Here is a 72089-nt window from a genome sequence, read left to right as displayed (position 1 = left end):
TCAAGATAGTCTTGTTGCCCTTTGGACAGTAGACCATCTTGTTTGTCGGTATGTATCTCCACCGTCATTGCCTTTGCTGCCATTCTCGCGAATGATTCGCCAGACGTTGACGGAAGAGTGTCATTCGACATTTGAGGTCCCTTAGCCTCTGCCTTGTCAGGCAAAGGTTTGTCTGCCTTGGATTGGGTCGAGGATGCAGGCATTTCCGAATTCCGTCTCTCGACTTTCCTCTTCTTTGCCTTTCTCCTCTTCCCGGTCGTTGGCACAGACCCCGTTTCGTTTCCGGAAGAGCGCAGCGCTACAGAGGAATCCTCTGTTCTGCCACGCTTTCCCGTTTCCGTTACAGGTGTCGAAGTTGACGGAGCTTGAGTCCTTGCCTTAGCTAGTGCTTCGGCTTGCCTCGCCTTCTGTCTCCTTCGTTTGATCTGCCTTGCGGTTAGACCAACACCTGCGTTCGAATCTCCAATAACTTCGGTCTTTTTACCGGTACTTACCTGATTCGCACCAGGTTTAACCGTTGTCAAAGACTTACTCGGTACCAGAGATCCGTCTGAGTCTACTGAGAGATTGTCCGCCATCTCCACATCCTCCACAACTTGTTCAGTTGCTTCAGATCGTTTCGACGGCGGTGTATCACTCACACTCACTCGGCTCTCCATTGGCATAGCCAATGTGCCATGTTTCACCACTAGTAGTTCGCTTCCTCCGGAACCCTGGGTGTCAGTTCCGGTCATAGGGGAGTGTGGGGTTCGGGCCTGCACATCCGATGCCCGAGCCGTCGATTGCTCGACGGGAGGATTTCCCAGAAGTGGGTTACCTCGTGCAGAAAGATCCTTGTTAAGCCTCCACATTGTAAGAAAATGCATTTTATACCTCCTGCCAGGTTGTCGGTACGGTACTCTCCACATAGTACTTGGGTGGCCACCAATTCCGCCGTTCCGCGGTTGAGTGGATACCCAATTCCTATATGGAGCTGCCCTCTTAGTTCGTGGTAAGTTAATCTCCATAGAATGGGGTTAACTCGCCACTTAAGCCTCATCCCCGCGGCAAGGAGACCGACATGACAAGACGACTGACTTTCTTTTAATTTTTTCGTTGAGCTCGAGAAGCTCAAATATAGGTGATTGAGAATCGTTTTATGATCGCTGGTAATTTTTTTCCGCCAGTTCACGATTGGTTTGGCGACCGTTATCCTTTCAAAGTGATTTGAGATGTTTTTCATTGAATTCACAAGGCCCTGGGTATTCCATTTCCAAGCCTCAAAAGTAATAAAAAATTAAATAACTCAAAAATACAATTATGAGAAGCAAAAATACATTGAAAAACATACTGGTTATAAAATTTTATAGTCTATTTAATTTCAGTCCCTGACTTTTAGTTTTTTAATTTTAGTAAAGTGCAAGTAGCGAGCGGCGCAAAATTCTCGTTGATTTTTGATAATTTTTTTCGCTGAGGTGTTGAGCATTTTATCCCATATAAGTCTATGATTTCCGAGAGTGTGCTTTATATGAAGTAAAATTCTCAGCATCGTATGCACAAAAAAAAACTGTGAAAAATCAATGCAATTTTAGAGCGACTTCAAACTTACTAAAATTGAATAAAGTTTTATAAAGACTCTGATTAAAAACTGGAAAATTTTGACGAAACTTATTTTCAAATTTGTTTAATTTTTTGTTGCTTTGAATTATATGGTTTTGTTGTAGAACCAACTATTATTTTATTATGTCACAAAAAAAAAATAATTCCTTTAAATCTCCCCATTCCGCATAAGCAATGCCTGACGCTCTAGCCCAATGTTAGAATAGAATAAAATGGTGATTTGCATTTCGTGCTTTAGGATCTTTTGCGTCCTAACTCAATTTTACAGTAATGTCACACCCCCTAAAATACGTATTAGTTATATTACAAAATAATTTGTTACTTTAATTTTCGAAAGTGTGTGTATTTTCTATCTGCCTAAATTAATCATTTTTCATAGTAATCTTACATTTAGTCTACCAAAGGTTACAGAAACAAAAACGAAAACGCATTTTACTATACATGAAACACATAAACCGTTAACACAAACAGTGAAATAATCAGTAAATTTCATTTGCATATCAAAAGTGCGAACAATAGCCCCTTTGTGCCCTTTCCTTCTCCACGACAGTTACATACATATGTACATATTCGTTTGCACTGCCGCTCATAAATTTCTTGCGCGTCAAAGCAAAACTGCAGCCAACTAAGTACGTCTGTCACACAACTGAGCCGCGTCCACTTTAACCCATAATTACCTGCCTACCTGGTCGGTTAAGTGAATTTTTCAGTGCACCCATTCTAGCCCAACTACACCCAGCCATCAGCCTAAGGGCATACTTAGTGCGCTCCCCTTTCCCCTGCACTCCGCATTTCATGCACATCGATGCCAACCAAGCCACTACCTTCGCTCATTCACCCATTTCACTGCACTTCACTTCTTTACGCGGCGCGTTGGGAAATTTTAAATTAATATTTACTTTATTTCTTTTTATGCTCGTTTTATTCTGCGCTGCACTTTTTGTTTTGTGGCGAAAACCTATAATCAAATACGATGGCGATGACAACATAAGAGCCTCTAATTACACCCTGTTACCACCACCGGGCGCATAGGCAGAGCGGGCGCGCACGAGGGCCACACAAGTTGTTGCTATGCTGATGGATGGCTGGATGACTGGTGATTGGCTGGCTGGTTGTTGTTGCAACTGCTGTTGCTGCACATTCTTTGGCTTGTGGAAATCGCTGGTGCTTTGGTGCTTTGAAGCGAAGGCATTTGAGTTGGTTAGTGCGCATTATGCCAGCAGCAAGCGCCACTTTGGCAGCGCACCTGAATGGAGGAGCGGCTTTGTAATTTTAACATTTATTGCACACTTTGGCCAGACGATTTGCCATTTAAGCATTTAATTGCAGTGGCCAGCGGTTGTTTTTATTGTTGACATAGCATTTTTCTTTCTCGCTTACATGAATTTACACTATGCAATTTGATTTGAGGCAGTGGAGAAGTAACGTCAATCACGACGGGGATTGAGAGGCGTAATTATTTGGATGATCTGATTTCGCAAGTTATTTAATTTGGTGTAAATAGGAATGGGGATTAGATGGAAGTGGATTAGAGGAAAGATTACATAGATTCAATTATTTCATATATTCGGGTACCTTTAAAAACTAAAAGCCGAAGAAGCTTTGGTGCTATAGGAAACTAATAAACTCTTACAGACTCTTCAAGAGTATAGACCTTCTACCCCCGGCCCATGCCATTACAATTTATGGGTCAATCTTATGACTCACTTGGCACCAAATCCAACTAAGTCCACGCCGTACTCTTTGAACTGTTTTACCAGATTCAGGCTGTTTTACACCTCAAGTCTGACTTTATGAAAAAATAAAAGAACTCCTTATTAGTCAGTTATATTTCTCAAGTTTCCTCGATATTAAATACCACTGGAAGACAACACCGCCGTGCGTAGCTACCGTACAGAACTTCCTTTGAGTGGATTAGCTAAGTATAATCCGACCGCCCCGAACAAGTTCTTTTGGTGTACGATTAGTGGCTATTAAAGAAGGCGGCTGATGCTGTAAAGCTTTTTATTTTGATTTCGTACGCTAAAATCACCTTCAACGAACTAAAGGGTGGTTAAGTTTCAAGAGCCGGTGTTGATTTTGAATAAAATACAATTTTTTTAGGAAATTATTGTCATTTCTCTTTATTACGATAATATTGGTATGGCTCAATTGCTTATGGAACAAAATATCGGTCTCGGCGGCACACCTCCATCCGATGGTCCAAATTTTCGATGACGCTGAGGTATAGTTGAGGTTCTATGCCGTTAATGTGCCGAATTATCTCACCTTTAGCTCTTGAATTGTTGCAGGCTTATCGACGTACACCTTTTCTTTCCAATAACCTCAAAGAAAGAAGTCCAACGGTGTTAAGTCACAAGAGAAAGAGACCCGTATTCAGGAGATGCAGACAGAATAATGGGCTCAGCACTGTTTCAAACAATAACTAAACTATTCACTTGAATCGTTGTACGGATATAGGATAGAAGTTAGGTTGGATAAGTCAGGTTGCTTGTCTAAGGATAGTAAAGCGTGGTTAAATTTTAAGGGCCGATGTTGAATGTAAACCACAACTAAACGTCAAGCTCTCTCTGCATCTCAACTGACATTTTTCAATTGCAGACTAACTCAATTTGAACCATGGAAAGATACACAATCTAGCAACGCGTTAAAGTTATTCAGGCTTATTATGAAAACGGACGTTCAAATCAAAATGCATATCGCACACTTCGAACAAAATCATCTTCCGTGATTAGGCACATTCTCACCTCAGTGGATTCGTCAATAAGCAGAATTGCCGCATTTGGGCGAATGATAATCCAAGAGTGATTGCCGAAAAACCAATGCACCCACAAATAGTGACTGTTTGGTGCGGTTTATGAGCCGGCGGCATCATTGGGCCGTATTTTTTCCAAAATGAGGCCGGTCAGGCAGTTACTGTGAATAGTGAATAGAGTGGACGGAGGGCTACACTTGGGGGCAGGGCCTAGTGAACTTTTTCACGGATGGATCGAAGTTGGAAGGAAAGGTTGGCGGAGGAGTCTTTTGCGAGGAGCTCCCCATCAGACTCAAATTCAAGCTACCGGACCACTGCAGAGTGTTCCAGGCAGAGGTAGCCGCAGTCAAGGAGTCAACCGATTGGCTGCTCAAATGCGTATTAACGGTCAAGAAAGTAAATATCTACTCCGACAGCCAAGCGGCAATAAGGGCCCTCGGGTCTATGACGGTGGATTCGGAATTGGTCAAGGAATGCTTGACCTCGCTTTCGACTGCGTCCGAATTCTTTAACATCAGCCTCATCTGGGTTCCTGGTCACAGCGACATTGCTGGAAACTGTGAGGCAGATGAGTTGGCCAGACAAGGGACATGAGAGGTGATTTCCCCGCGAAGGGAGAGAATCGGGATCCCCCTGACTACCTGCGGTCCGCTTCTGGAAAGATGGGCATCGCACCAACTCAGCGAGCGCTGGGCAAGTACACAAAAGTGTAAGGTCGCGAAATCCTTCTGGCCACGTGTGGACCGGAGGACTCGGGCGAGCTTCTGAGGCTGACAAAATATCAGCTCTCTAATCTCGTGGGCTCTCTCACAGGACACAATGCGCGAGGAATGCATGCTGTGAGACTTGGAATCGCCTCGAGTCCTTTCTGCGCTGGATGTATGGAGGATGAGGTGGAATCGTCTCAGCACCTTCTCCTTAGCTGCCCTGCTCTGGCGGGGCTAAGATCCAGGCATCTTGGCTCTTACTTCTTTGCTACGCCTGCTGATATAGCGGGCGTTGACATTAGAAATCTGATGAATTCCATCAGTAGCACAAAGCGGTCGACGCAAGCATAGTCATCGTTCGTAATCCGCACGCTCCTAACCATCCCAGCACTATCTCTCCCCGCCCTCTCCCTGTATCCCATCGGTCTTTCTCTCCCACCTCACCCCTCGATAATAGCATCACAAAGGACGAATCCTTATTCGTCCAAGTGTGCCCATTCCCTGGGATATGTGGTTTCAACAGGACTGTGCCACTTGTCACACAGCTAACGAAACAATAGCTCTTTTGCGCGAAACATTTGATGGCCGAATAATCTCACGTCGCGGCGATGTCAATTGGCCGCCAAGATCGTGTGATTTGACATCGTTGGACTTCATTCTTTGGGGCTATTTAAAAGAAAAGGTGTACGTCGATAAGCCAACAACAATTCAAGAGCTAAAGGATGAGATAATTTGGCACATTAACGGCACATAGAACCTCAATTATGCCTCATCGTCATCGAAAATTTGGACCATCGGATGGAGGTGTGCCGCCGAGGCCACGGCGACTATTTGGCCGATACTTTGTTCCATATGTAATTGAGCCATACCAGTATTATCATAATAAAGAGAAATGAAAATAATTTCTTAAAAAATTGTATTTTATTCAAAATCAACACCGGCCCTTGAAACTTAACCACCCTTTATGTAAAAAACACTGAACAAAACTTTCGTCGACCATCTTAACCTTCTAATTCCTCAATAGATGGGCCTTTTTTGCTTGTTTTGTGGAGGCGGGAAAAAATAATCAAGACAGAGGAATTTCATGGGCTTTAATATCTATACTATAAAGGGGAATGTCTGTACGTTGTCCGCGCATCACCACGAAACGACAACACCAAATGACGTATAAATTTGTATACATTCATATTTTCACCCAATGAAGGCTATAGGCATGTTTTTATGATGGAACTCCCTTCCCACAGCCCCCAGACCGCCCCACCACTCTCATTCGTCACTAATAATCGAATATTTGCTTAAATTTAATCTAAAAAGTCTTAGTTTATCCTATTTCCCACTATTTATAGCACACTCTAGACTTCATAATCCGCATAAGCTGTTCAACTATGACCCAAAGTTCAAAAACGGTTTGAGATAAAAATTAATAAAAATAATTTTGTTTGAAATTTTTCTGATTGGTTGTTTTGATTTTATTCAACGAGGCATAGCAACGGATGCCGGGTATTGTAATATTATGGTTATTAATAAAAAAATATTTTCTATGAAATTATTGTTTGTAATTCTCTTATATACATATCCTAAATCCCTCAAAACTGCTCCTACGCGAGCGGGGCCGCGGGTTAAAGCTAGTATGATATAAATATTTCCCCTAATCCTATTATTATTTTTCTATTGATAACTAAATAAAATGTGCCACAAAAATATTTGCCATAAAATTCTATTTACTATAAGTCACTTAATACACCAAAGCCCAGAATTATACTTAAATGCCAGTAATGTATGGAATGCATTGAAAGCATTGTTTTGGGAAAATTTCACATAAATTCCCATACAAAGAAAGCTTTATATTGTTAATAGACATTTCGCCATTTATTTTATTTATATTTATTAAAAACAAAAGCAAAACCAACGCTAGTATCGGGTCTCTAATTTGCGCGTGCTCGTAAGAGCTCATTTTTTTGTTGAGATATTCAATATAAACGCCATTGCGTATAACAACGAAAATCAGGTTAAATGGCATCACTGAAAAATTCGCATATTTATTTTCAATATGAAATATTTTCTTTTTAATTTGCGGTTCTTTGTGTTGTGGTTAGCGCCGCAGGTGGTGAAAACAAGCCATCAAATTAACGCTGCTGCCAATGCAAACAGGTGAATGAACACAGAGCGAAAGCCGAACAGCATTTAGAATATGAATCTTTTTATGATGCAAAGTAGATTTGAGCGTTCCAGGCTGTAGTTATAAATACTCGTGAAATGATTTCCTATACACAAATTATTTAGTGTTTCAATTTGCATTTAATCTGAGGCTATAACAAATTGGCGATTTTATGGATCATCTGGTTTTTATGACTTTTTTTGTGATTGACATATATACAGATATACAACATACATGTGTATGTGTTTATACATATGTACATATGTATGTAGATAGCAGCTCGGCTACGGGAACATTAACTTAAATGAAACTACATTAAACTACTAAGCATAAACATAACCACTTCCGATTATATGAACAGACGGAGTCTCGATAAATTTTCATGAGTCCGATTTAGATTTTATTAGATTAACTTTGGATGTAAAAAAAATTGCTGCATTTGGGCGTTGGAAAATTCGCTGCACTATGATGAGAATCCTTCAGATTCCTCTGGTGTTACTGTGTGACGCTCATTGCGGTCTAGCAGTTATGTTAGGTTAAATGGCTGTCCTAGCTCAGGGCACACTTGGACAAATATTGAAAATTCGTCCCTTGTGATGCCATACAGGAGAGAGGAGAAGGGAAGGAAGAAGAAGCCTTGGGTTTAGAGACGATGATGATCATGAATTTTACGACGACGCCGACGGTGGCTGATTTGCGTTCGTAATTAGCCGCAACAAGCTACTGATGAACTTCACCTAATTTATGATATTTAGTCCCACTATATCCGCAGGCGTAGCGAAGAAATGAGAGCCCAGATGTCTAAGTATTTGCCAGACGAGAGCAGGGCAGCTGAGAAGAAGGTGTTGAGATGATTCTACGGCGTCCTCAAGACAGCTTCTGCAGAACGGACTTGAGGCAATCCCAAGTCTCACGGCATGAACACCTAACGGACAGTGTCCGGTAAAGAAATCCACCAAATTCGAGAGCTGGGGCTTTGTTAACCTCAGGAGATCCCTCGAGTGTCCCCGATCTACCCGCGGCCAGAAGGATCTCGCGACACATTTACGCACTAGCCCAGCGCTCGCTGAGTTGACTCGAGGCCCATCTTTCCAGGAGCAGACCACTGGTTCTTAGGGGAACCCCGATTCTCTCATTTCGCGACGAAACCGTCTCCAAAGTTCCCTGTCTAGCCAGCTCATCAGTCCAGCAGTTTTCCTCTATGCCGCTGTGACCGGGAACCCAAATGAGCTTGATAAAGAAGTATTCGGATGCAATCGAGAGAGAAGCCAGACATTCCCCGACCAATCTCGAATGCACAAACAACGAGCCTAAGGCCCTAATTGCCGCTTGGCTATCGGAGTAAATATTTACTTCCTTAACGGTAATTACCCAGGTAAGCAACCAATCCACTGCTTCCTTAATTGCGTATACTTCCGCTTGGAAAACACTACAGTGGTCCGGAAGCCTACATTTAAGTCTGATGGGAGGCTCCTTACAGAATACTCCCCTACCAACCCTTCCGTCCAACTTCGAGCCATCCGTGAATATGTTTGTCATGCCTTGCCGCCAAATTTTGCACCCCGTCCACTCATCCCTTGAGGGAATATGAGTAGAAAACGATCCGCTCGGACCTAGCGTGGGTGTACAGTGACCCATGAACTCAGAATTTTTAAGAATGCTAGAGTGTCCGTAGCTTAAGTCTAGCCAATGGCCCGAACACCTTAGTCTGATTGCAACGCGTGCAGCGGTAGTTTTTCCTACAATGTCCACGGGTGCCATATTCAGCAGAGCACCCCACTGATTCCAATGAGGGCAGACCTTTGTACCCTCTCCAGCTTCGTAACTGATACCATCCTTTCTAGCGAGTTCCACTAGACAAGGACTCCGTATAGCAAGATTGGTTTTATAACCGTGCTATAAAGCCAAAAAGTGACTCTAGGCGGAGGCCTTATCTTTTGCCGATAGCGCCCCTGCAACCATACAAGGCGACTGTTGCCTTCCTAATGCTCTCCTCAATGTTTGGCTTCCACGTAAGACCTCTGTCAAGGATAAGTCGTAGGTGCTTCACCTTGTCAGAAAGCACCAATGGAGCGCCCACTATTGAGGGGAGAAACACTCTAGGTATTTTGTATTTGCTCGTAAATGAGACGAGCTCCAGAGGATTTATCGAAAGGCCGCAATTTGCGGTCTAGTTCATAGCTAGATTCAGATAACCCTACATCGGTTCCATCAGAGTATCTAGAATCACCTTGCAGGCAATCACCTTGCAGCGCCTCTCCAGCTCCTCCAGCAGACCGTGAAGTACGCCAATCCAGAGTAGTGGCGAGAGAAAAGCACCTTGCGGAGTGCCTCTGTTCACTTGCCGGCGGAGAGAGGTGTCGCCCCATTCTGCCACGACCGTTCTATCGCTAAGCATCATGTGGATAAGCCTTATAAGTTCGGTTCCTACTCCTAGTTTACCCAGAGAGCTGGTGATTACCTCCGGGGGAACTTATAAAACCCCCTCAATGTCGAGGAAGGCGCCTACAGTGAACTTCTTCTGATGGAGGGACACCTCCATGTCCTTAACAATTGTATGCAAATCAGACTCTACCGATCTGCCTTTACAGTAAGCATGTTGAGGGTACGATAAACGACCCCGAGGAATTTCACTCCTTGTCATAAACAGCGCTTTTTGTACCAAATCGTCACGGAATAAGAGAAATGGTACTTATACATCAATATGAAGCAAAGAAAGGAGTGGGTGACTCAGGAATATACTCCAAAGCCGAGAGACAATCCGGACCTTCATCCAAAGAAAATCATGATATGTGTTTGGTGAGACTGTGAGGGCTTGGTGCACTGGGAAATGCTCGAAAAGAATGCCACGGTCAACACCGAGCTCTACATTGCCCAGTTAAACCACGTGAATGAGGATATTCGATTGAAAACACCTGATCGACATAGTCAAACAATACTCCTTCACGACAATGCCAGTGTCCCATGTTGCACAAGACGTCAAAGCCGCTCTTCAAGAGCTCGAATGAAAGGTTCTTCAGCATCCGTCGTATTTTCCGGACCTTGCACCGACCGATTACCATCTTTTCCAAGGGCGTTTCCTTCCATAACAAAGAGCTCCTTAAAAACTGGTTCAACAACTTCTTTGACCCCAAACCAGGCGATTTTTGGCGGAACGGCATTAACAAATTGATCGAGAGGTGAGAAGAGGTTGTAAATAGCAACGGCGAATATAAAGGGTTTTCCAATAACATGTGCTATTTTGAATAGTATTGCGCTATCGAGAGATGATTAACGATTTTTTATGGCCGAAATTGGATGGTATTTATCTGGACAACGTTTATTTTGAACAAGACGGCGCTACGTGCCACACAAGCAAGGAAGCCATTGATCTTTTACGGGAAAAGTGGACCGGACCGTGTTATCTCTCGAAGAGACCGGACCGAGATCTTGTGATTTAACACTTTGTAACTTTTTTCTTTGGGGCCACGTGAAAGAGAAGGTCTACGCTAACAGCCCAGGGTCAATTCAAGACCTCAGAGACGGAATTCGTGAGGCTAACGAGGACATCGGCCAGCCACTTTGCAATTCGGTTATGGAAAATTTCATGAAAAGGATATTGTCCTGTAAGCGTGGTCGTGGTGGTCATTTCCTGGATTTTATTTTCCACTATTAACGGCATACCTTCATCTTTATAATGAAATAAACATCCCATCATTTATATTAAAAATTAGCATTTTTTTTGAATATCAAAATAACACCTCTTATTTGAAAACCCTTTATAATTGATAAACTTTTTTATATAATTATTTTTTTTTTTTCAAATAAAAGTCTTCGGAAAGTTTAGTCGAGCCTTTACATCGGAAAAAGTCTCCTTTAAATCCAGAGGAAATGGGACGCCCAATAATTCGCTTCTAGTGAAACCAATACCAGCTAATAGAAAAACTGATACCACCTTCTACATACTGGGGTATGGTCTGGGTATAAATACTAAGCCCATTTACGATACCTTGAGAAAGAAGTCAAGATAACTTCTAAATTATACACAAATCAAATTGTAACCTGAAAAATTGTAACCCCAAAAAGTCAGAAATAAATAACCAAAACCGAAAACCATATTTTAAATGCCATAGAAATCCAGTTTCTTTCACATAAATTTATTGGGCTCACTTCGGTTGCGGCTCAGTACACGTCGCACTATTTGTCACTGTCGGCGGAGTTCTCTTTTAACTTTTGATAAATTCGCAAATAAATCGCAATTAACATATTAAAGTAAATGTCGCGCTCGATTATTAACCGTTTGAATGAGGTGGAATATCGTGTTTTTTTTCTTGTACTTTCTCGACTTACCAAACGTGAGTGTATTTGTTAATAGGTCCGTTTTTTGGTGATGTGCCCAATTTATCACACAAATGCAAAATCTCAACACTTCACTTGCACGCACACAAATAATATACATATACACAAAATATGATACATACATATACATATATATCTAGCTGTGTATGTATGTAGCTATTTTTATATGCGATTTGTTGTGGGGAGGATCGCACCCGCTGCGGCTCTGCGCTTGTAGCGGCGTATCAACTTTATAATCAATTTTTAACTTTATTGTCATTGTTAAGTGTCGTCGAAATTACTTGTTGCTTGTAATTTATATGCCAAACATGTCATGCGGCAGTCAGTTGGTCGCGTTGGACATGTCAGAGCTGTCATTTCAGGGAACATAAATTCGATTGCATGACTACGAAGCGCATACGCACGCATACACATACACACGAAACAGTGGTGGAACGGTGAGGGAGTGACGTTTTCAGGTGCGATACCCATTTTCAGTGCTCTGGCATAGTCAAATTTGGATTTGTATTTCAGTTGAATATTTGATTTGTTTAGATCTCTGAGGTTTGGCGTGTGAAATTTCTGTTTTGAAGAAGATTGAAAGGCTTTGAGCTGAATATTGGACCATTTTTTGTATCGCTTAGCGCAAAAAAATTGACTTTCTTTAACCCTTAATCCCTTAGGTACGCATTTGATTTGAGAAACTATTTTTCGGTTGCTTGGAGTTGTGTGCAAAAGCAGTATGAATTCAATTAATGTAGAATTAATTTATTTCTAAAATATTACTGGCATTTGTTTGCAGTATTAAGACGACTTCGGGTAATTAGAACTGCAAAACAAAATAATTTAATAAAAACAAAACACTGCATCCACTCCTAGGGCAAACAAGTGCATGACGGCTTAGACGTCAAATATATCTAGGGAGGTCAGCGTTGTTTGTGTCAAATGAAACAATTTTCAAAAACTATGGTGGTGACTGTTACTAAAGGTGACAGTCGCGGCTGCAACAATTATCGCAGAATTTCGTTATTAAGTACGGCGTATACATTTTTCACGAACGTTCTACACCAGAGATCGAATGGGCACGCTGAACAAATATTAGGCGAGTGCCAATGTGGTTTTAGGAGTGGAATGTCGCCGACCGACCAAAGCTTTGTAGTTTGCCAAATGAGTGTTAGAAAAGTTTCATAAGTATATAAGCAGTGTTACCTATGCAAGGAGTACCAAAAAAATTACATTTTCTTGTAAGTTTAACCCTCGATGAGGGCTACTCCAAAGTGCTTATACAAGGGAAAGCAAGAGTAGGGAATTGTCTACGCTTGTGCTCAATCTGTTCCTAGACTATGTAAAATGTTGATTCACCAGAGACTAAAGAAGTATTCCACGCACCCCAAAAACAAACAAAACAAAATTCTTTGGGTTAAAGATAAGTTAAAGAAAAACGAAAGTTTACACGACAGTCGCTCCTACGTAATCGGAATGACCGGATTCATATCCCGACAAGGACTGTCACTTCAGCAGCATTTCCCGTATGTATGGGGAATGTTTATGATGCTACAACAACAACAACAACAACAACAACCTCACAAGACTTAACACGTTAAGAAAAACGTCAGACCTTACAATTGATGATAACAAATATGAAAGTGTGGATCAAATTGAATACCTACATCTTCTACTTCTCAGTAGAACAGATGATGCAACGATTGCTTTGCAAAAACTGTGCACAGGCTGCAATCAGAACATTTTTTGTCCACCTCAAACTGTTAAAAAGCAAAGTTCTTGAGTAGGGAAACAAAAACAAAAATGTATAAAATACTCAGCCCTATCATAGAAACCGTCGTAGAAGATCTTCGAATACGAATGTCTAGTAGGAATACGAAAAAATTGTAATCGTGGGTTCCATGTGAACACGAAAAAAGTGCTGCCAAACTCAAATGTCAAATTTTGATATTTCGACAACAGCTCACTTCAATGTAAACAATACAATTTAGCAAATAATCTTTAATTTTTTTGTCTCGATATGGACGAATTAATGTAAGGGCTTGCCTTTTTGTTAAAAAGAAAGTTTACTTAAATACGGTTTAAAGCAGGTTTATCAAATATTACCGGGTGAATATAGCTGTATTTACATACGTTTTGAGTTTTATTGAAGACAGCGCTTTTATTGCGGAGAGATGTCATCAGCACGGAGTTCGCAAAGATTTCGATGTTCCAATGGGGCAGTCGACATTTAGCTATGTGCTAAAAGGCGTATTGGAGTCACAACAAACACGATTGTGTCCTCAGTGAGTAAATCTCGATATGAGTACCAATGAAAAACGTCAAAGCAAGATGGAATTCTATCGAAAATATAGATTTTCCGGCATCATTTTGTGCGCGGATGGAACGCCCATAAAAAATAATTTCCCCACTAAAGAAAAATTCCTCTACTACAACTGATTGATTTATCCTTTATTAGCTCTAACAAAGTGGCAAACTGCTGCCGTGTTGTTGCAACTTTACACCTCACTTTACACAGTCACATAAAAGTACAAACACCTAAAAAATTCCTTTTTATTTATAGTTTAGTTAATGTAGTACTTACATTTTACCGATTTTTCAGTTGTTTCCTTTTAAACCCTCTTTTTATTACGAAGATTTGACGTTACGAGTGTATTCGGCGAATGCTATTCTACGAATTTCGAATGAACGTTCGGAGCTATTCGAAGTGTATGATTTCAATTTCTTAATTTCTACGAAAAACAGTCTACGATGAATTGCATGATAGGGCTGACTTATTCGACCAATGACAATATATGGATGTGTAACTTGGATATAGAAAGCAGATACAATTACACAATTAAGCATATTAAGCATTTACGGCCTTGTGACCAAAGCTAAGCAGAAATTGTCTACTTGGAAAGGTCGTCCACACGTTTAATATCTTAAATAAAGAGATATATCTTAACACCTCGAACAATCATACACATTCTTGTCTATTTATTAGTAAACTGATGTCAAAAGCAAAAAAAAAGCGAGGATTTTTTTGATTCTGAAACCAAAAATGAATTAGATGTCTAGCAATGAAAAAATCTCCACCGAGAGCTGCTGATGAGATTTTATGGAAAGCATCGGATGAAGGTAGAGATGTAAGAATAATACCAGTTTAGTCTATATTCAAACAGATTTCGGGTCCAACTGTCCATGCTAACACATAGGTTGCGAAGTTCCGACCCTATCACAAAGATATCACGAGTTTTATAGCATTCACCCCTTTTTCAATTAATGCTAACCTTAAAAAGACTGCTGTTCACATTTCACGATATTCAATTCATTAGTTCGTGGGTTTGTGAGTGCTAAGAGTGACGCTCTTTTGTTATTTTCAAAACAATGAATCAGAAAGAATTTGGTGTTTTAATTTTACACTGCTTCGTATCACAAAGGGCGAACCCGTTTATCTTAGTCCAAGTGTGATCATTCCTTGGGCAACCATTCCAACCTAACACAGCTTCTTGAGAGGGAAAAATGCCGTTCAACCGACGCAATGGCTTGAAAAGTGTTATGGGGACTCCGATCCATCAGAAACAACAAGAAAACGATGGTTTGTTGACTTCAAACGTGGCCGCAGGGACACCGATGATGCACCAGGCAGAGGACGCCCAAATGAGGCAATGAGGCGGTAACACCAGAAAACATCAAAAAATTTCACAAAATCATTTTGATTCATCGAAAAGTAAGGTTGCGTGAGTCAGCTGGCATCGTAAAGGTATCACAAGAATGAGTTAGCTTTATATTGTTCGAGCATTTGACTATGAGGAAACTCTGTTCCAAGTGGGTGCCGCGTTTGCTCACTGTTGACCAAAAACAAAGAACGTGTTGATGATTTTGAGCAGTGTTTGCCCATGTTTAAACGTAATAAATTGGAATTTTTGCGTCGATATGTGACAAAGGATGAAGCATGGATCCATCTCTTCACTCCGGAATCAAAACGATCGCTAACTGAGTGGAGCGCATCTGGGGAACCTCATCTAAAGCGTCCGAAAGTACAACAATCGACTGGAAAGCTTATGACCTCGGTATTTTGGGATGTGCGGGGTGTAATATTCATCGACTATCTTGAGAAGGGAAATACCATCAACAGCGAAAATTACATGACGTGTTTGAAAGTCGAAGCTGCAAAGAAATGTCCGCAAAGACAAACATTTTGTTTCATCAAAACAACGCACCGTGACACAAGTCAACCAAAGCAATGGCAAAACTACATGAATTGAACTTCGAATTGCTCCCACATCCAACGCATCGCCAGATTTGGCTCCCAGCGACTACTGGTTGTTCGCAGAACTGAAAAAAAAAATACTGGCCGGTACGAAATTTCGTTCGAATGAAGAGTTTATCGCTGAAACTGAGGCCTATTTTGAGGTTGTGAAATATTAGAGCTAATTTTGATCAAAACCAAAATATGTTTTCTTTTCAGTTGTATAATTCAAATTAATTACTCAGAGTAATTTATTACTAGGAAAACCTAACTTTAAGTTTCTCCAATAAACTTGAAACTTTTTTCTATTTACCTCATAAATTTCATTCTTTTTGACGTAACTAAAAAAATGTATTTTTTTTTTAATTTTTTATGCAATATAAATCGAGAATTTTGACATTTTTGCAAAAGAAAGCAGTTTTAATGAAGAATAAAAAATGTACGAAATATAGCAAATATTTCCAAACCTTTAATTAAATATTAGGTGCGCAACTAAGTTCTTGCTGTTTTTTTGATGAAAATACAACTTTATTCTGAAAATATGGTTACAAGTGAATCATTGAAAGTATTGCTCGTCGCTGGCTACTACTTTTTCCCATATTTCTGATCGATCTCGTATACCGTCGTGGCAAAAATCTTCATCTTCCACGGATCAAGCCATTTTTTGATGTCTTCATATAAATGGAACTGCTGGTCAGCTAGGCCATGTGCCATCGTTCGGAACAGGTGATAATCGGACGGCGCAATATCTGGAGAATATGGCGGGTGGGGTAGGATTTCTCATTTCAGTGTTTCCAGCTAGGTTTTAACGGGTTTGGCAACGTGAGGCCGTGACGTGCCCCCGCAGCATCTCCATAAACTTTTTGTAGCTCTCGATGCGCTTCAACCGCCGTGGCTTTTGAAAAAAAAAACGTTTCCCGTTCGAAGTTCGTGGGGCAAATACTGTAGATAAGAGTTCTTTAGTCTATTCTGTCTTAAAACTTGAATTTTTCTGATACGTGGATTATATTTTACTTAAAGGGTTGTCGGGCCGCAAACAGAAATTGGTGAAAAAATTCGAGCTGTTGGGACCAGTTAGTGATGCGAAGAATAAAACTCGTGCACGTCCCTCAAGAACAGCCGAAAATCGAAAATATTGCTGTTGTAGCCGAGGGTTAAAGAAAACCCAGGTTTGTCCATTCCTCATGGTTCTTTGGAACGTATTTTGCATAAAGATTACGGTCTTAAGGCTTATAAAGTCCAGTTCACAAGAACTCAAGCCGACCGATCATCAACAACGTCGTGCCTTTGCTGATTGGGTCGTTGAAATGCATGAAAATGATCCGGAATTCTATCGAAAAATCATCTTTAGTGATGAGGCCCATTTCTACCTCCGTGGCTTCGTCAATAAGAAAAATTGTCGGGTCTGGGGCTGAGAAAATCTAAGAGTTATTATTGAAAAGCCTCTCTATCCTCAACGTGGAGTGACTGTTTGGTGCGGTTTATGGTCCGGAGGAGTCATTGGACCTTACTTTTTCGAAAATAAAGCTCGAGCAACAGTAACGGTGAATGGATTGCGCTATCGAGAGATGATTAACGATTTTCTGTGGCCGGAATTGGATGGTATTGATCTGGACAACATTTATTTTCAACAAGAACAAGCAACGAAACCAGTGATCTTTTATCAAAATAACACCTCTTATTGGAAAACCCTTTATTTGGTAATAAATTGAAATTTTCAATAAAATACAAAATTCAATAAAATTCAATAAAAAACAATCTAAAGACACTTTTTACTAATATTTCTTTAAATTTTAATAAATCAGCTAAAAAAAGCGGTCATCTTCTTCAACTACACTTCGACCCCTCCTTCCAAAATTTTTTGACTCGCCACTGGGCAGTAATAAATAAGCAGCTGGCTAAGGAGAAATGTTTTTTTTTTTTTGTTTTTCTTCAAAATAATATCTGTTTTGTTTTTGTGTTGTAATTTTTAATAAGTATTTTACATACTAAGATGTAATAATAATTTTATTTTCTTTTGATTTGTAATTTCATAGGCTTACATACAAATAATTGAATTAACGCTACAGAAATACAATAAATAAACAAACGAACTATAAATATAATAGGTCATAAAAATGCAGCGATAAATTCAAAGAAATAGTTTGTTAACAATGCAAAGTTAGAGAGAAAAGCAGCTTAGGTTTAAATAAAATCAATAAATAGAAAAAAAACAAGTTTCGAAAACGGCTACTCAACTAACTAACTAAGGGCGTTGTCCGTTAGAGACGCTAGAATTGCGCTCACAGAAACTTTTGTGGCCGTAAACACTTGGTGAGCACCTCTTCAAAAGGTGCACTAATTTTTTATTTTGATTTTCACATAGACATATACATACAACGACTTTTTTTTTTTAAGCGCTAAATGCTTCATCAGTTGTTGTTGTTTTACATTCGTCGCTCACTTAAATCACTACTTACACTTTTCTTCATTGTACTTAAAAAACATTGAAATACTACGAAATACTTAAAAACAAGGCGCACAAAACTTAAGTAACTACGCACTGATCCCTTAGCAACGCACATACACAAACACACAAGAAGTAAACATAATTTCTAAATTCATTGGCCAGAATATATTAATTAAATAACAACTTAAAGTATTCTTGTTTTGTTTTTGTTTTTCTTCGTTGTTATGCACTTTAATCAGCAACTTCAAAAATTGTTGAAAAACGCCCTAAATTAAAAAGTCTCTATTTAAACATAAATTACTTGATTTGCTTACTTACATATACATACATACATACATATGTGTTTATATTATTATTAAAAATAAAGTCATAACAATCTTATAATTCCTCCAAACAGCGCGCATTGGTGAGCATAATTCGCGTTAGGCGCCACACCTGCTTCGCCGCATTTTCCAGCGCTCCCGGCGATTTGCCCTTGAAGAGGTCCATGTTCGGCAGAAAGTAGTGGGGACACCGACGGCACTGCAAGCAAGAAATCAGTTGTAGAAATATGCCGTTAATGCGATCGGCAATGCAGTTCTCCTCCCATTCCATTTCGCGCGGATGCTTCTCACACTCATACAACAACAAGGTCTTCAGGTGATACGAAGTTACTGGATTGCCCGGCAAATCCAAATGGCGATCACGAAGCGTCTTCAAAATACTCAAACAACGTCGTCGGCTGGCACCTAAAATGAGAAGGAACAGTTATACCATCAATAAAATTTGAATGCATGATTTGCATTTACTTTATAATCTATTTATATATATAAAAATTAAGCCGAAAAAAAGTGGGCAGTTGTCCGGGGTAATCTCAGCAACGCGTGTAAGGAAAACAATGAAAGTTTCACACATTGTTGGTGCTGCTTTGGCAAAGGTTTCTGTGAAGTTTGGTTGAAATCCGATGACGCGTGTGTGTGCGGTGCGTCGGTTAAGTGAGTGTGTTTTTGCTATTTGCCGCACGTATTTTTGCACCGCACATAGCATTCATTAGAATTGAATACATTTTGGTCGTGTGTGTCTGGGCCGATTATTATGAAATTTGGTATGTATGTATATATATTTTTCCACGGTGAATATATTTTTCCACCAAGTGGCGCTGCCGAAGGCCAAAACGAGGACCCGGGTAACCCTAGGATGTGTTTTTACATTATGGGTATCAAATCAAAGATACTGATGAGTGCTTTAATACAGGATATTTTTTAGATCTCTGAGTGACCAGAGTCTCGAGATATAGCCGAAAAGGTGGACCAAGGTACCCTTGGATGTGTTTGTACAATATGGGTATCAGATGGAAGCTGTTGATGAAAGCTTTTAAGTGAAGTAATAAAGGGGATAAAGAAGAAGATGGATCTGGAGATGGAAGAGGAAAAGGAATAGCTGCAGGAAGAGGAAGAGGAAGAAGATGAGGAAGAGGAAGACCACTTATTATTAAAAATTAAAAAAAAAATTCTAAAAAAAATTTAAAATGTTACATATACGCTTATTATATAAACATTAATCTGAAGTCAGTTATAGTGAAAAATTCATTTTATCATTGCCGGCGTGATTGGTGATCGTTTCCTTAACTTTTTGCAGAAAGGTTGTGCTAATATGAGATATTACCTATATCATTCATACATTTACGTATTAGAGTAACTGCGGGTATTGTGGTATAGGCGGGTAATGTGGTATACTAGCTTTATTCGAAAACTAAAGACGTGGAAATAACAGGACCAAGTTAGATATTTCGGCATTTTCATAATCTTAAGAAAGCGTGATTTGATTTGTGTTTTGCAAGGCATACAGTGAGTCAGTTGTAAAAAAATCGCGTGGTCGTTTTTTGTGCTCAGTGGAAAATTTCTGGCAAATTAAAATCCTGTGCTTTAAACTGCATTTATTCATCGGGAAGTAATAAATGAGTTTAATACTAGTGAAGCATATAAGCAATATTTTTGTATAGTTGGTCGATATTTAATTATTCAAAATTAATTTGTTCAAAATCTAATGCGGCTATTGTGGTATAGGTAAAGGCGGCTAAAGTGGTATAGTGTACCATATTACCCTTTCGGAGAAAGGTGAAATTCGAAAATGGAAAGCAGAGGATATGGAAAAACCTATCCAAGCGGTTAGAAAAGGTGAAATGGGTATTCTCTTGGCTTCCAAGACATTTAGTGTCCCCCATACCACTCTGCAGCGCATGTCAAGAAGCGAGAAATCCATCGAGGAGCTGGTGACAGATAAACTTGGCCGGGCTCCGATTTTAACAGCGGAAATTGAAAATGATTTAGTTAAATATTTACTAGAAATGGAGTCAAGGTACTGGGGACTAACACGTGCGGTCATTGTGTTAACAAATTGCCACAAGAAACAACATTCCCAATAAGTTCTCCGTTATTAAAGAGTGCGCTGGCAAGGATTGGCTAAAAGGCTTCTGTAACCGACACCGAAATGTTCTGAGTTTTCGAAAGCCAACTGGAACAAGCGTCGACCGTGCACGTGGTTGATATATTTCTCAAATTGCTGGAAGAAAAAAACGCATTTTCCGCTTACTCGTATCTGGAACGTTGACGAAGCCGGAATATCAGTAGTTCCTTCGCAGCAGGCACAAATAGTCGCTCGGAAAGGAAAAAAACAGATTGGAACAATGACTTCAGCTGAGCGAGGATCGCTTGTTACAGTCATCACTTGCATGAGCGCAGGAGGTGGTTTCGTACCACTATTTTTCATCTTTCCACGAAAACACCATAACCCTCTTCTAATGAAAGACGCTCCCCCTGGCTCAAACTCGGCGTGCCATTTGTCTGGATGGGTTCAGATTCTCATCTTCACGAAATGGTTCAGGCATTTTTTAAGCGTAACGAAACCATCTGCGTCTGAACCTCTGTTTCTAATATTAGATGGGCATTATAGCCACACACGCAATATAGAAGTTATTGATCTAGCTCGCGAACACGATGTGACTATACTTTCTTTGCCACCCCATTCAACACACAAACTTCAACCGTTGGATAAGGCTTTTATGGGACCTTTTAAGAAGTACTATAATGACGAAATAAGACGATTTATGCGTGAACAGGGCAGAAAAGTTACACATTTTGATATCGCAGGACTATTTACTAAGGCTTATTTGAGGGTTCAAACTGGACAAATTGCAATAAATGGTTTTAAAGCCACGGGGATTTATCCGTTTGACAAACATATTTTCACAGATGCAGATTTTATAGCTGGGAACTCATCATCATCAGGTAGAATTCAGTTTTAAATATAAAAAATCTTGCTAGATATATTGTCTCCTCAGAGGATCCAGTTGAAACTATAAATTCAACGACAGAAGAAACCCCAGGCGCATCAACCATGGAAATTGAGCCTGAAATTCGTAAGTTTCGCAATAAAATCTATGGAAATTTTAGGAACGCTATTTAATTTGTTTATAGAAGCAAGCACAAGCCGAGGACTCGTTACTCTCTGGGAAATATCTCCACCACCAAAGCTACGAGATCCTCCACCTAATCAGAAAGGCCGGAAAACAAATGCAACTGTTTTAACAACTTCGCCTTATAAGTGTAATTTGTTACAGAGCATTGAAAGCATTAACAGAAAACGCAATGCTCCGGTTAATCCATCCCCAAAACCCTCTAATAAAAAAATATTTCTACCAAATCGTTTGTTGACTCGCATTCAAGTGACAGTGAAGAGGAGTTTCCAGATGTTCCAACAACAAAAGAATCCTCTTGCAACTACTGTGGCAAAATTTATGGGGAGGATATAATAATGAAGCCTTGGACCTCTTGTCGACAATTCGAACAAATTTGGGTCCACGAAAAGTGTATTCCCAATCGAAGTGCTATTTTTCTTTGCGATTCTTGTAAGTAATACTCTTACAAGTGTTATGAATTTTATTGTTGCGTTTTTTGTCAATTGAAGTTTAAAATATTTTTGTTCAATATGTTTTAATTCAGTTCATAATCCTGTTTTTAAATGGTTCGCAACAAAATTTTAGTTATCAATCAAAAGTAACTGGCTTATTATTAAAGGCATCATATGCGGTATACTATACCACATTACCAGACTAAAGTATACCACATTACCCGCCAATTTCTTCAAGGGCTTGTTTCCGTCTTTTATAATACTTTCTTAAATATTTCTGAAACTCGCGGCTCTAATGCTTTTGAAGCTAGGTTTATTTGAATTTAATAACGGTAGCATATTATTGACAAATTTTCATTCAAATCAAATAAAATTTAACGACTTTATAGACGAAAACAAAATGGGTATACCACAATACCCGCAGTTACTCTACCTGTGTACTCACAAATATACGGTTGAAGCAAATATATGTCAGTTTTTTTATTTCGCCTGGAAAAGTTTATATAAATTTAAGAAGAGTAAATAGAACTTATTTTATATCAGACTTCACGCAAAAAAGTCATTTGCACCTGAACACATAGCTGGGTTAAAGCGGAGGGGAATAGAACAGTTCTCTTCTTCTTCTCTGCTTTTTCGTACACGACGAAGTGTATGTATCATACGATTGATGTTGTTGTTTATGTGTAAAGGGGAGCGCATCTATGCACATGCTAAACTTGAAAATAGGAGCACCGATTATTATGTTGAGAAACATAAATAAACCACGACTATGTAATGGCACTCGATTAACAGTTCAGAGATTGATGAATAACGTCATTGAAGCAACAATTTTGAATGGAAAATACTCGGGTGAAGACGTTTTAATACCGCGAATACCAATTATACCATCGGATATGCCGTTTGAATTCAAACGTCTTCAATTTCCTGTTCGCCTTGCATTCGCGATTACTAAATATTAATAAGTCACAAGGCCAAATTTTATCAATTTGTGGTATTGATTTAGAATACCCATGTTTTTCTCATGGCCAACTTTATGTTTCATGCTCAAGAGTTGGTAAGCCATCGGTATTGTTCATTTATTCAACAACGCATGGAAAAACGAAGAATATTGAATACCAAAGAGCATTACAATAAAAAAAGTAATAAAGTAAATCACATCAAATGTTTTTTAATTGCTACTACTATTCAAAACTTCTTTCATTACTATTCATGCGCGAGAATTTTTATAAAAAACACACAGTATTTTTCGGCTTAATTTAATTAATTAATCTAGATTTTTTTTTAATACGACCAGCGGAACGGGCGGGTTTTCACTAGTATGCATATGTAAATATATTCGTATATACATTTTCTTAGGCAATAGTAGTCGTATCATCGCTCATGAGCTAAATAAACAGTTTTAAAACCTTTGTGCAACAATTTTAGTTAAAAATAATAGATTTCTTTTTCCCCAAAATTAGTATGATTGACATACGACGCCATTTGCAAAAATTATAAATCTTCCCATTTCCTACTAAACTCAACACCTATAGTTGGAAGTCGAAGTATCTGTTATCTAGGATGCATTATTTCGACCTCTGGTGGCTGTGTCGAAGACATCTATGTTATAATAAATAAGCCGCAGCAATCATTCGGACAATGGTAAAACATCTGGAACTCCTCATTCCTGTCGCGTGGCACTAAATTAAGAATATTGATTAGATATAGCCTTTATGGATCCTCTTAAGACCTACTACATAGAAGATATGAGGCGGTTAATGCGATAACAAGACTGAAAAGTGACACAATTTGACGTCATAAAACTTTTTGCTAAAGCTTACCTAAACGTTCAAACGGATCAGATTGCAATAAATGAGTTCAAATGCACTGGTATCTATCCATTTGGTAAGAACGTTTTCCAAAGTGATTTTATATCCCAAAATCACGAAAGTCTGTTGCTTTGGAAAAAAGTTTACTTCTATCCAGTTCAGGTGAAGAACTTTAGGCAGAAAGTCCACCGAGTTATGGTGAAATGTGCGACAAATCCGTCGAGGCAGTTAAGGAAAACAAGTCGTGGACACCTGCAATACTTCTTTGCGCACCTTGTAAATCTGTATGAAATATGTAAAGGGTGGTTAAATTTCAAGACTAATGGATGAGGTAATTCGGCACATTAACGGCATAGAAACTCAATTATTCCTCAGCGTCATCGAAAATTTGGACCATCGGATGGAGGTGTGCCGCCGAGCCCCCATTTGGTCGACAATTTGTTCCATACGTAATTGAGCCACACCAATAATTAACATAATATAGAGAAATGACAATAATTTCCTAAAAAAATGTATTTTGTTCAAAATCAACACCGGCCCTTGAAACTTAACCACCCTTTACAACCCATATAATAGGACTATGAATAAGTTCGTGCGGTTTTACAACAGATGGCGTAACTTGATTATTATTCCATCGATCCACATTTCCAAACATTCATTGGAGAGCTACTGTCGTAAGGCACAAACGTCAATATAAGTTTTTTATTTGAAGCGTAAACAACAATATTTTTACCACACTTGAAAATGTCGAATTTCGTGCCAAATAATGTGTTTTTGCGGGGAATTCTTCTTCATTATTTTAATATGAAGAAAAAAGCAGCCGAAAGTCATCGTATCTTGGTGGAAGTTTATGGTGAGCATGCTCTATCTGAGCGAACGTGCCAGAAGTGGTTTGCACGCTTTAAAAGTGGTGATTTTGGCTTGGAAGACGAAGAACGCGAGGGTGCGCCGCCAAAGTTCATGGATACCGAATTGGAGGAATTGCTCGAACAAGATCCGGCTCAAACGCAAGAAGAGGTTGCAAAAACTTTGGGAGTTGATCAATCAACCATTTCCAAACGTTTAAAAGCCATGGGGATGATCCGAAAGGTAGGCCATTGGGTGCCGTATGAATTGAAGCCAAGAGACGTTGAACGCCGTTTTATGGCATGCGAACAACTGCTTCAACGGCACAAAAGAAAGGGTTTTTTGCATCGAATTGTGACTGGCGATGAAAAGTGGGTCCATTACGACAATCCAAAACGTCGGGCAACGTATGGATACCCTGGCCATGCTTCAACATCGACGTCGGCGCAGAATATTCATGGCCTGAAGGTTATGCTGTGTATCTGGTGGGACCAGCTGGGTGTTGTGTATTATGAGCTACTGAAACCGAATGAAACGATTACGGGGGATGTCTACCGACGACAATTGATGCGTTTGAGCCGAGCACTGCGAGAAAAACGGCCGCAATACGCCGATAGACACGACAAAGTTATTTTGCAACATGACAATGCTCGGCCACATGTTGCACAAGTGGTCAAAACATACTTAGAAACGCTCAAATGGGATGTCCTACCCCACCCGCCGTATAGTCCAGACCTTGCGCCATCCGATTACTATCTCTTCCGATCGATGCAACATGGCCTGGCTGACCAGCACTTCCGTAATTACGATGAAGTCAAAAAATGGATCGATTCGTGGATTGCGGCAAAACCGACCGAATTTTTCACAAAGGGAATCCGTGAATTGCCAGAAAGATGGGAAAAAGTAGTAGTAAGCGATGGACAATATTTTGAATATTAAATTTGTAACCATTTTACGTCAAAAGTTTTACGTCAAATTTATTGAATTTTCATATTCTTGCTTACATACATTCTGTAAAACAAATATCGGGCGTTACACATACAATAATGTCTAAATTTTTCTTGCTGGTATCTTTGTACGACTGTCCTCTATAGTGTCGCAGAGTTTGAGCGATCAGTCAATTAGCTTGTTTTTGGCATTTAATTTTATCAGCCAACCGCAGGTGTGTGCTGCGATTTTCACTATGGATAAAAATATCGAACAAAGACTTTGTCTTAAATTTTGTGTTTTGAACGGGATTTCGTGTGCCGAATTGTTGAAAATGTTGCAGAAAGCCTATGGCGGGTGTGCTTTATCAAAAACACGAGTCTACGAGTGGTATAAGGTTTTGGTAGAGGGCCGGGAAGTCGTGGAAGATTTGCCCCGATCTGGTCGCCCATCAACGTCTTCAACGGATGAAAATAAATTCCTCGACAAAGTCAAGGAAATGGTGCTAGAAACCCATCATTTAAGTTTGAGAGGTAGCTCGTGACCTTAGCGTGTCTCAAAAAACAATTCTTAATATTTTACACCATCAATTGGGCATGAGACGCCAAACGCGTGGCTCGTTTTTCTTTCAAAAACGAATTTCTTTCAAAAACGAAAACGGAAGAAGGTGGCTGAAGACGTGCTTGAGCAAGTAAATTCGGACCCAACGTTTATCCAGCGTATCATAACAGGGATGAGACGTGGGTACATGAGTTTGAAATGCAAACTAGGCGGCTGAATGGCGCTATCCACATGGGCCGAAACCCAAAAAACCACGTCAAAGTCGGTCTAAAGTAAAAGTCATTCTACTCGTTTTCTTTGATTATCTTGGTATTGTGCACTCGGAATTCCTTACAACTGATTCTACGGTAAATAAAGAATATTATTTGGAAGTAATGCGACGTTTAAGAGAGAATGTGCGTAGGAAACGGCCCAATTGGTGGAAAGAAAACTCATGGATCTTGCACCATGATAACGCACCCCGTCTCACAAGGCTCATATTGAGAACACTTTTTTGCCAAAAAATTCGACAAATATCACTTAACAACCACCGTATTCACCGGATTTAGACGCCTGTGACGTTTTCCTTTTCCCAAAACGTAAATTGGCACTCCGCGGACGCCTCTTTGAGTCGATAGAGGCCACTAAGGAGAGTTCGCTGAAGGAGTTGAAGAAGATCTCTTCAAACGCGTTTAAAAGGTGCTTTGATGACTGGACTAATCGTTGGCATTCGTGTATTGCTTCGAATGGGGCCTATTTTGAAGGCGACAAAATAAATTTTGATGATTAAACATTTATTTTGCGTTTTATTGAACAATTCCCGGTACTTTCCTGACAGAATGTAATGTGATATAGGCAATATGATACCCCTCAATTTTGACAAAATATTTTTGGCTTTAATCGAATATCTTCGGAATTGTCTATTGTGAAGGAGTTTTATTTTGGAATATGCTGCATAATGCCTGAACTAAGTTGGTAAAAAAATGTCAAAAAACTGGTTCTGTTCAGAATTTTGCTGCACAAAGGTTTGCTGAATACCTTCAACATCGATAACTCGACGCTCTCACCAATTAGGCATCCACTACTCGACAGTTAGGCGGATTTATCTGTATATCTGGTGCTCATTGTGGACATTTGAATTTAATGTAATTTTTCACACATAATTGTTAAGAGCCGTATTTTAAATGAAAATAGCGAGGCCTGAATGAATCTGAATTTTTGTATATTTTACTTTAAAACAACAGCGCCTTTGAAAGACCCTTTATAATTATAAAAAAATCTTAAATTATTCTTGAATTTTTAAAAAACTACAATAAATAAAAAAACTTTCGCAGACGCACATACGAACCTCCATATGAACTCATACGTAAGGCCGAGTGAAAACCCAAACAAATTATGGCATGATTTGTTCGAAGCTCAAGATAAATGATTATCTGATATTTAGCGATATGGATCATAAAAGTGTTCACTGCTCCACAAACAACTTTCGATTTTCATTTAACACAACACTCACTTCGCTTAGTTCACTGCCGACGGTAAAACGTCGGCTAAACAGCCGCGCATTGAATGGCGCTACGAGGCGCAGGCAGTGAGGCTTCCTTGTTGGCGCTTATCACCTTCCAACGAGTATTAATTTGTTGCGCCGCCTGACAGTTTTATGGGCGCATTTTTGTGTGGCGCGTTGTGGGTTATATGGCCTGCCAGCCAACAGCAGAAGAAAAAACTATGAAATTTCTTGTGTTAGATTCAAATACATAAATACATAAATACAGACGTGCATACATACATACACACATACGCACATACTGACTCTGCTTGTTTTCTAGTCACTTTGTTTTGCTTTAGAAGCGATAAGTTTATGTTAAGCTTTAAGTAAAGAAAGCAAAGATTTTATTGCATATAATAAATTAGTCATTCGTTAATGATTGCTGACATACGTCATAGTGCTCGTACATGCACGACTACAAGCCTCGCTGGCTTAAAAGCTTTGACTCTGTTGGCGCTTACTTAAATAATTACTTTTCATTGGAACTGGATAAGTCAGATAGTTTTAATTGATACAAACAAATGGGTAATCAATTGCTGACGATAAATTTTTTATATTATATTTAAAAGTATTACCATTTTGTGATAATTATTGCAGTTGAGTATTGATAAAAATTGTCTATCTCCTAACAAATGCGATTTTTAGTTTATGAAACAATTTCGAATAGAAGATTTAGAATTTGCATGATAAAATGGCGATGAAATGAGAATTTTTAAGCATTTGATTAGCCCTGCGTTAGGCACCTTTTTTAACACCTTCGGCTGGGCACCCGATTCTGGTCGGTTTTCTTCCTTCCGAAGATCCGTTTTAAAAGTTGTTATCCCTAAATTGATAGAAAATTAAATTTTACGAAGCTATCTAGAAGCTTGTTAGCTATAACAGAAAAATGATCTGAAATTCAAAGTCGAAAAAGTCTAGCTAGAAAAATCTGGCCACAACCGGGTACCCAACGAGCGGTTAGAAGCTAGAGCTCCATACCAACCATTCCAGGCGTTAATGGGTTTATTCAGCTGACAAATTTTACAGCGCCTTAAGAGTGATCTAGCGAACGCCACGGTTGTTGTTTTACTGCTGTAACACCATAAAGTTCCCATTCCCATAATTTTTGAGGCATGCCGCTTTTTCCACATACTTGTAAAAGTCTCCCGTATATGCGCTTTATACGGAACGGCCGCTGTAGCCGAATTAGTTGGTGCGTGATTACCATTAAGAAGTTCGCAGGTTCGAATAGATAAAAAAAGTTGTTTTTCTTATAGTGGACGCCCCTCCACTGGCAATGGCAAACTCCGAGTGTATTTCTCTCCAGCTCCATTTGCCATATGGAGTTGACTTAAAATGTGGGTACCTCCATTTGTGGAACAACATCAAGACTCACCCACAATAAGATTAAGTAGTTTGGCCAAATGTGTGGCTATTATTATTTTTTTTTTGAGGATCGAATTTCTCAACATTGAATGTAAAACAAAAATTGTTAAAAATTAACACGATTTTTGAGCGACTTCAAACTGCAACTTTATAATATTTTATTGTAAAATTGAATGAGCCAGAAAAAAATATACGAGGTGTGTTCAAAAAGTATCACGAATTTTGTCTTTTTTTAAATTATTTTTTATTCATTAATATCTATTTAGCCTTCTTCAAAGTAATCCCCCCTTCAAAGTAATCCCCACTTCAAAACATCATTTTTCTTATTCTGTTCAGCTCTTCCTTCTATGCCGTCTTTATCTCGTCAATCGTAGCGTAGCGTCGTCCTTTCATGGGTCTCTTCAGTTTCGGGAACAAGAAAAAGTCAGGGGAACAGGGGGCCAGATCTGGGGAATACGAGTACGGTGGCTGTGGCATCATTAGAGTGTTGTCTTTGGCCAAAAAGTCGCGCACGAAGAACGATGTGTGAGCAGGGCCGTTATCGTGATGCAAGAGCCAATTTTTGTTCTTCCACAAATCCGGGCGTTTCTGGTGGATTTCTTCGCGCAAATTGCGCATAACTTGCAGGTAATATTCCTTATTGAGCGTTTTACCCTGTGGCAAGAACTCATGACGCACAACGCCCCTGCAATCGAAGAAAACGGTAAGCAAAACTTTTACTTTTTTACTTTTACATTACTTGACGCGCTTTTTTAGGTCTTGGTTCGTGCGGCAGCATCCATTGAGATGATTGAGCTTTGGTTTCCACGTCTTAACCATAAACCCACGATTCGACACCAATTATGACCCTCTGGAGCAAATTTGGGTCGTCGCGGACAGAGTCCAACATCTCATTAGCAATGTTCATGCGATGCTCCTTTTGGTCGAAATTGAGCAGTTTTGGTACGAATTTTGCGGCGACCCGTCTCGTGCACAAATCATTGAAAAAAATCGAATGGGTCGAGCGAATCGATATGTCAGGCCCTCAGCAACTTCTCTAACGGTGATTCAACTATTGGCCACTTTCAACCTTTTTCTTCACTTTATCAATTTTTTCGTCTGTTATTTAAGTGCTCGGGCGTCCGGCACGCCGGCATGCTTTTCGTCGTTCACATCTTCTCGGCCTTCTGAGAACATTTTGTACCGATTGTACCGATAAACGTCGCTTTGGTCCAAAGTAGCTTCTCCCTATGACACAGTCAATATTCGGACTGCATCCGCGCACTTAATTTCGTTTTTCACACAAAATTTGATAGAGGCTCTTTGATCCATCTTTTTGAATAGGAAAAAATCGAAGGCGAGCCGAAACACGTGCAAGCAAAGCAGCTGTCAACAATTAACAGAACATTCCAAATGGCCGAACTCGTCGGCATGAGTGAGAGACATGAGTACGAACATATCGCCACAAAAAAATCGAGATTCGAATATACATACGTAACCTGCGATAATACAAAATTCACGATTTGAACACACCTCGTATATGTACTTGAACATTTCTAAAGATTCTAATGAAAAGTTGAAATTGCTTGAAACATTGATTTTTGTGTTTTGTGAATTATCAAACTTTGCTCAAAAATTTGCAACAGAAAATACAATGTTTTTATGAAAATTACTACGCTCCTCCGGGTTGTGGCGATAGATATACATTTGCCAGAAAAAGTATCCGTGCACATGAAAACAGAGATTCCTCGCAGTATGCAGAGGCATATTCATACCCAATACCAATTTCATTTTAGTTTGTATTTGATTTTGCTGTGGCTTCATCACTTTGGAGTTATTTTAAGGCTTTTGTGTACAATAAATAGCGATGATCGTCAAAACTAAGGAAATTAGTGTTGATGAGAAAAAATTTTCCTGAAACTTAGAAATGAAGGCAAACCATTCCGCGAAATTGGGCAAATCATAGGAAGAAGTCACTCTTCTGTGCCGAAAAAAAATAAAATACAATACAACTGGTTTGATTATGTTAAAGCCACGTTCTGGTCGACCTAGAAAGCTGACTGCACGTTAAAAACAAACCATATTGCAACCAGTGAAAACCAATCCTAGAATTACGGCCTCTCAAGTATGTAAAAATATTACTAATTCCTTTGCCGAGCATCCGCCCGACGATACTGTACGTAAAATACTTAAAAAAGATGGGTAACGCGGGCGTGCAGCACATAGAAAACCGTACATATACGAAATCAACAGAAATAAACGCATGGATTTTGCAACGAATATGTTAACAAGCCTCCAGAAGGAAGGGAACCTGTTCTATTTTCGGATGAAAGCAAATATTGGATACATACTATATATGGCATTAACACTAACCGTGCCGCGCCCGGTCAAATGACCTGTTACAAAATTGAATTTAAAAATATAAACTGACTATTTGTTCCTTGGTTAATTTAACTTTATATAAATTCATGTATTATCAAATTTAGCAATTTGCCTTTTTTTTGTGTTTGATTTTTTTTCTTTTTCACTGATAAACGTTCATCTCTTGACTTGTTTACCACACCCGGTCATTTGACCGGCGAATAAATGAACAGCAACAGAGAGTTCTCGAAAATAAGCAATTGAGAGTCTGACTTACTAACGGTAATTCTCTTTGCAAGTATGTACTTCATGCTGTTGGTAAAAATCTAAAAGGTGCAGTATAAGTTTTAGTGCGTACAGGGAAAATGCCGATTCTGAAAATGTACAAATTGAAGGTGTTTACTTCTCTGATATCAGCGTTGAAGAAGAAAACATTTTGAATGTTTGCAGAGGTCAAAAGCGTCGAAGGATTTTATCAGATTCTGAAAGTGAGAGTTACTACTCTGCCCAAATTACTGAAATAGCTCTGGATGGAACTGTTTGGCAACAAATAAAAGCAAGCCCTATAATCGGAAGGCCTCCATATAAATTCAAAGAAATATCAGGTGCAACTAGCAAAGCTAAAAGAAATATTATGTTCGGTAAAGTTAAGACGGCATTTTTTCTTGATTATTGATAAGTGGATTCTTGAGCACATAAAAACATGTACAGAAGCTGAAGCGTTGCAAGAACTAGGAGCTACTTGGCATTTACCCATACCAAAATTATATGCTTTCATTGCAATTTTATACGCACGTTGCGCTTAACAAGCCAGAAATTTACCTTTATCATATCAAGGGAATTCAAAATGGGGACCTCTTTTTTTTCTCTAAAACTATGAACAGAAGCACATTCTCCGATTTCATAATAAGATACAGAGAAGCCAACGACTAGAAACCGACAAATTTGTGCTAATTTCGGACGTGTGGAACAAGTTTATTGAGAATAGTAAGAATAACTAAAAACTCGATATGAATTTGACTATTGACGAGCCAAATTTTACCAACCAAAGTCAAGTGTAAATTCACTCAGTATATGCCAAATAAACCTGATAAATTTGGCATTAAGCTTTGGTTGGCAACAGATGTCAATAGTAAATATATTATAAACGGTTTTCCATATCTTGGGAAAGAAAAAACTAGAAGGCCGTCAATGTCACTCGGTGAATTTGTTGCCCTCCAACTAGTCGAAGCATTCACCCCATTTGGAGATGTCACTTCGGTAGATGTTACTTTTGAAGCTGTCACATCGTAAAACTCGAACATTTTTGGGTCTTCGTAAAGCACCTTGTCGGACCGCAATACAGAAATTGGTGAACAAATACGAGCTGTTGGGACAAGTTAGTGATGTGAAAAATAAAACCAAAACCCGCGCACATCGCTCAAGAGCAGCCGAAAATATTGCTGTTGTAGCCGAAAGTGCTGAAGAAAACCCAGGTTTGTCCATTCCTCGTCGTTCTTTGGCGTTAGGCATTCCACAAGCGTCATTACACCGTATTTTGCATAAAGATTTGGGTCTTAAGGCTTATAAAGTCCAGTTAACACAAGAACTCAAGCCGGTCGATCATCAACAACGTCGAGTCTTTGCTGATTTGGTCGTTGAAATGCATGAAAATGATCCAGAATTCCATCGAAAATTCATTTTGTGAGTGATGAGGCCCATTTCCACCTCGGTGGCTTCGTCAACAAGCAAAATTGTCGGATTTGGGGCTCAGAAAATCCAAGAGTTATTCGTGAAAAGCCTCTCTATCCTCAACGTGTGAGTGCTGGGTGCGGTTTATGGTCCGGCGGAGTCATTGGACTTTACTTTTCCGAAAATGAAGCTGGAGCAATAGTTACGGTAAATGGATTGCGCTATCGAGAGATGATTAACGATTTTTATGGCCGGAATTGGATGGTATTGATCTGGACAACGTTTATTTTCAACAAGACGGCGCTACGTGCCACACAAGCAACGAAACCATTGATCTTTTATGGCAATAACACCTCTTACTGGAAAACCCTTAATCTTCAAATTTTTCAAAAATTAAATTTTTTCGAATTCACGTTCGTTCCAAAATTATTTATAATGCATTCAAAAAGGTTTTGCATATTAGTTTTAAATTTTTCAATTTTGGTTCAAGTTTTTTTTCATAACCTGACCACTTCTTTGGCATGGAATATGCACAAATATGTGTGTATTTATGTATGCGCGGATATATATTAAACAGACTCATATTTATGAATTTTGCGACTACGTCAATTACGATTTTATTTACTTATTAAAAATCTAAGTCGTCAGTCTTCCGACGCTGATTTACTTTTATATGCGCCAATATATCTTTTCTTCCCCCGCTAGAAATTCTCCATTTCTCCACGCATTTTACTCGCTCGCTCGCCTAATTACACGCAAGTATCTCTCTTATGCGTGTCAGACTACCCAAACCAACCCAAGCGGTTCGCCGTTGTTCGCCTCGTGTGCACGCTCTTCTCTCGATTAAAGCGCGAACGTCAGACCGTTAAATTAAAACAAAACAAATCATCAATACCCCTCATCATCACCGCAAACTCGTTAAGTAGCCACAAAAAGCGTCAAACCACTCGCTTAGTCTCCTCTCGTTTATTTACTAGTGACTTTATCTAATCGTTAGAATTTAAAATATTTTATTAAATTGGACATTTGCCTAAAGCGTTTGGTAATGAATGTGTGGATGAGTATTTGGGCATCAACACAGTGAGGGGGCGCTGCAATGCTTAAACAAGTTTGCTGTGGCCGCTAGCGTGAGACGACGCTCCCGCCGCGGTCGGACAAAGCGACAATTTTACAGATTTATTAGCGAGCAAGCGAAGAAGTCCCACAGCTGCTGGCGAAATGGCGATTGCGTTTATGGTTGCATTTTGTTGGCGCGCTTATCTGTCACTTGGAATCTTAAAAATGTTTCACAAGAATTTATAAAAATGAAATGCTAATAAAAACATACTCGTACATACATACATACATATGTACATGGGCATGAAGTATATGCACACTGACATCTTGACATTTTTTGCTTTTTGCACGCGCTAATTAATTGCCAGTAATCTCACACAGAGAAGAAATTTACACAAATGTGCACAATGACAAACGTTTGATTAGGTAATGAATTTATCAATGCAAAGTAATTGAATTGAATTTACAATTAATCGTCGAGTTGTTTTTATCCGAGCTGTTACATTGAAAAATGTAAAAATGATTTGTGCAGTGAGCGCAAATACCCAGCAGGACTTTTGGAAATTGTGCTCACCATAAGCTTAATCTAACAGGAAGTGTCTCAGTCAGCACTTGGAGAAATACACTGATTCCTTGGCTGTTGCCGCAATGAGCTGAGAGCAGGGATTGATCTCGCTTTGCTACTGCTCTGTACTTGAACAGTTGAGTAGTGGAGCAGGTGGCGCAAAACGCGAGATCTACTGTTTTACTTCGCTCCAAGGTACGTTTCGTTATTGCTTACTAAGTAATATTAAAAACAAAAAAAAAAAAAGAAGTTCAGTGCCTGTCTGTAGTTGTAGTTGGGATACTAGCAAAAAACTTAGAATTAGCTGGTGAGCTACTTTCGGAATTTTTTATGAGTACTCCAACTACCGCTACTACTCTCACTTCTGTTGCGGTACTACTACTCTCATAGCTGCTCTTTCAGCACTGTTCGTTTTTATTTTGTTAGATGCATTTTTTATGCGTTTTTGCGGTGCTACACTGAAAATATAATTTACAAATTATTTATGTATTTTTATTTTTTGTTAGGTTTAAAGAAAGTGCATCATGACCGTCAAAATTCTGATGCCTTTGACTGTCTAGTCCAGGGCAAAATACTAGATACTGGCTGGAGCACTACAAAATAGACACAGTCTTGGTTGCCTTCCTTGTAGTAGATATGCAGTTGTTTTTTTTTTTTGTCGAGACAGACTAACAAGTACAGTACTCAGACACAATTAAGTCTATTGTGCTGCACTCGAATTCCCTTTTACTTTTCTTTAAATCTACTCGACCTCTGAGTAGATTGTGGTGCCAAGAGGCCAAGGTGGTGGTCGCTTCTTAACACACCAGTGCCAAAGACCTCCAGCCGGTCTCGAGCGAAGGCGGAGCAGAAAGCTGTCAGTGCTTCGGATGTCTTTGTGCCAACGTGAGAAGCTTACTATCGAGGATTACTCCAATATATTTATTTCCTTGGATAGCTGAATTGTGACTCCTTTTAGCTTGTGCAGAACGAGTTCATCAAGCTTCCTCCTTATGGTGAAGAGGACAATGCCTGTCTTCGTGGGATTTGACGATAGCCCATTCGCACAGCACCAAGTGTGAGAGATGATAGATAACCTGGTCTGGCACGATTAGGATTAATCTTGGAATAGTGATGGCTATAGTGAACCAGTCAGCTACTAGTTTGATATGTCTCTGCTGCTCTATGAGCCAATAAACATCATTTTTAAATATAAGATTTGATGTGAAAGTAGGAGTAATGCGCGTATCCTTGGCAGTAGTATCAGCAAAGGGAGTGTAATTCGCTTTGGAACCATCAGAAAATATTAGCTGAAAAACTAGAGCTTCAAAGCGAGATGAAATTTCTAAGAAACGTGCGCAATACTTTGCCGATGTCGCTTTCGAGTTTTTCACGTAACTTAAGTCGTTTATAAAAGATGATTTTTTCAGTACCCATGGCAGGAGATGGCCCTGTCTCGTCGATAGTAATCTTAAGGGCAGTCCATTGTCTTTTGCAAAAGAGGAGCATTTGTAAATTGAAGAAGCACTCTTAGGAGTCCGTGTGCGCCCAGCTATCGAATGAAAGAATTTTTGTAGAAAAGCATTAGAAGTGAGAGCAGGCTTAGGATAAAGTTTCCTTACATTGTCCTCAATGTTGTCGATTAGTGATTTTCAAATTATGTAGCGTAGGATGAAGGTATTATGCCATCTTGAATGTGGCGTAATAGCAGTATTGGAATTTGTAGTCGGTCAAGCTGCACTGAAAGCCCTTGCTAACCCACGCTGCTCTTCGAAGTTAATCGGTGAATCCAGAGCATTTTCTCTGTAGCTGTCCGGCGTTTTCCAGAATCAGACTTAGGATATTGGGTTGCGATGTGCTGAGTATGAATAATGAACTTTATTCACTCACATACTGTTCCTCTCTCTTAAGGTTCATCAATGAATCCAAGAGCTTTGTAGAAAAGTGACCTCAAACTAATTTTTCCGTCTTACCACCCACTTTTTGTCTTTCCTATCCCTATTCTTTCTACTAAAATCTATCCGGGTGTAGTACAATGGTCTCCTAACTGAGTGCTTGGACTTGTCCAACCCCCCACAAGTCCAGCTTAACCTAATCTAGCCTGAAGGTATGGCTAAATATTAATTAAAATTATATTTTTTATAGTTCCGGAGCGCTCTATTTTTTTATATTTCACAAGTGCCTCTAGGGTATCCAGCTTCAGTCCATGACCTTGAGAAGTATGTATGTGGTTTTAAAGACCGAGTATTTATTTTCTTTTACTCCCATAACCAAGTGGCTTTGGACATGTCTACCATTCAGTTGATTCGGACTGGGCCTCTGTGAGTATGAAATGAGAAATCTTAGAAAAAATCTCTACTAGTAGCGGCTGTCACTCGGCAAGCAATGGCATTCTCTCCAGTGCAGTTATGTATGCCCGCTTTTAATTAAGTCCATCTGCCATTCGGAGACAGCACAAAACTCTGTAGGTAGGTGCCTGTAAGGTAGCCAGATCCAACGCATGGTCTGTTGATTGGTAGGTGAAGGTAGGTAGATGAAATGGTTGAAATGCCAGTCTGGCACTCCTCAAGTAGCACTAAAGCGCCGTTTTGATACCATTATGAGATCTCCAACAGGCAGATATCTACAGCCAGCCAGAGCTGTGGATGTAATGGCGAAGGGTGATGGGATTTAGGTTGGCGCACTGCCCCAAGAAAGGATGTTAATTGATTTAAGCAACAAGTCACAGTCCCAGAGTACACTGGAGCCCATCATGACTACATGGTTCCAAATTGTTCGTTTGAGGATATGCACCACCAGGTGAAAGAAAAAGTTGTTTTTCTTGTTTTACTTTCATTTGTCACTTTCATATTTTTACGTAAATTCGGTCATGAAAAATTTCTCGTAGGAAACTAACTGCGGTTTTTAGCAAGTAAAGGGTGATCACATTGGAGATACTTTTTCCGACAAAGTTTTCTTTACAGCTCACGTCTGACTACTGCCAAACTAAGTACATAATTTTTTCCAGTATTCATTGACATTTCATGATGGGAAATACTTACGCCTCAACAAAGTTTAAAAATCGTAAAATTGTATTGTATTACGAAAATCGACGCTCGGTGAAAAGTTTTCATCGCGCGTTCAGGCCAACTTATGGTGTTCAGCGTTAAGGCCAATTTTTGGCGTAATGGCTACATCAATAAGTGAAATAACCGTATTTAGGCTAAAGAGCAACCCGAGGCCATTCAAGAATAGGCATTGGATTCATTAAAAACAACCATTTGGAGCGGCCTTTGGGATGGAGAAAGCATCGACCCATATTTCTTCAAAGACGAGGCTGGCGCTAATGTAACAGTGAATGACGAAAGCTATCGCGCTATGATAAACGACGTTTTGCTGCTGGACGCCGAAAATTCAAGCTCGTGTTCTCCATAACATTGAAACAATGGATTTACTGCGTCGTCGTTTCAGGCGAACAATTTATCTTTTGTCTCTTCTCGGACCAGTGGAATGGTCACCAAGATCGTGTGATATCACAACTGTAGACTTCTATTTGTGGGGCTCTAAATGTTTTGTGGATAAACCAGCTTTGATTGAGGCATTGCAAGCCAATATTCAGCCAGCTGAAGTTATTCACGAGACACCGACCGAAGCCCTCCAGCGAGTCATTCAAAAGTGGTATTAACGGATGACCGAATTACGGCGCAGTTGCGGCCAACATTCGAAAGGAATTATTAAAAAAAAATAAATTTCATGAATAATTCTACCCAAAAGTAATAAAATGTTTCCAATCAATTTGAATTTTCTTTGTTTTACTTCAATTTAAAGTCTGATACCTCTACATTGATCACCCTTTATAATGACGTCTACTCATGGGATCACAGCAAGTCGCGCTGTTAGTCGACCAAACACCTGCCAAAGCATGTAAGCGCCTATTTTCCTTCCACAAACGCCACCAGGTGGACACCAGGAGTTGAATTTTTTGGCCAAATATTTTATTTTGCTACCAACTACGCCAAAAGCTGAATAAAAAGCAATAACAACTTTCCGCTTAAAATGGCATTAACATCAAAAATCAAATTGAACCAATGGTTTGCAATTTACATTGTATTTTTTACCGCTATTCCTATAAATAATCAATGAAATTCGCACCGTCCATGTGGCCGCAGTTTATCGCAGCTGATTTGTGTGGCGGCTGATTTGTGCGGTGTTTTGGAGGTTTCCATATCAGCGCGATTACTTTTAATTTATAAAAGTCATTATATCAATCACGGTTTTATGGGTTGAAGTGTCGCTGATTACGCGTTGTAAATAATTTACACTTTTACGAAGTTATGGCGTTGAAAGTGCAGGGTTTTCCTCGAAACATCATACGATTTTATGGGATTAACGTCATCGCTTCATCCGCCTTGTTATGCTGGACAGCTGACCCGATTTCCAAGTAATAGGGAAAGAAAGTCGTGAAGTTCACACCTCTCCAGCAATAACATTTACTGGTCTTATTCACAAAAAACATTTGTTTTTAATTTTTAAGTCAAAACCACAGACAAATTGAAAGGCTGAACGAAAGTCGTATGAAGGAAAAATTTCTTTTGAAATGAAAAAAAACGCGTGGTATAAAACAGGTGCAAAACAAGCAAAAATTGCATAAATGTCATCAAACGAAGGACCCTTTTAAGGGGGAAACCGGTTTAGATCGATCAAAAAAATAGATTTTTTTATTGCATAAATCGTTAGTATAACTACTTAAGAATATGGGTTAAAAATTTTAAAGCGAAATTCGCATTACTCCCGATTCTATGAGCACTTAAGAGACTGCCCGTCGGTTACGCACCGTAGCGCGCGTTAGTTAGAACGACGTTTTTCTCGAAACTTCTTTTTTCAACTGGTGGGCATTATAGCTTAAAAAGTTATCGACCAATCGTTCTAAAATTTTTTGGGATTTTTTCTTTATTCAATTCTAATCTATATGAACCTAATCCTGAGATTATATTATTATCTAAAATATGGTTTTTTAAGCAAAATAGATGAAAAATATGGTATAAAAAAACTACTTTGTGTTCAAGCGCCTCAAAAGCATGCAGTTTTCAATATTTTTTACCACAATTAGGTTCATATTCTTAGGAAATATGTTGTTAATAAAAAAAACTTGCTGTTGATTTCAGAGAAAAATTGCAACTTCAGGAATTCCCACCAGCAAGACACTCGGATGGCGATCGTCCATGGACAGCACGCCAAAATGTTGGCCTCCTACACTGGTTTCCCCCCTTAAAGCCTCTCGAGCGATAACGCGGGATATAAATGAGGAATATAGCCCGAAGCAGACTTGTGCGAAGACGCCTTAATAAAAGTAAATTGTTGTTGTAGTGAGAATACATATATGGCAAAGCTATCTCGATATTCTCAAAAAGCATATAATAAAACTGGTGAAAAATTGGCTTCTCAAAGAAAAAATTGCAAGTTTAGATTGCCCAGCACTACGCCCCAACCATAAACCTATTGAAAATATGTGGAACGATATTAAGGATAAGATTGGACAAACAAATTTAAAAGTGCCAATGAACTATGGCAAGGAGTACACGAAGCGTGGAACTCTATTCCTTTTATAGAGAAATACAGAATAACAAAGAAAACATGTTTTTTTGTTTATTCAAAATTAGCTTTACTCATTAGCGTAATTTCCCTCAAGAACAACGCAATCATCCTAGCGCCGCTCTGGCATTTCAATTCCATTTTTTTTTTGTAGAACGATTTATCTTTTGCCTCAAAATAGGCCTCAGCTCCAGTGATACCTCTTCATTCGAGCGAAATTTCTTACCGCCGAGAATTTTTGTAGATATGTGAGCAAACGCAGCACCCGCTTTGAACAGAGATCTTTTATAGTCAAATGCTCATGCGATATAAATAAAGCAAAGACTTCCCTCGAAATCTTTACGATGTCAGCTGACTCACGCAACCTGTCTTTTCAATCATTCAAAACGATGTTGCTGATTTTTTTGATATTTCATGGTGTTATCGCCTCATTGCCTCATTTGGACGGTCACTGCGTTGTGCATCGTCGGTGTCTCTACGACCACGTTTGAGGTCAGCTAAGCATCGTTTTATTGTTGTCTACATGGAACGGAGTCCCCATGATACTTTGCAAGCCATTGCTTTGCTTGGACGGTATTTTCCCCCATCAAGAAGTAGTGTAAAATTAAAACACGAAATGCTTTTTGAAATTCCATTATTTTGAAAATATCAAAAGAGTGTTACTTTTACCACAAGAACTCCCGAACTAATGAATAGAATATCATGAAATATTAACAGCTTTCTTTTTAAGGTTAGTACTAACTGAAAAAGAGGTGAATGGAATAAAACTAGTGCCACCCATGTGTTATGTGTGATGGAATTAGGCAGCAATTCTTTATTATTACTATGCTATCAAAACGGCGCTTTACTGCTACTTGAAAGTGCCAGACTGGCACTTCAACCATTTCACCTACCAATTCACCCATGCTATGCTAACGACCTGGCCATAATATTATATGTAGAGCGAAATTTGAAGATAGGAGTGGAATTTAATGAGGAATTAGATTTATTTTTAGAAGAGTCTGAATGTAAATCCAGCAAATATGAGCATTGTAACATTCACAAGCCAAATAACTTTGACGGATTTGAAATACAAATACAAATTATTGAATATGATACACAAAAAATGTGAAAATCTGTCATATCTTCCAAAAACTACTCTCGTCTACAAGCTGTAAGTAATATATACCCTATGATCAGAAGGTGAAGGTGATATTGAATGTTTTCTTCGATTGCCAAGGCGTAGTGTACCATGAGTACTTTCCATGGGGCCAGACAGTCAATAAAGAATATTATTTATCCGTTTTGAATCGTTTGAGGGATGCTGTACGTCGCAAATGGCCGGAAATGTGGGCAAACTTTTCTTGGATTTTGCATGATGATAACGCGCCATCGCAACGAACCCAAATTGTACTGGATTATTTGACCAAATACCAAGTAAATCCCATGGTGTTTTTTATTAAATTTTTTCCAAGTAAGTTTAACCCATAGGTGCTCAATGTCTTTGACAACCACTAGAGAAATTTTCCAAGGCATCTTTTTGTAGAACATATTAAACCTTTAATACCCAGTTTACTAGGGCTTTTAAACAATTTTTGAGAATATGGGTTAAATAGTCATATAACGGTAGGATTTAACGAGTTAAAATGTTCTATAAAAAAATGTATCATTGAATTTTACTAAAAGTCTTCCAAGACGAAGTTTAAGAAAAATTAATATTTGTACTGGATTTACCATATTATTTAATATGGCATTTGATCAATATTGTGACCCGGTACCCCAACACCAAGTTAGGGTTTTACTATTCTACAAGAATTCTTTCATTTGCAATTGGTATGGTTTGGGCCCGAGCCGATGACCTTAAAATTGACGCACTGTGTTATTTAGTTGTAATAAAAAAAGGAAATTTTTCGGCTTCTCTTATTTCTCATATATCTAATTTTTCGTACATAAGAGAAGGAGTCATTGGTCTTAGATGTTCTTACCCTCCTTTACATTGAGTTTTATATTTGTATATTCTACTTAATAAAAATACAACGGGAAGTAAAATTCTTAAAAAATATTCAATCCCATTGTATAACCAAAAATGACTTTGGAAGGCGCACATAGAAGAATTGGCAAGAAAGTTGAAAAGAATATTCATATCCAATCCGTAGCGAGGAAGGATATCCTAAGAACAACCAAAGCTACCACTCGCTCAGGGGTTTATCAAAATCGAAGTTTGAATCGGGACGTGATGCTGACGATACTCAATTTTGTCAAACGCTTAAAGACTGAGCTGCGCCATAAAACAACTTGAGAAGGGTTATCTAAAATGTATAAGATAAATCCGAACATGACAACATTATGTGGCCTAGGAAAGGCCTCTCTTATTCGGGAAGTAGAGGAAGGAGAAAGAAAAAAATCAACCGGGATAGAAAGTTTTAACCTAAACCGATTTATTTTATTAAATAAGAATACTTCTAGAATCACCGCCGATATTTTAATAGAGGATTGCCTCAGGGAGGCAAAAGTTGCGATTCGTAACCTCAAATAACAAAACGGCCGCCGTAGCCGAATTTATTGGTATGGGACTACTATTTGGAGGTGCGAAGCTTCGAATCTCTGTGCATGAAACACCAAATAATAGAAGAAGTTTTTTCTAAAAGCGATCGCCCTTCGGTAGGCAATGGCAATCCTCCGAGTGTATTTCCGCCGTGAAAAAAGCTCCTCAAGTTGTTCACCAGAATTTGGAGTAGGAGCTTGGCTAAATACAAACTAAAAGGTTGCGTGCCAATTATATATATTTCAATGTAGTAACATAGCTTTAAGTAAAAATATTGCTTAATGTTGAAAAAAACAGATCGCAATAAAGAAATGGATTTAAACAAAAGTAGTAAAACGAAATAACGTAATTATGAATATAACTGCATTGTGGCTGAAAAATTGCACTTTTCACTGCTCTTTACTTTTTTGTGTTCGATTCTAAAATAAGTGTAATCTGACCAGAAATCTCAGTGTTCAAATCGAAGGTTGTCACCGTGGAAGGTTGACATTTTTTCGTAGAAACGAAAACATCATAGAAAAAATGGTGTTACTTTTTTCTTGTCACCTGTATCGTTAGGCTAGTATTTTAGAACTAAAAGTATTAAACCACGTAATATACTTCCACGTCAACATAATTTCAATTCGCGACTATTTTCCCACTCCAAGTGATTCCCCAAAGTCATGTGAGTGCGCATTCAAACGCTTGGCGCCAACTGCTTAAGATACTAGAACGGCCAGCGCTGCGTGAATCACAGCAGCGCCGACGGTAAAACGGTGCCTTGCTTTTGGGCATAATCAACTAGATTACTAAGCGCCCATTCTCTTTAAATATCATTAAATGGTTTCTTAAATATTTATTTTTTTTTGTTTTTGTTAAGCTCTACAACGCACCTTGCAGCAAACGATTTTCGGCATCGGTGAAACTCAGCACCCAGGCATCACCTTCCATGGCGGAGTTCTTGCCCTGCAACGCAATGCATTCCTTCGACAGCATATCGAAGCCCTCAGTCTTAACCTCTGCAACAATATTCGGATGCGGCCACGGTATGCCTGGCAAGGGCCAATGTGCCGCAGAGCGAGGCCACAGGCCGGCGCACTTGAAGGCGGGCGTAATCTGCACAATGATGCGTTCGCGTATACGTAATTTCACCTCCGTAGTGTCGGCGATCATTTTGACGATGTCGCGATAGGCGCACTTATCACACGCTTGCGCCACCAACGTTTGAAAGCGGGAACGTATTTTGCGCGCAGACAAATAACCCGACGCGGTGATGAATTCCACCCACAGCGACATGGAACGTTTGCGGCCGTCGCTTAGCTTGAGCACCGCACAGCCGGGCAGTGTGCCATCGTCGACGAAGTTCAATACCCCCATTTGATTGAGATAAATGACTATTTCGAATTCATTGGGTGAAATCACTTCGAGACCCTCAAAGCGTCCATTGTAATCGTTGAGGGAGGAAATGAAACGCGGCTCTTGCACCTCGACTTCTTTGAGAACGTCTTGCACGATGCGACACACCTCGAGTATTTGTTTGTGGATTTGTGCTTTGCGCACCTGTACACGATCCGCGCAATATTTGTTCATCTGATAGACCATCTTGGACTGTGCCGCAATCATATCCGATGGCACGAGCATTTTAATGAAAGAATGAAGGATGTCTAAGGCTAAGCGAAGATATATCGGATTCGTATGGTTCAACCGCTTTTAAGCGATTATAATGTCGCGAGTGTGTGTGTGGGGGTGAGGTTTTTTTTGGATCAACGGTAAATCAATTTTAAAGTACCTAATCCCATTATTCCTTTAAAATTTACACTTTTTCAAATATTATATTTTGTAACAATTTTTCACTGCTATTTATTTTTGATTCACAATTATTCTTGCTTGCACTCCTCAACACTCTGCACTAGTTGCTATTGTTGTTTTTGTTGTTTGTTATTTGCTTTATTTACTCGGTTACTGATTTGTTTTCACTAGAATTCATTGATTCTTTGCGGTTTATTATTTGGTTATCACCATTCCACACGCGCCATTCACACCCATCATCAGCCGTCGTTAACGCAACAATCGAAAACGCCACCGCCGTCGCGTTCAGGTTTATTCAGTTTTGTGTACACACAACGCCAAGCTCCAATGTGGACTGATTTCGTATGGCGCACTCACCGCAAGAAAACCAACCTAACTCGCCCGCCGTCGCCACTTTGTTGTTCGTTGCTCGCTGTTCGTTGTTCGCTATGCGCTGCTCTGCGCTTGCAAATGCGAGTGCGCTCCACTATCAACGCAAGTATCAAAGCCACGCAATGCAGACTGCCATCTTGCTCAGTCTCTCAGTGACTACTGCATGTAGTGAGTACTCACTGCTTGCTCTGCTGTATTGGTGTGAAAGAGAAAAGAGTATGAACTGTGGGCTTGGCACAAAGCCGGTTTGTATCTGGCATTGTATTTATGTGAATGTGTGTGAAGTTGTTGTTTCTTTTTATTAAATTTAAATGTTTGGTGTGTTGTTTTCGCCACCTCTCTTACATAAATACGCACACACATAGAAACGAACACAAATGTCTGATGCCAACAATTGCAATGGCAGTTTCTCATTGTTTCTGTTTTTTTGTTTTTTTCTTTTTTTTTGCGTGCCGTGCGGAGTTTGCGCTTTTCTTATTGGGATTTTCTACGAAACTCATTTTGGATCATATACTCGTGGCGTATGGATGTGTGTGTGTGTGTGTGTAGTTGGAGAGATTGCAATGAACTCATATGCTTCTAATGGTATTATGGGATAATCCATTATTTACAAAAGTTTTAGTTGGAGGAGTTTGGTTGAAAACGTTTGTATGTAGTTGCTTATGGAGTGGTCAATGCCAGCGTACAGTGCTTATGTTATGTTAAATAAAAACTACACAGTCTTGAAATTTAAATTTGAAAAGGTCGAACCAAGGTGCACCAGGAGATTTGGTGGCTCCTAAAACACTCAGGCTCACAGTCTTACACATTAGCAAATTTTTGTATGTACAGCTGTAATTTATATGACCAAAATATACTATTAGGGAAAGGTACTAAATTCTGCTTTTCAAAATTCTTTTGGATGAAAATTCTGTAAAAATCAAAAAAAAAATTCTGTCCAGCCTAAATTCTTTTGGTTCAATATTCTGTATTTAAAATTCTGTATGATCAAAATGATGGAGAACTGAAATTCTGTATATTAAAATTCTGGAATCAAAATTATTTTCGATCAAAATGCTGTAAAAATATCACCTAATAAGCAGATAACCTGATAAGCACGCTTACCTGAATAGCACATTTATTTTATGAATAATGGAATCCTGATTTTATAGAAACAATGGTATATATACATACGTCAATTAAAGATAAATTCAAAAATTCATTCAAACCAAAAGTTATTACATTATAATGGAGAAACAATTATTATATTGTATTATTAAATTTTTAGCAATTCGCTTTAGAAAGTCTTTTTTTGTTATTCTTTTAATTCTGTTGTTTGCTTCTACAGCCTTCTTCGTTTGACTAATTTTGTGACCATTTTGAATTTTAGCTAGTTGTGCTTTCGCACAACCCAGCTCGCCTTTTAGATCATTAATTAGTTTGTACAACCCTGAGTTTCGTTTCCCAACAATAACTTTTAGCCGTCGATGCCAAGCCTCAATACTGTTTTGCGTTCTGGGGAAAGCGATATTGGACTCATCGTGCACTGACCAAAATTTTGGTGGGTATTTTGGTATACAATGAAAGAATGGGAATTGATTAAAACAGTTAGGTATTTGAACGAAGTATACAGAAAATATTGCAATTATTCTACAATATTTTTTAGCACGGTTGCTCGAATTTCATTCACATTGTTTCTGAATCTATAAATACATACAAACATATGTACATTTGCTTTATGTAAATCTGTTTTGATAATATAGGAAACCATATGGGTCAAGACAAGTCATGTATTGGCAGTATTTTGTTTTGCAAAAGTCTATATTGAAAAATCGGAAGAGCATATGGATAAATAAAAAAAGTGCGCACTTTTTTATTTTTCCATATGCTCTTCCGATTTTTCAATACAGAATTTTGCAATGCAGAATTTTGACAATACATAATTTTGATTTACAAAATTTAAAATTACAGTGTTCCGCAATACAGAATTTTAACATTACAGAATTTTGCATTACAGATTTTTGAATACAGAATATTGAATACAGAATTTGAAATACAGAATTTTGAACCAAAATCATATTGTACCCAACCCATACTATTATACCCAGAAACATTATTTTTATTTTTATTAAAATTTTTTTTTTTTTTTTAATTTAGAAAGGTAGGGGAGAATGGTTCTCAAACTACAGGGTTGCCCATATTCGACGGACTCATCTGGCAACCCTGTATCTTTTGACAGAGACGTCAGATCGCTTAATGACATACTGCGTTGGAAGCGTCAGTCCAAGCAGATTTTTACCATGGAACAGTACACGCCACGCGAGCGCTCCCAAATTGTTGAAATTTACATGCAACAAAAGAAATCAATTGTGAAAAAAAGAAGAAGAAAATTGTGATGCTAATTATTCGTCGAAAGCGTATGAGGCAGTTCTGGTTTCAACAAGACGGCGCTCCACCACACACAGCTCGCACCAAAATCGATTTTTTGAAGAAATTGTTTCCTCGCCGTTTGATGTCGGAAAATGCCGATTTTGACTGGCCACCGCGTTCGCCCGATTTAACGTCACCTGACTTCTTCTTGTGGGGATATTTAAAATCAAAGGTTTATATTAATAAGCCAAAGACCATAGAAGCGCTCAAGAACAACATCCCTGAGGAAATAGCCGCTATTCCAGCCGAAATGTTAGCTAAAACTATGGAAAATGCTGCATACGCCGTACAGGCTCAAGGCGGTCATTTGAGAGATATCATATTCAAAAGGTGATGTGAACGAAATAAAATGAGTATTATCGTCAACGTCAAAAAAATTGCGTTTTTCTTTGATTAAAAAAACACATGGACCCGTCGAATATGGGCAACCCAGTATTAACATCTCCACCGTATGCACTGCCGAAAGGGTAAGTTATGGTGCCTGAAAGCAATTTTCCTACAGACATAATTTCCACTGTCTATAAGTAATCCTCCTCCATTCTTAAAGGGATAACTGCTCTCTAGCAGCCGGCATCCAAAAACGACCTAGGATAGATAATAAATTCGGTGGTATTTTCTTAGAAAATATTCAGATTTCTTTTCACAAAGCTTATTTCATATATATTTAAACTTAAAAAATGGGTTCCTATTACTCGGATGCAAATTGATGATGGTGACAAAATAGTGAATCTCGTAAAGTATTATATAAAAACTCAGTTAGTGTAGACTTAACTTAATTTAACTTAAGAAAATGAAAGTGATTTGCCAAGTCCTGAATTTTTTTTCTTGTGCTTTTGAATACAATTTTTTCAGCAGTTCAGCCCATATAATGCCGCAGGAAAAAAGATATTTTCACAAATAATTTCTACTTGAAAAAATATTTAAATAAATAATGGGCGTGTACACTTTTCTTAGGTTTTTGGGTGAGCTCCCCTCCTATTTCTGATGTGCGTCTTGTTGTTGTCCCACAAATGGAGGGATGGAAGGACCTAGAGTTTTATGCCGACTCCGACCGGCAAATCGTTTTTTATGAGTAGTTTTTTCATGACAGAAATATACTCGGAAGATTTGCCATTCCCGGCCGAGAGGCGATCGCTATTAGAAAAAACTTTGCCTATCATTTTGCTGTTTCATGCACGGAGAATTTACGCATTCCCGAGTGGTAGTTACGCACCAAGCCACTCGGCTATGACGGCCGATTTCTACATTTATGAATTATAAAATCGAAGATATGATAATCCCGATTCACTCATCGCTCCCAATTTACGTAAGGCCGAAACTTAGAAACCTAAAATGTATACGTTTTTAAAAGTTCAGTTAATCTAGAGTTCATTTACATAACTTAACTTAATATTTTATCTTACCTAATACTGTGAACTCCTTTCTAGCGCACACCTCTCATAAGCTCGCACCTTTTTAATTCTTAAGGGGTCCCACTGGTCTTGAATTAAAAAAAAATTGATTTTTTGTTTTCTGATATTTCGAAAGTATAGGCTTTTAAGAATAAACTGTCAAATTTTTGGAAGGATTTTCCAGTATTTCTGATTTTACAGCCGCTTTAGCAGGTCGAGTCGGATTCCTCACGCGGCGGCATCTCAAAACTACTTTTATCGACCTAGTGTTGTCAAAAAAAAAACTATTCAACCAAATCGTCTGAAATTTTGATATGTTTTTCACAACATCAATGGCTATCGCCCGTACTAGCATCATATTATTTCTACTATTTCGTTTTTTTTTTTATTAAAAAACTAAGAAAAACCCCGATTTTTAGAGTGTCAAATTCAAAACCGCGCCATTTTGTCAATTTTTTGTGGTTTATTCTAGTAGCGGGACATAACTACAGTCATACTGATTAGCTTTTTTGGATAAATAGAAAAGTCAAAATGGACAACACCGCACAGTGTGACTTTTTTCACTTTTAGGATGCCAAAATTAATAACAGCCAAACCCATGGAGCAATTCATTTCAAATTTTGCAGTGTGGTTGCAGATACCTAAATTTGATTTGAGAATAAAAATGGGCGTGATACGCCCACTTTTTCTCCTTGCCCACATATAAGGTAAAATTTCACATAATCATATTTTCTACTTTAAAAGCATTTTCCAGTGCCAATTTAAATACAAATTGTTTAGATTTCTTAACTTTAGCTTAGAGGCTTATGACTAATATTTAAAAGATTTCATTCAGCCCCTGGGTACCTTTTTATTCTACATTATACTGCTCAATGAAGGAGATAATCACAAATTGTTTCAATGATAAATATGTCACTAATCTTTATTTTATTAATAGTAAGCCAATGAACAGTTTTGAAAGATTAAACATAACAAAACATAAACACTTATACGAAAGCAATTATTCATAATACTTCTTCCTGGGCCGGCAATGCAATTACATCTTGAGGCAAAGTCCCGCGCTTGGTTTTCGATGGCTTACGTAAGCTGCAAATGTAGGGATCGGATGATATTAGAAACCTGTGCAATAAATCCTCATTGGTTTGAGTTCGTGAACTTTTCATTGTATACCATTCGCGATAATTTCTGACATCTTTATTTCTCGATTCTTGCGCTTCTTCGGAAAGCTGACCAATAGGAACCATGCATGACGATATTATATGTCTTGAATGGAACAGTATTTTATGCAGACTGACTGGCATATTGTACCACTCATATTCCCTCAAATAAAGATCGCGTGTGTCTCTCACGTATACCTCAAAGGCCTCAGCATTTATGTGAAATTCACACCCTAAGCAAGACAATATGGTGAAAAGCCTTTTTAAGAGACATAAGTTAATGCCTGTAATGTCTGCAGTAACTTCTGCATTACTAAAAAAACGTCGTGCTGTGTTTCCGTCATTTGAGCTAATAGAGGATGAAGTTGATGGCCCAACATCAAGACGGTATTTTCCAAAGTCTTCACTCTTGGAAAACCAACTATAATTACGGGCTAGAACACGGGCCTTAACTAGGCAAGACCCCTCCCACTTTGAAGAAAATTGGTAACACAGTTTTTTATACGCTCTCCTAGCTTTTTAGTATCCACGTCTCTTCCGATCACCGCAAAAATTTTCTCTAACACCGCATCACGACGCGTTTCTTTTGAGCTCGTCAGCCAAATTTCAAAAAGTTCTTTCCGAGGAATCGCCATGAAAACTTCTTTTAAAGCTGTGGTAGCAAATTGTAGCAAAATTTTATTCCAGTATCTGAAACACAGAATCCTAAAGGTCGTTTCGCTGTTAAAGAATGGACGGAACTCGATGGACCAATATAAGTTTTTCTCAGTAAAATATATTATCAAAAATAATATTAAGCTATGGCTGTTTTAGTGATATTTTACTGAGCGGATTTGTATCGATAGTAAAAACTTTATAGTCCTCTTACTTACCCCTGAAGTACAAAATTGTTGAAATTTAATCAGCAAATACTCAATTTTATGAAATTAATACTTATTCGTATTATATCTTTTGACAAACTTCACAGCGATGTTCGGATAATAAATAAAAATTATTCAATTGACGCACCGGCTTGTGTTTGTAAACGCTTATCTTTCTTAAAACTATTGTTTTGATAAATTTTGAGTACACTGTCGTAAAATTTGGTAATTTTTACACAACATACCGAAAGAAAATCATTTTCGCAGAACTTTTTTTTTTAATTTTGGCATCCTAAAACGATAAAAAGTCACAGTGTGCACCGTCCAGGTTAAATTTTTCGGGAGGGTCAACTTCAGCGCCATTTTTTAAATTATAAAATTTAAAAACATTTTTGTTTTTATATTTGTATATAAAAGAAGTTAAATAAAAACCCTAACAAATTTAAACCTCGTTTTTCATTTTTTTATTGTAAAAGAACTTCCTCAAAATACCCTAAATTTTCGAGCTCTGACCACCTTAAGATTTTTTTAAATTTTTTTTCTCTTAAGCGGACAACCCTTTCATGACATATTATTAATTTTTTTTACACTTTTCTTATAAGCGGACATCTCCTTTTTTTCATTCCCATAGGTGTCTGCCAAAGAGAGAGTACAATGTATATGAAACTGTATTAGTGGATAGTTAAAACTTTATTTAATTAAAGAAACTTAAGAGCCTGCAGATTTGAAGCACCGAAAATCTTCAAAATGTGTATGAACAACATCTGTATGATGTTCAACTCACTGTTTGGTGTGGTGTGTATGATAGGAAATATTCGGGCTAGTTATTTACGAAGATAGCGAAAACCGTAGCGTAACTGTCAATGGTGAGCGATATCGGCCCATAATCACCGAATTTTAGATTAGACTAGATTCTTTATGAGCTTTGCACTTCAACTTCATGATCTTTTGTGTCCTCTACTCATCACAGTACCTCATCCAGACCCAGTTCCCTTACCAAACTCAGAATAGAGCTGGGTTGGATTGAGCGTATGCGCCTTTCTTCTGTCTGCAATTGGCCAAAATGTCTTAGCCTTCCACGCTCTATAGCGCGGCACCGAATTTTTGCGGCCATTCAAGATGACCGTACCATACGGCTCATTAAAATGAATAATAAACCTCAAAAACTCGACTATCTGAGGGTCAATATTAGCAAATAAATCATCGCCTTAGCCCCAGAAATGCTTGATAATGTAATGAAAAATGTAGAAAAAATAGCCCAAATGTGCATCACTGGAATCGGTGACCATCTTCTCGGTATTGTTCACTGTCATTGACCCAATAAAATGTATTATATCAAATCAGCAGCTCTAAAATCGCTGGACAGATTCTCATTCTAATCAAGGTTGGTCTGAGAATGATTTAAAATCCTTAACACCCTAGCGGACATGAGGGGCACGAAGGGACTGAAATTGCGGACACCTTAGCGAAAATGGGTGCAAACACTCCCTTCATAGGTCCTGAACCTTTCTGCGTGATAAATAACAGCTTCAAAAGTGTCTTTCTGCGTGAGCAAGAACAACAGGCCTAATCGATTTCTGGAGCGTCCAATCGGGCATGCGGCAATCGAAAAGATTCATAGATCCACAACGGATAAAGGCAGAGGCGATCCTTAACCTAAGATGGAAGGGTATACGACTTAACACTGAACTACTAACAGGGCACTGTAACCTGTAATCTGTCCCCTATACCTGTAAAATTTTGAAATTTTTTTTTTTTACGTGTTATCGTCTTATAATTCGATGTATCCGGCTGCACGCACCAAAAAATGCGTCGTTAGCTTGCTCATGCGTCGTTATCTTGCTTGAACTGCAAGCGAGAGCGCGGAACGAACGACAAAAAGGCACAATCGGCCCCGCTTCGGCAACGTTCGACATCTGGCTCTCTCCTACTTGAGTGAGCATATATATGTATGTATATGTAGGTATGTATATGCGCATTTGTATACATATAAATTCACATACTTGTATTTGCATATGCCTTCTTCCTGTAAACCAACTTTACAGACAACCTCTTTTTTTTCTTAAGAAAAGAATAAATAAATCCAAATCACAGTAGAACAAAAACCAAAATTTAATCGCACGAAAACGCAAAAAAAAATAAAATATTATTTGATTTCGATTCATAGCGGGTAAGTTTTTAGAAGAGTTATCCACATGCGGCTAGAAATACATCATTTACATTTTTAATGCGATGATCAAAAATCGAATACTTTCCTATCCAGTGGAAAGTTGCTGAAATTAATAGGGAATGGAAATAAGTTTCCGTTCTTTCTTAGCCAAAGATACGAACTATTTAAACAATTAAATATTACCTGCCATTATGTGAAGTATACGCCATTGGAAGCTTCAACTTTACTCCATCTATCAGGTAGCGTACGGATTCCTCTGACGAAAAATTGGAGCTTCTTTGACTTTATCCATTCATTGAGCCAGTTTTCGATGCTCTCGTAAGAAGTGAGCCACTCTCCAATAAGGGCTGACTGCATTGATCGGAACAGATGGTAACCCGAAGGTGCAATGTCTGGGGGGTACGGCGGGTGGGGCAAGATTTTCCCAATTCAGTCCCTCTAAATATTTCTGGACCGATTTATCAACGTGGGGCCTGGCGTTGTCAAGTAGCAAAATCAGTTTGTCATGTCTACCGTCCCATTCCGGCCGCTTCTCTTGGAGAACTCGATTCAAACGCATTAGCTGCAGTCGGTAACGATCACCAGTGAAGGTTTCTGATGGCTTAGATGACACCCTTCTGATTAAACCAGATGCACAACATAACTTTTAAATCATGAATATTTGTTTCGCTGTCTATGGCCCTGGTTAACCTGGCAGGCTCCAACATTTTCGGCGCTTAGGGTTGTCATAATAGATCCATTTTTCATCGCCAGTGACAATGCGATGTAGAAAACCTTGTCTTTTCTGCTGTTCAAGAAGCATCTCACACGTCACCAAACGTCTCTCGATATTCCTGCAAACGGTTGATCCGACGGTTGATCTGTCAACATCTATCTCTTTAGACATATCATCCAATATTGTTGTAGTTAAGTATCTTGTAATTTTTTCGGTGCCCCTTCGCGACACGTTTCAGCTACACTTTTCTTTAAAAGGTAATAATGAAGTATGGCTTCCCGCAAATGCTGTTTGTTCGGGATGGACGTAGACATTTTTGACGTCAAATAAAAAATGATCTTTAGGCTTCAAACGAATGTTAACTACTGCGATCGACACCTCACATATACACTTTCAAATCACCAGTATAATACTAGAGCGAACACAAAAATAGTATCAGGAGTGACAACCTCTTTTACGAGGGCGGAAACTTATTCCCATACCCAATACTTATTCCAAAGCCTGGGAAGCCTCCGAACGTTGTCTCTAACTTTAGGTAAGTCAGCTGCCTATTGTTTCTAAACTTTTTGAAAGGCTACTTCTGAGAAGACCTTATCCGTTAATTGAGCAAGAAAACTCATTCCAACACACCAATTAGGATTCCGCAAACATCACCACTATAGAGCATGTTAATTGCGTGTAGAAATTCGCTAGACATTTTTCTCTTCCTAACCCAAAAAAATAGTGTCAAGCCTCATTACTAAAACGCCAGAGTGAAACAAAGTGAATATATACACATCCATACATACATGGACATAGTAGTGCTGGAGTAATTCTAAACTTAAACTTGTTCGACAATTTTTTATGTCACACAGGTTTGGGAACTATCACTCTCACAATACCTTTTTATCCTTACTTTTTTACACGTAATTTTTCTAGGATAATTTTGCAAGTAGTATTACTTTTATTTTCACTTCATCATTTATAGTTTCTGCCATAGTGTAGGTCCAAGTTATTTGAAGGATGGCATAGAAAAATTTAAAATTTCATGGATTTTTAGCCATGCGCTGATCATCAATTTTAAAACCTTCGGTTGGGCATCGGGGTTGGGGCTTTCGAGGTTCCTGTTAAATGATTATATCCATAAAACTATAGTTTAAACTTGAGGCAGCTACCTGAAAGCTCAAGTCGTAGTAGTCTGATTAAAAATTGAAAAAGTATGTATATTTTTTTTACATTAAATTTGTTTGTTTTCGTTTTTCTGATCTGTCAACGACCTACAGCAAATTCTATTTAAACGATTGATCTGAAATTTTCATCAGTTATTTCACACATCAGTAGTTCTGGCAGATGCTACTTTTGTTTATTTTCAGTCCTAACTTTCCATACTATTGTGTGATTTCCACCCGAAAAACATACCTTTTTTCGAAAATCCGCCATTTTGGTATTTACAAACCCACAGAATAATAATCAGTTTAACTTTTTCGTTTCAGATGTCCTTAAGAAGCAAAACCCTGTTGACAAGTCATCTATCTTTTTTTAAGACTCTTATTTAGTGCCTACAGTGTAGTAGTGCTACTACAAAAAAATATGTCAAAAACAAAAAAAAATTGTTTTTGTATACTATTTGATGTCAATAATTACATACTAAAAAATCAAAACGATCACATTATATTTTCTTAAAAAAAATTCCTAAAAAATATCCATAAAAATGGGTATTTGACCTTAAAACTCGATGTAATTGCATTATTCTTAGTGGCCTTTACAATAAAAACTGCTCTAAATGTAACTGAAATGAGAGGGTAAAAATCCAATATTTTCTTGGACGATGCCCAATATTAAAACAATGTCGCTATACCTTCCTTGGAAAGACCGTCCCTAGTAATACCGAAGTAGTTCATGTTCTAAATGGTGTAAATGATTTCCAATGGAAAAAATTAATCAATTTTATTACTGGTGCTTTAAAGCACAGGTAATTTAATGTAGTAGATGAATAGTTTTGTTAATAAAAATCGACCTAATTTTCGACTTTTAAAGTCATTGCGGAATTTTCATTAACAAAAAATATTTTAAGTTTTGTAAAATTTTTTGTGAAAAATAAATAAATCTATCTTTTCCATTTCACTATCTATCTATTTTGCACAGCCCCATCTGGCAACGCTACTCGCTCGCACTGCGAATCCATTTAATGTAACGATTCGTAGGCACAAACATAACACTACCGCTTAGACTCCGCCTATTCGCATCAACACTAGCACGCATACACTGAACGTTGGCAGCGAAATGATTTTGCTAGTGCACATAGATAAGCACCAACACAAAGATACGAGATACCCGCACACACTGACACTGACAACCACCACCAGCCCTGCCGGGCAAAAGTAACAAACAGAAGGAGACGTTTAACAAAGCAAACAAACACACCGCAGACAGACAGGCAGTAGCAGCAGCAAAAACCACAACCATAACAGCAGTCAGCAAATACAACAACAAAGACGCCAGCAACAAACGAACTTACGAACAAGGGTTCACAGCGCCGGTGAACGAAACAGGAAAGCAGCCAGCCGATCGATTCATTCATTGCCGCCTGTGCATGCACCGATAAAGGGAGTATGTACGTATGCATGTTCTCCTGGTCTCTTACACCCACACACACACTTGAATAAGAGCCGTTCACCAGTAAACACAAGCAAACTGCGGTGTCGGTGGTTGGCATTGGCTGTTGGGAGTGGGGCTGGTGAGCGCGCGTGCTCGCGAGTGTTGTGCTGTCCACCCCCTTTTCGAGCCAGAGCTGCCGGTGGTCTATTATACTCACACACACATACATGCATACATCACATGTGTTTCTTCATCCGAGTGTTGGCTCTTCTTCCCCAATTTCTTTCCACTTATTTATTTATATTTATTTATGTTTGTACTTCCCATTAAATGACTTGCCCATCCCGCATTCACACAGTTTGTATGTTTGTCAAACGCTCCGGGAGCTTAAAGGCCGAAACGGCTCCAGACAGAGCAACAAACAGAAAACAAATACAAAAGGCAGCAACAATGTTTCCCACAAATTTCTATTGTTTAGGTGTTGGCGCTTCACACAGCTTCAGTTGTGTTGATGTAAACACACACATACATACATGCGTACATATATTTTATCGATTTGCTAGCTTTCCTCTTTCTTCTACTAGTCTTCATTAATTTTCGCTAGGTTTGCGTCAGGTTTAATGCATTTATTGTTGTAATTAATGTGATTTACTCACGATTACCGGCACGACGTACCACCGCGTGGAAGTGACGTAGGCAAAATAAGGGGCTGTAAGACTGCACTTAATTAATTTAATTTCAAAATAATACAGGGGTGGATGAGAGGTATGATATTCATGTGTGTATTCATATATGTATGTAGCTGGAATGCGTTTCTCATCATAGCTGATATTAAATATTTAAATATAGAAATACGAGCTTTGGAACATTTACATGCTTAAAGAAAATCATATGAAAAAAACGAAGTATTGAGTATCTAATTTAAGAAATTAAATATATCTTTAAAAATACGAAGCTTTCATACGAAGCATAGAGCAGATTTCAGTTTAGAAAACCTGGCAATACTCGATGGATACCACCCACTAGCACAAAACGGTCTCCCCCTGTTGATTTGCTTTGAAATATCGCAGAGTATGAAGAAAGGCTTTCAATTACCGTTCTACAAGATGAAGTCCAAAATAAACAAAATTGAGCTAAAATAGGAACGACAGCAGCCTTGTTCTGATAACTTCGAGTTTATTGATTCAAAATAGGCCTCTATGGCCTCGATACACTACCTTCGATCTGCGCGTTCTAAAAGCTTTTCGAAAAAGTGTTTCAGGTGGTTGACCGGAATATCCTTCAGGATGTCCGTTCAAGCCTTTGGATGGTTTCTAAGGACGCAAAACGTTTTCCTTTCATGGCCAAATGCAATTTCCCGAACAGATAAAAGTAACAGGGAGCCATATCAGACGAATACGATGAGTGATTGATAGTTAAAATCCGATTTCTGGTCAAAAAATCGCCAATAGAGTGGATCGGTGAGATGGTGCATTTTCGTGCAATAAGCGCCAGCTTCCTCCTTCGCGGTATTCAGAGTGAATTCAACGAATGCGGTGAACAAACGCTTCAAAATGCTAAGATAGAAAATTGCATTGACGGTTTGGCCCGTTGGTACGAACTCCTTGCGGACAGTTTCCTTGGACACGTAATGAGAACCACAAATGAGCATCGACTTGATTTTTGACTTCTCCAAACGCCATTTTTTGGGTGGTGGCTCGCCTGGGGCCTTCCATTCGGCATTTTGACGCTTAGTTTCAGGTTCATGTTGAAAACACCACCTTTCATCACCAGTTGCAATGCTGCAAAGGAAGTTCTCGTCTTTTATCGCCTCTTTTTTGAGATGTTTCGAATGTTGAATTCTGAGCAATTTTTGGTCCTCAGTTAACTTGCGCGGAATGAAACGTGCACAGACCTTTCGTAAGCCCAAATGATCAGTTAAAATGCGATAAATCGATGTTTTGGAGATATTCAACTCCGATTCCATGAATTTCAACGATGATTTCGGTTCATTTTTGATAAATTTACGTACAATTTCGATGGAGTTGTCGGTGATTACTGATTTTGGGCAGGTGGGCCCGTATGCCCATTGTCATTTATGTCCTCAAAACCATCTCTGAAAAGTGTAAACCACTCAAGAATTCTGGCACGAGATAGACAATCATCGCCATAAACTTTTTTCATCAATTCAAATGTTTCGCTAAACATTTTAACGATTTTAAAAGAAAATTTGATATTAACTCTTTGATCGAAACTCATTTTTGCACAGGTGACACAAACAGACTGACATTTTAGAAGCACTAACTTCGCTTCCACTAAACCGAATGCCACCAAGCTTTCACTGGAAGTCATCAAAAATATTTTTATGACGCCAGTCTTGCTTATTTTGGACTTCACATTGTATATGCCATGGGCCTTGGCCTCCAAACTCTCATATAAGGATGTAAGCGCAATTATATATACCACCGAGATCAAAAAGTTCGCGGAATATATTCAGAAAATTCAAAATACAAGTTTATTCTTCAAAAGCCTTCAAAGTACTCGCCATCAACTGTAACGCAGTTATGCCAGCGTTTGATCCAGCCCTTAGAATCATTTCTGGAACTCTATTTTTGGTATAGCCATCAGAGTCGTAATGAATAATAACTGCGATATCAACGCGGGCCCTTTTTTGCATGGATTTCAAGCTCTTTGGGACCAACTATGCAACAACACGGCGAAAATGCAAATCATTAATTACAATGAGCTATACGGATTCATAAGCAAATTTCATGTCCTCTGCCAGCTCTCTGATGCTTAATTTGCGGTTACTGATCAACTTTTCTTTCATTTTATTGAGCAGCAAGTTTTTGACGTCCACGGCCTACCACTATGTGCGTCATCCTCGATGGACTCACGATCTCTTCTGAGGCATCAATAACACCTGGACATATACACCTGTGCTCACAAAAACATACTGAAGTTTTGACCATTTATATTTTATTTAAAATCGTTGCCATGCCAAAGAGACCGGCATGTGAGCATTCGGTCGATTAGTCAGGAACTAGGTGTAGACCACAAAACCGTTTAGAACCATTTGCAGAAGACTGGATTACAAAAAAAGCTGGATGTCTGGGTGTCACACGTGTTGGCGCAAAAAAATCTCTTGGACCGAATCAACGCTTGCGATTCTCTGCTAAAACGGAAGGAACTTGACCCATTTTTGAAGCGGATGGTGACTGGCGATGAAAAGTGGATCACGTACGACAACGCTAAGCGAAAAAGATTGTGGTCGAGAAGCGGCGAGCCGGCCCAAACCATCGCCAAGCCCGGATTGACCGCCTGGAAGGTTTTGATGTGTGTTTGGTGGGATTGGCAGGGAATTATCCACTATGAGCTGCTCAACTATGGCCAGACCCTTAATTCGGTCCTCTACTGTGAGCAACTTGACCGTTTGAAGCAGGCGATTGACCAGAAGCGTGCAGACTTTGTCAATAGGAATGGTTTTGTGTTCCACCAGGGCAATGCTCGTCCTCACAAATCTTTGATGAACCGCTAGAAGCTACAGGAGCTCGGATGGGATGTCCTATCGCACCCATCATATAGTCCGGACCTGGCACCAAGTGACTATCATCTCTTCCTCTCTAAGTTTTTTGCAAAGAAGGAGGAGAGGGTTTTATAAAAGGGGTATAATGAAGTTGCCTTCTAAATGGCAACAAGTTTGCGAACAAAACGGGGCATATTTAACTTGAATCGGATAATTCTAAGTACGTTAAATAAAGCGTCAAATTTCGATCACAAATACGACATTTCTTTTTCCCCAACCAAATATTTTATGGTATCAGTTGATGTTATATTGTGACCACCAACCTTTACTTGAATGTTTTCAATTTTTCGCCTAGAACTTATGAGAACCAGTTGGTCTTATGGTCTGCTGGTCTTAGCCTAGACGATTGTAACCATTGCTTAATTTTATTGATGGTGTCCTCTACCCTTCGTGAGACACCCCATACTTTGGAAACCATTAAATGTGCGTACTTCTGAGGAAATTATCACTTCTCACTCTGAAATGCATCACCTTCTGTCGCAAAAGTCATTTACATGCAGACAATTTGACTTTTTTCTTCATTGCTGGCGTCTGTCTCAACGGTTAATCAATATTTGTTGCCCATAAATTGTCGATATTTGTCACATTACGGTACCAATGATGAAAACGTGTTCAGCACACACAAACTTCTCTAATCTTTGATGTGAAAAGTAAACGAGACAACCCGCTGTGAATTGACCTAACAGGACCTGTGCACGGGACATTGATAACAAAACATTACAGGACAGCCTAAGGGTGCGGTGGTAGGTGTTGATGCACTTGTGTTTTGACCTGTCGTGCAACGTGGCGCACGGAGCCATCTGCTGTGAACTGATCAAGCGATAAAGATTACAGAAAACTCAATAGTTTTTTTTTTTTGTTTTTTTGTTGTAGCGACATTCTCTTGTACGCATCCTGTTGATATGTGCAACTGTCAAAAAAGGTACATTTGTTGGAGTTGCGCAGCACAAATGTGTACATGCATGTGTGTGTGTGTGTGTCTTTACGCCCGTGTGAATTCCCATAAACACAACTCCATAGTTCGCTTGCGGTGCCTGCTCTAATAGAGTCATTAAAAAGCTCTTCCTCGATATTTTTCATCTCAGTTGCTGTGCCTGTTCGACTGATAAACGCACCAATTAAGTGCAGCCGGCAGTGATCATTTCTCCCATTTACGAAACATAAAACAGATTTTGATTTTATTTAGTGCCAACGTCGACTTCGTGCCTATTTATCTCGCCACATAACTTACACTTCCATTTTCATACACAACTCCCTTACCTGACCGTTGGCGTTGGAGCTTATCGCAGTGACGGAGCGCAAAGTGGCAAAGTGGCACCAGCAACACTCGCATTGGTACAATTTCCGCTGGAGTTAGTAGTCATTATTTATTTATTAAGGCCCCATTACTAAGGTGCATAAATGTTTTTATTTATGTATACCTTCCCCAAACTCCACACATACATACGCACACATACACGGGTATACTCACGTAAAGGCTGCTCAACGTTTAGTTGGAGGCGCTAATTAAAATTATCTTAATGTATGCCACACATTTCAATTTGAATTATAATGATTTTCCGCATTTCTTGTTCATTACCTGCTCTAAGGCTCCTTTTGGTTTCTTTCTCTTCAACTCACAGTTCTCAAGCGCTTGTATTTTTTGTTGCAATTGGTAGATGTGTTTATTTGGCGTTAGCTCGGCTTAAAAAATCTTTATAAGTACCCAACAAACATTTTGGCGAAGGTTCAGAAATAACGTTCGGTACTTAAGATTAGACGCCTTCGATTCGCCACTTCTCTGCTAGCCACAGTGAAGAACTTAAGCAAACAGCAGCATCATTTCTTATTTCCCAGAAGTTGTACAATAGTTGAAAAAACTGTAGTTTTTTCGGAATCTATCTTTTTAATCATAAATTAGAAATAAATAAATTATTTCACGTGCTTTAGAAAAAAAAAACTAACAAAACAACAGAAAAGCGGTATGAAAAAGTCTACATACATGCATCGCTCTGGTTTGGTTCACTCAAGCAGATCACACATTGAAAAGTAGCTGTAAAGTACCGTTATTCCAAAATTTCAATTGATAAATCGTCGTTGCTAATACATATGGAGGAGCTTTTTCGTGGCAGACATTACTTATACATTTATTATTGTATATTCCATGATCGCGTAAAGACTACGACGTCATAAAACCTCCATATGTTAAAAGGAGAGAACGCAGGAACCCATTGTGGTCAATAGGCACAAACGCGGCACAGAGATATAAAAAGCGAGTCTATAAAAGGAATCTGGTGGACCCAGACGTGGGTGAATAGAACTGGTCTACTTCATGGACGGCGTTCTGGGCCCTCCCGAAGTAATGCAGAGAGTACAGGGTACGGCACTCGAAGTATAACCAACTTCAGACCGCTCGCGCAGCTGATGCCCGTCTGTTAGTTGACTAAATGACAGTCCGAAGTGTAGTTTACAAGCGCGCGGAAGCATTTTGCCGGGAGTAAGCGCGAAAAGAGAAAATCAGTAATGGATTTCAAACGTAAAAGTGTGATTGCATTACTTTTGGCTGGAAAATCAAAACCAGCGATTGCTCGTTAGCTCGAGTACCTTAAAGTATATTCAGTTTTGGTTTATCGCACCATTACTCGTTAAAATAGCACTGGTAGCATCGCGAAGCGTCATGGAGGTGGCCATCAAATGACTGCAACGTCACGTGAAATGGTTGAAAAAGTGAAGAAGCGACTTGAGTGAAATCCCCTAGGAAGTACCAATCAAATGATGAAAGAACTGATAATATCTGACCGCAGCATCCACCGCATCCGCCGCCTACTGAAAAATGATCTAACAGTCAAGCCTTACAAGATCCAAAAGGCGCATGATGTCACACCAAAGCAGCAACAAGTCAGCCTTTAGAGAGCGAAGGAGTTGCTTCGCTTGGCCGAAAGCGGTCAATTTCCGAACATTGCCTTTTAAGGTGAGACAATTTTTCAAATTGAGCAATTTGTAAACTCCCAAAACGATAGGGTTTACTTGACCGACCGTTCATTTGAGGCATCGATTGGCCACCAGGAGACTGCACCTGCCATAAGTAATGGTTTGGCCCGCTGTAACCTTAGATTGGTGCCCTCCAATCGTTTTTATCGAGCCTGGCGTCAAGGTAAATGCGAAATATTATCGAGAAAGTATTCCGGAGATTGCTTTGAAGTCTTGGGGACACAAACATTTTGGTGTCAGATCATTCAACTGGACTCGCCATCATCTCACAAAGCTCGAGTGAACCAAGAATGGCGAAAAAACAACGTTCCAAACTTCATAACACCCACACAATGGCTCACAAATTCACTAGACGCGAATCCGATGGATTATTCTCTTTGGGCTATTTTGGAGAGCAGCGTTCAAACTAAAAGATTCAATAGTCTCGAGATGCTGAAAAAAGCCATTGTCCGCGAGTGGGCCAAAATACCTACAAGTCACATTCGGGCAGCTTACGATTCGTTTCTGGACTGTCTCGCGGCCATACTCAAGGCAAAAGGTGGCCATATCGAGCGAAGTAAATCGATTCTTAATTTTGCATATTATTTTCATACATTACTTTGAATTGAGGAAAAGTATTGTAATTTTCCAAATTAAATTTATGGCCTTTTTAATTGGTTACTCTTCGAGTGCTGGACCCTGTAGTTCCGGGAAGGGAGTCTCTCCAGAAGAGGGGGAGGGATTGTTTTTGTGGCCACACTATTCAACGCAGTAGACGGCGGTCGCTGTAACTTCGAAGGCATTTTGGACCCTACCTCACCCAACAAAAAGAAAAGGGCGCGCAAGGCCCGCCCCATTTGCCTGCGAATAACGCTGTGCCATTGATTTCGGACTTTCATCAAAGCTGGTAAAAAACCTGCAGACAACATTATTATCTTTTCATTTCAAACTGACAAACTTCTCATCGCAATTGATTCCGAGTAACATCTTTCCATTGACTTGAAGACTTTTTTATGCACCAGTAGAGTTCCGACTCTTGGTGGAATACGATTTTCGAGGATTGTTCCTGTAGCATCCGCATAATTTTAGATAAGCCAACAAAGCATAACTGCAAATAAAATGTGAAAAACATGTACCCTACGTGACCTATGAGTACCGCAACGCCTTAAGTAAAAAATAAGGTAAACTCTCTGTACTTACAGCCGAAGTGGCTGCGCTACATGAAGCAGTGTTTTTTGCCTAACAAACAGGAGAGAAGTACATAATACGCAGCGATAGCAAGTCGATAATTGACGCATTATTGAGCACAAACAATAGTACGGAGTAGATCAATCGTATAAAGGAAATTTTACACCAACATAGAAACACAATCAAAATCATGTGGATCCTTGGTCATGTTAGTATAAAAAGCAACGGATCTGCAGATGCACGCGCTAAAGAAGCAGGAAGGGAACCACAATTATTATATCCGCACTTCTCTAAAACAGTCATACACAACTTAGTGAAAAAAATTATTAACTCGTCGATTGCTAGAGAGTGGACAAACTGCCACCACCTGTTTGCATGTCCACGGCTCTAATGCAGCTTCTAAAGCATTTTTCCGATAATAAGTCGCATTCACATTGACACCAGGCTCGATAAAAACGTTTGGAGAGCGTCCATCAGCGGTGACTGCGGCCCAAACCAATACTTGCGATGGGAAATTGCTTCGAGGAGCCATACGTAGGCTCAAATTCTCGTATGAGCTTTCGGTCAAGTAAACACGATCGTTTTGAGTGTTTATGAACTGCTCAATGGGGAAATTTTTTTCATCAGAAAAAACAATGTTAAGAAATTCGCCACGTTCGTGCAAGCGCAACAACTCCTTTGCTCTTTCGCACCGAACTGTTTTTTGCTGGGGTGAAAGATCGTGTGCTTTTTGTAACCTGTAAGCCTTGACCTTGAGCTCATTTTTCAACATGCGTCGTCATGCGTTTTCAGTTCTTTGGCCATTTTTCTCCCGGTTCGACGTGGATTTCGTTCATGTCGAGCCTTCACTTTCCGAACCATTTCTGGCGTTGTTGCGGTTTTTTTTGGTCCACCTCCATAGCGTTTTGCAAGGCTCCCAGTATCATAGTAACGTTTGATAGTGCGATACACAAACATTTTATTCACTTTGAGGTGACTGAGCTCACGAACAATGGCTGGTTGAGATCTTCCAGCCAAATATAAGGCAATCACACTATTACGGTTGAATTCCATCACAGAACAAAAAATTCAACAAAACTGAAATGCAAGTGCTTTTGATGCCTTATAAATAATATATTGAACTGTCATTGGAACAATTTTGACGTTGATGTCCTGAGCTGTTTTATAGATATAAGCAGTGTGAAGTTGGTAACACTTCATATCGTTCACCCTGTTAACTAAAATTTATTTAACAAAATTCAGTTCTTGTTTCATAGTTGATTTCATTAGCTATGAATTTGTGTAAATTTTATTACAATAGTTTGAAAAATTATTATAGCCATATCGGAAATCGGGAATTATTAACTTCTTTTTCGTCACCTCAATTTGACATGCGCAAGCTTCGCTAATTAAACTCGGAATGACAGAAACTAAATTTTTTTTGGCAATCCACAAATATTTTGCATCAAACAATGTTTTTTTTTTCGAATTGATTTCATTCGTGTAAATGCAACGGTAATGTGAAAACTGTAGGTTATTTCGGGCTAATACTGAACTCAGAAGGATCTCATATCCAATACATTTTACCTTCGCTGTTCATTTGAAATTCAACGCTTTCTTGAAGGGAAATTTTAATGAGAGAGTTAAGAGTGATTATTTCAAACGATATTCGTTTTCCAGTCATTTTCGAATTGTTTAACCAAGCCAAATGTTTATTGGGTAAGTATTCGATGCATGTATGTGAGTAGCATAATTTTAAAGTATGTTGTAAACTCTTATTACCAACAGACCCGAACCTGTATAATTTTCTAATTTATTTTAAATTTAATATAAAAACGCAGTTAGGTTACGATGCTCGTTAGGTATTGTAAATATTAGTTTGATTAGGGTTTGAGAGGCGTATTAATCAAAAAGGCACAAAAATGTGCTACTTACAGATAAAATGTGAAAAGTGGCTTTATTTGATTAGAGAAGGACAGTTGTGTTGGTGGAAAAAGTGACATCTTCCTACTTGGCAGATGATACTGGGGGCGTTCAGCTTTGTAAGTTGATAGGTCAAAGTGAATGGTGCACCGTCGGCTGTTTATTTTTGAATTACATATTCGGCCTTATCGTGAATTTCCATGTGAGAATAGTGAGAAAATTCGTTACTGTATTGCACAGAAATTCATGAGAATATTTGCTCACATGGAAATGCACGATAAGGTCGAAGAATATTTTAGCTCTGATAGTTATTTCACGCCCCAAAAAGCCGCCGATGCTCGCTGTCATGTCTCCGCGGTACTAAACATAACTCGTATACAAGTAGAATTGACTTTTTTCGCGCACTAACTTCGATAATCGTGTTTTGTTGATGGCAGTTGGTTTTTCTGCATCAGCGATTTGCCACTTAGCTGTTTGCAAATATTATTAAAAAACTTCTTAGAGTTTTGGTCTAAGTTTCATATTGGAAAATCGTCGAGTGACTGACATAGATTTAGTAGAAGCCCTAGAAACCTCATCGGTCAATGTAAGCAATATTTTGACTCAATTATTGGCTTTTAGAAAGCACAATGGGTGCCGCATTCGCTAGCAAGGGAACAAAAAAAACATTCGAATGCGACTTTCTCAGCAATATTTATGGTGTTTTCGAAAGGATAAAGTGGATAATGCAGATTTTGTGCGTCAATTCATCACCATGGATGAGACATGGGTCTCTCACCATAATCCTAAGTCAAAACAAGAGGCTAAAGAGTGGTGTGAACCTGGTTATTCGGCTCAAAAACGAGTTCGTGTCCAGTAATTGGCCAAGAAGGCCGATCTGTATAGCATCAATTTTTTGAGATGCGAAAGCAATTTTTTTATGGATTACTTGGAAACTGGTGAAACAATAAATTCTCAATATTATTGTAACCTCTAAGACTAGTTGAAGGAAAAAACTCGTGGAAAAATACCGAGTTTGTAAAAGAAAAAAAATATTTTTCATCAGGATACTAAAAGCCGTTTCACAAGAGCATTTTGACAATGGCTAAAATCCATGAATTAAAGCTGGCATTGTTGGAGCTTGAACCGTATTCACCAGATTTGGCCCCTAGTGACTCCCTTCTCTACCCAGACCTAAAAAAATTCATGCGTGAAAAGTATTTTTCATCAAATAATGAGTTCATATCAGCTGTGGACGCGTATTTTGCAGTCCTTCCAGATTCCCACTTCAGGGATGGAGTTCATAAACTGGAATCTTGTTAGAATAAGTGTGTTGATGTGCAGGGATGATGAATAATTAAGTGTATTTCAAACTATAAAATTGTGTTCTCCTTATCAAATCTCAAAACTTTTTCAATAACTCAGTATAATCACTGTGCTGCGTTATTACAATATGATAGGTAAAAATAAAAGGTCTCACAGTGCCACATCATGTTTTACTTTAATTTCCTCCTTTATTCTTAGCTTAATGGCAGATACAGGTACTTTCGTGACAGACTTGACAACGCCTATTTTTCATTAAAAAAGCAAGCGCGGCGGTACCTCATGGAAGCATCCTAGGCCCTCTCCTATATCTCTTGTATACGCAAGACTTACCGGTCCACGAGCAACACGTTACCGCAACCTATGCAGATGACACGGCTATCCTAGCGGATGGAGAATTAATCGAGACTACAACGACGAAATTGCAATGAGCGGTGAATTCTATTGCAACATGGGTAAAAAAAATGGCGTATCAAACTAAATAATTCAAAAGCAGTGCACATTGTATTCGGCCTGAAAAAACAATTTAAAAGCCAGTCTACATAAACAGCGTAAATATACCGTATGTCAACGAAGCAAAATATCTTGGAATAACCCTTGATGCTAAACTGCGTTAGAAGGCGCATGTCAAGAAAAAGCGTGAAGAGCTGGAATTAAAAACAATTTCCCAGGCCGTACGTTAATTAATAAGAACTTGCGAGTTCCCGAAGAGAATGGGTTTTGAAGATATTATTGTATATCTACGCTATAAAGAATAGGGGTATGTCGGAAGTCTTCTGAAAGCCTTAAATACCCATATCTAACTTTTTGGATCGAAGATGCCTTTTAATCTTAAGGCGCTCAAGCGTGCTTCTTTTCCAATGAAAATGGGAAGCGGTGGTATGCATTAGAGCTCTCCTAATACGTCAGTTGGGCATGTTTTCATTGCGCCTGTCATACCGACACAGATGAGGGGATACAATTTGTTGAGATCATTTACCGCCCTTCGTTGCTTAACTTTAGGCCGCCATGCAATGGAAGTGTAGGTGAGTGTAGGTTTAACAACTGTAGTGAATGCCCAGTAAGTCATTCTGGGGCTAAGTCCCCATGTTTTCCCCAAAAGCCTTGTCCAGGCAAAGAATGTTCTTGTGGCTTTTGCAGTAATTCCATGTAACGAGCAAACGAACTGTTTTTTTATATGGAAGAATTGTTCATGGGATATACATAGGTAAGCCAAAATGAGGGATCATCCTTCCAAAAAATCTTTTAAAAGCATTGAACTTTTATGAAAAAGAAATGAAATAAAATAAGTTCTGAAACTATTTACCGAATTCCGAAACAATGACCAAAGACCAAAGGGGAAAAGATGTGGTTAAGTTTCTTCTAGCGCAAAAAATGAAATTTCCAAATAATACTTTTACTTCCATTGGGCTGTTACTGTCCTATAATAATAATCTTACATGTGTGTGTGTGTGTGTGTGTTCATGTGTGTATATGCAATTCAGAAGCCGCCTAATTAAATCACGATCGCGTAAAGACGAAATCAGCAAAACAATGCGCGTACCACACAGTACCAACAATATGCCACACATGGCAACAACTTCATTTTGCTACCGCCAACACAAAACAACAACAAAAATAATGTGTTGCAAATGTCGCCAGCACTATCAGTGGCCAGTGATCTACGAGTGTGGTAGCAATGAAAATGTGGTCCGAACATTCGTCCTTTGCAGGCTGTGGCAAGTTTACCACCTTTACCGTTTTGTTAAATGTTTTTTTTTTTTTTTGGTTTTTTTGTTTGACTTTGCGCAACTTGCCACTGCCTTCTGTGGCTTTTAATTGCGCGCAAAGGCAATGAAACCGAAATTAAAAATCGAATTGTTTTAAGTTGGTGGTTTAAAGGTGAATACTCGCGAGTTTATGTATGTATTTACTCCTATATCATATATGAGGCGTATGTACACCTATGCGCAAAATAATAGGAGCGCTAGGAATTAACAAGTTGTAACTTTTGGGTTTTGTTGTAGCCATATAACCCAAGGCACTTTCATAAAAACAGAAAAATTTAAAAATAATAGCAAAACAAAAGCAACAAAAACCATATAAACCAAAACTCCAAACTTTGTATAAAATTTACAAAAAATTAACAAATAAAAAAATGTCCAACTTTTTATTAAGAGTTTTTTGAAAAATTCTGGGTACGCAGTTTTATGCCCCAAAAATTACAAAAAATTTAACAAAAAAAAAATGTCCAATTTTTTATTAAGAATTTTTAGAAAAATTCTGGTTTTTATAACCCAAAAATTACAAAAAATTTAAGAAAAAAAATTTCCAACTTTTTTTAATGAATTTTTAGAAAAATTCTGGGTTTGCAGTTTTATGGTCAAAAAATTACAAAAAATTTAACAAAAATAAGATGTCCAATTTTTTATTAAGAATTTTTAGAAAAATTGTGGTTTTTATAACCCAAAAATTAAAAAAAATTTAAGAAAAAAAATTTCCAACTTTTTTTAATGAATTTTTAGAAAAATTCTGGGTTTGCAGTTTTATGGTCCAAAAATTACAAAAAATTCAATAAAAAACAAATGTCCAACTTTTTATTAAGAATTTTTAGAAAAATTGTGGTTTTTATAACCCAAAAGTTACAAAAAATGTTACAAAAAAACAATGTCCAAATTTTTTTATGGTCCGAAAATTACAAAAAATTTAACAAAACGAAAATGTCCAACTGTTTATTAAGAATTTTTCGAAAAATTCTGGATATGCAGTTTTATGGCCCAAAAATTACAAAAACCATGTCCAACTTTTTATGAAGAAGTTTTAGAAAAATTCTGGTTTTTATAACCCAAAAATTACAAAAAATTCAACGAAAAAAAAATGTTAAACTTTTTATTAAGAATTTTTAGAAAAATTCCGGGTATGCAGTTTTATGGCCCAAAAATTACAAAAAAATTAACAAAAAAAATGTCCAACTTTTTATTTAGAATTTTTAGATAAATTCTGGGTTTTATGGCCCAAACAATTTAATAAAAAAAAAGATGTCCAACTTTTTATTAAGAATTTTTAGAAAAATGCTGAGAAGTTAATGTTTCAACTGACTACAAAATACCCTTGATTTTTAACAACTTTTTTTCTTCCATATAAAAGACTTTCGAAGACTTCATAATGTGGAAGAAAATTCTCAACATCGTATGGAAGAAAAATTTTAAACAATCAACACCATTTTTGAGCGAATTTTGAATACCCACAAATTGTATATTACTTAGAAGCATTTTAATACACAATTCCAATTAAAGTTCACAAGTTTAATGTCTTTTTTTTAATTTTTGAGATTTTTATAAATTTTGTAAAAATTTGGAAACTGTGAATTATACATCTTTTTGTTGTAGAATGCACTATACTTTCATAAAAACAAAAAAAAATTAAATTAAATTAAAACTTGGTAATTCCCACCGTTCCTATTATTCTGAACACAAGTGTATGTACGTACATGTAGAGATATACATTTGTTAGCATGTATATGTATGTATGTTTGTTTGTATGTATTCATGCCTTGGGTACGGTGCATTGTGTCATGTGTAACCGCTGCTTGTTGAAGTGATTGCGATCAAAACGGCAGCTGCTCCGGATGCTCACACAAAAACATGCCACATGTTGTTGGTGGTGTTGCCGATGCTGCTGGTGTTTTCGCCGCTTAAGTGGAGCACTTTTCGATGCAAACAAGTTCATTTAAATGCAAATAAAATTAATGCTAGTCAATATGTAGGATTTGCAAGGCTTGTGTTCCACTTTTCGTCCATCTTACAGAACCAAATGCCGACATCACAGAATCAGCGAACACGATTTGCAAAAAAATTTCCAAATTATATGCAAGGTGGGATTTGATAGCTATTTTGATAAAGCTGAGGCGATTGGAGTACTATTTGGAGCGTTTTTGTGCCTTTAACTATGGAGCATTTTTTCGCTTATATCCCCGTTATAGCATCTTGGTTGGCATCAGAATATGTGGAACTAAATTTATAAATTAATTCAAATGGGTTACGCGAAATTATTGCTTGTACTATATTTTTGTCATTTAACTCCTATTGGAGCATAGGGAGAAGTGTTGAGGTACTATCGAATAATATGCATAGAGTTTCGAGCAAAAAGCTGAAAATTTCTTAACTGAAGTAATCAATTTGATTACTTGCTAATTTTATAGAATTTATTAATCAGTGAATGCCGCTGCAGGCAGACTTCTTGCTCAAAGAAAGCAACTTGCCATAAAAAAATAATCAGAAAAAATACTTTTCAAATAGCTTTAGAAGCAAAATTGATGAAAGTCGATGCTAATCAATTTTTACCAACCATTTCATGCAGATCATCATTCCAGATTTTTATGGGGTTCTTATGAGGTGTGATTTCTAATGGGGTCCTTACAAATCGCAAGAAGCAAAGATACTATGGATATGACATTTCTATGTCAAATAGGATTTTGTTACTAACAGGCATCGCTAACATAAAGGATTTGAGAGCTTTGAGAAAGCTGAAGCTATGACTGAGTTACCACGGCCAATGAAAACCTTAAACGCTTTTTTCTCAAAACGACTTTTCTGAACACGGTGGACTCGATTTCTCGAAGACTTATGAACCGATTTAAATTTGTTTTTTTAATTTTTGTGCATGTATTGGCTACAGTCGTATATAGCCGTTTTTAAAAATTCCAAAAAGTAATATTTCTTCAAGCATTTCGAAAACAAAAAAAGGGTAAAAACACAAACTCACTTTTCAAACCTGCAACACTTTCTCAAAAAAAAAAAAAAAAAAACCAAAATCGCCACGTACGACGATAGCCATTGACGTATATGTAGACTAAGATTTTTTTTGGTTTTTTGCTTTCAAATGATTTTTCACCGCTGTATCGTGGCCACCAGGGTA

At 38.5% G+C, this 72089-nt stretch overlaps 1 protein-coding gene across 1 annotated transcript; it reads right to left on the bottom strand.

Annotated features, from left to right (window-relative positions):
- Positions 1-18412: 18412 nt before the first annotated feature.
- Positions 18413-45067, bottom strand: LOC128857171 (protein mab-21). The gene is made up of 2 exons (XM_054092796.1): positions 43721-45067; positions 18413-18950 (listed from the first exon to the last, which is right to left on the bottom strand). Exons 1-2 carry the CDS (start codon positions 44466-44468, stop codon positions 18601-18603), a joined length of 1098 nt encoding a protein of 365 aa, XP_053948771.1. The 5' UTR covers positions 44469-45067; the 3' UTR covers positions 18413-18600.
- Between the last annotated feature and the right edge of the window lie 27022 nt (positions 45068-72089).

The sequence above is a fragment of the Anastrepha ludens genome, chromosome 3 (genome assembly GCF_028408465.1).
Source record: "Anastrepha ludens isolate Willacy chromosome 3, idAnaLude1.1, whole genome shotgun sequence".
NCBI classification, from domain to species: domain Eukaryota; kingdom Metazoa; phylum Arthropoda; class Insecta; order Diptera; family Tephritidae; genus Anastrepha; species Anastrepha ludens.
The sequence above is the reverse complement of the archived record's forward strand: the minus strand, read 5'-3'. Positions and strand labels throughout refer to the sequence as shown.

Excerpts from the sequence above, each read along its gene's own strand:
- LOC128857171 (XM_054092796.1), bottom strand. The coding sequence starts at position 44,468 with ATGCTCGTGCCATCGGATATGATTGCGGCACAGTCCAAGATGGTCTAT. Across the intron at positions 18,951-43,720 it reads CGAAAATCGTTTGCTGCAAG|GTGCCAGCCGACGACGTTGT; the intron begins GTGCGTTGTAGA and ends TTCTCATTTTAG.